The sequence below is a fragment of the Thamnophis elegans genome, chromosome 9 (genome assembly GCF_009769535.1).
Source record: "Thamnophis elegans isolate rThaEle1 chromosome 9, rThaEle1.pri, whole genome shotgun sequence".
Classification (NCBI taxonomy): domain Eukaryota; kingdom Metazoa; phylum Chordata; class Lepidosauria; order Squamata; family Colubridae; genus Thamnophis; species Thamnophis elegans.
In genome coordinates this window covers 42471392-42543480 of record NC_045549.1, presented here as the reverse complement: position 1 = coordinate 42543480, position 72089 = coordinate 42471392, and the positions used below count along the sequence as shown (strand labels likewise).

The window sequence follows — 72089 nt, the reverse complement described above, 5'->3', positions numbered from 1 at the left end:
CAATCCAGTTTAAAAGTAAGAGGCATTTGTAAAAAGTCCATCCATAGAAAACAAACAAAATTAAAAGTCTTTTGGGTTTTCTCTTTTCTAATAATAAAGATTTTTCTCACCATTTTGACACACTGTCTCTCCTATTCTGCTTCTGTTTCAGGGGCCTGTCCCAACCTTCTGCAGCCATGGCTGCTTCTATTGAAGCCGGCAAAAAGAGCTTTCCCTGGATCAATCAGAGGCTTTGCGATGCCCCCGAGATCAGCAGGACATCCCTTCTCTATCACCGTTCCTTCAGAATGGTTTAGATCCAAAACGAATCGTCCAGCAACAGAGATATTGATAGCAATCCTGGTGCCCCAAGATTGCATGTCATGTCGTAGTGACGTCAAGCCCTGCCTCCTTGTTAGTGGATTTTTTTGTATCTTTGCTTTCATGGCATTCGTTTGTAGTGCTTGTTCTTTAGCAGCCAATATTAAACCTTCTGTTTCTTTCTTGATGGTTCCCATCTTAAGCCATGTCCATGTCAAGTTGTCATCACATTTCCCTTCAATATTTTACAATGCAAAGCTTTAATTTTCATCTACATGTCATCCAGCTGTTTTTCCTTATATTCTGCCTGTTTCTGTTGTTTTTATACTGTTCTCCATTTTCACAGCCTGTAGCAATTTTTCTGTACTTTGGTTCACATAATCATTCAAACTTCATTTTACTTCTACAGTTTGATGGATTTGAAATAGCCTCCTGTCCCCCTTTTTTGTGGCAGTTACAACCTGTCAATGTCACTTCATGGATGTAAAGCGTGATACATATTCAAAAGTTTGCGCATTTTCCGGTCCAAGTTTTCCAGTTCAGCTAAAGTCCAGCTGATGATTCCAGCTGAGTAGCGTATCAATGGAACTGACCAAGTATTAATGGATTTATGTTTGCAACATATTATTATTGTTGTTATTATTCTTATATTTATTCTAATCTTTCCTATTACCTACTTCCTTATGACTATAACTTTGTTGCTTGTGTCTTATGATTTATTTTGTTCTATTTAATATCCTAGTATGATTTGTGTTGTATCTTATATTTTCTGATGAATGTATCTTATGATTATGAGTTATCAGTTGTTGCTTCTATGTACACTGAGAGCTTATGCAACCGGAGACAAATTCCTTGTGTGTCCTATCACACTTGCCCAATAAAGAATTGTATTCTATTCTATTCTTATTCTTACTCCTATTCCTATTCCTTTTCCTATGGAAGCCAGTGTCTGTCGCAGTTTCTCTCTTCCATCTGGATATTATTTATGATATTTGGTTCACATATCTGCTTCTTCATTGTTTTTGCAGGTTCACATACCTCCTTCTTCATTGTTTTGTGCATTGAGAAAATGGTTTTAAAAATAAAGACTTGATTAAGATAAAAAAAATGTTCTCATTTTTCATTTCAAAACAGGTAAGATATTGCCAAGAAAACCTGACAATAGATCTGGTGTAACATTAAAACTGAAACAATGTATTTCAGCCATTTTAGCATACACAGAAGAATCCATTAAACAATTGATTATGTTTGTTCCATTGCCAGATCATAGCAAGATGCTGCATCTCAGGATTTCAACCATATTCCAAAGTGTTTGCTTCCAGACTCTTTTTTTGTGCTCCCTAGCCTAAGAAAGTGAAAATGAGAGCTGATGTCTGAATATAAGAAATTAATCTATGTGGTTGGGTGGTGCTAGAAAATACCTTTAGATCACCAATGATAAAAAGGCCACCACTAAGCCATGAACATGATACAAAATGAATCTTGCAAAAATTTTCAAAATTTACCACATGATGTCATCAGTTTTACACCAAATAATCAAGCAATTAATCTGTTCTGACAGTTACCTTGAATCTGTCAGGGACAGTCTTTTTAATTATACAATAATATTTAAATATCTCAATTGTTCAGATACTGAAGATTTATTTCTGTCTAACAGCAACATACTTTATAATCACCTAGGATAAGTCACCAAACATCAATTCTAGTAGTTTATAGCTTCTCTGTCAAATATTTTTCTTTCCACTTGAATAATATTATAGGAAGCACTTGGACAGAAATTTATGGGAACAGGAATTCAGAGATCAGAAAGTAAAAAAGAAAAATATTTGGTGCAGACATGTTAGGCAGTCCATTCAATGGAAGGGCCAAATTGGATCTGACATTTTTCAATGTTGTCCTTTTGATCCATTGTACATATCATGTAGAACAACCAACACTGATTAGATTCATAGTAGATGTCTAATTAAAATTAAAATGAGTAGTAAGTGCCCCAAATTGAATTCCCCCATTTTTTTTTAGATCAAGCAACAAATGTCACATGTAGGTTATCTAGATTTCTAATTCTAGGAACCCAAAGGAAGCAGATTATCATTCTATGATCTGGAAGGGATATTTGTCTTAAAAGTGCAAGGAGGTAAAATATGAGGTATCCACCATTTCTAATTTCCATAAAGAACACAAAACAAAAGGATGAAATGATAAAAACAGAAGTTAAAAAGATGCCTTTTGGTCAGTCAGATTAGCTCTGTGGTTGGTGTGTGTGTTATTTGAGATTTTTTTATATTTATTATCAAGAAAACAGTTCCATCTGACACAGAAAAATTGTATTTGTTCTGAAAATTGTATGGACAATGAGGCAACATCGGTTTTGAATTGCATTGCATTGTTTGTGTATTGCTAGAATTTGCACATACCCTAACATTTTGTGTATTGCTAGAACTAGTTCATATACTAAAGACATACACTTGCACATATGCTAAATTTGCACATACACCAAAGTATGTTGCCAAAAAAGTGAATCTTTTTTGTCAACACATTTTATATAGTGTTTTACTCATTCATATGTATATTTATATACAATGCTTTATTTTAAAAAAGTATTTTAAATGTTTGATAGATCAGTGTAACAATAGGATGAAAATATCTTTAAAAAAGAAATAATATGTACAGTTGTACTGTTTTCTTCCAGATAACGCAATAAACAGAAATATATGTGACAAAAGTATAAGTCATGGTAAATTTTACAAGCTAAAATTTTAGAATATTTTTACATGAACTGACAAACAAAATGCAATAGGAAAGGAACAGAAAAATAAATACCTTGCCTGACTGGAAATCAAAATTAAACAATGGCACTATGAATTTCAAATAATATACCACCAAAAAGAGTTTTGAACCATTTAGTTGGGCACACATCCATTTTATACGCACTGCGCATGTGCGAGACCGAAAAAATGGCACCCAGGCGTTCTGCTCCGGTCTGACGAGGCGAGCAAACGCTGAAAAGAACCTAAAAAGTGGACAACTTCGTGCCTTGAAGAAGGTCCCGGGGATGTCCGGAATTCAGGGGACCCGAGGAGCCCAGACCTTTGCGGGGGTCGCCGCTTTTGGGCGACCCCGGACTGCACAACTTCGGAGGTCTGTGTGCTGTGAGCTGCCTGCGTTGTCTGGCGGTGGGGGGGGGGCGGCGTCACGTCGGCGTTTTTCGGCCTAGGCAATTTCATCTGGCTTATCGAGCTGCTTCATTGGGGCTTTGCGGGACTACTATTGTTCCGGAGGGAGAGAGAACCAACTAAATCAGCCCAGACCTTTGCGGGGGTCGCCACTTCTGGGCGACCCCGGACTGTACAACTTTGGTGGTCTGTGTGCCGTGAGCTGCCTGCATTATTCGACGGTGGGGGGGGCGGCGCCACGTCGGATGTAACGGCGGCGTTTTTCGGCGACCTAGGCGATTTCACCTTGCCTATTGAGCTGCCTCATTGGGGCTTTGTAAGACCACTATTGCTCCGGAGGGAGAGAGAACGAACTGAATTAGTGTGGGGACTGAGCAGATTGGATGGGCGGTTTTTCCTGACGCTGCATCAGCCCCTCCGGATGGCTCCCTTTACTATTCAGCCTCACTTCCCTCCCAACATTGCCTCCTTCCTCCTTCGCCCCTGCTCGGTTAAGTGGCCCTCTGGACGCATTTTACTCTTTGCCCCCCCTTGTTGCGGTGAGGCTTTTTCCTGTGCTTTCCACCTGCCATCTGGCGCCCCCCTACTGTGGCATTTTAACTTCTGGCCACTTCTGGTTGCGGATTTTGGACTTTCAGACCTGCTAGCTCAGTTTCATCTGGCTTTGAACATTATCAACACTACCATCTGCCATTATCCCTGGGGCTCTATCTGGGACAGCGCTTGTGGAAGAAGGCCCCCTGCTTCCCTCAATTGTTCCGGACTCTTTGGATCCATTCAGACCTGTAGAAGAGGGGGACACGAGTTGCGCCCCTGTATACCTTCTCTGGACCATAACTGGACGCTAATTATCGTAATTATTCTAACCATCTCGATTACTGAGAGCCACTTGGCTCTGCCTGGACTCGCACCCTAACAGCTGCGCAATCTATCTTTTTCTTCCTTTTCTCTACCTCTTCTTTTCTTACTTTGTATGGGATATGCTAGGGGCATGTATGTAATTGAATGAATGATCCCACTTTTTATCACCATTATTGTTGTATTTTCTGTGTTTTTTAACTATTACGTGGGGACTGCCTGGGTGAGTGAATGAGTATGTATGATTCGGGGGACCTGCCGAGGAATGCGGGGGGCACTGGGGTGGTTGGGGGGACCACGGACACGGGAGTGGGCCGGAGCATTACGGTCATAACAGGGAGGGGCAGATATGGCGGGGACTTTAGGGCTGGCCATTACCGGGGAAGGAGGGTTCGCTACGTCACAGAGATCCCTCTTTCCGGCCCTATGAGTCCCACTCCGAGGCCAGATGGCGCGAGTAGTCAGGACCCTGGTCTCAGGCTGTTGTCGCTAAATGCCAGGTCTGTTGTTCACAAGGCTCCTCTCGTCCGGGACTTAATTTTAGACGAGAGGGCAGACCTGGCATGTATTACTGAAACCTGGCTGGGCCCGGAGGGAGGAGTCCCCCTCCTAGAGATGTGCCCAGACAGATTTCAGGTGCTTCATCAGCCGAGAGCCCAGGGAAGGGGTGGGGGTGTGGCTATGGTTATCCAGGAGTCTTTAGCACCTCGTAGGATCCCTGCTCCGGAGCTTGTCGGGTGTGAGTCCCTGCTAGTGAAGTTGGACCTCAAGGGTCAAGTGGGTTTACTGTTAACGTACCTGCCTCCCAACAGCATTGCAGCAGCCCTCCCCTCGCTCCTCGAGTCGGTAGCCGAGCTAGCAATTGAGTTCCCCAGACTTATGGTCCTGGGGGACTTCAATTTGCCTTTGCTCGGTGAACACTCTGATGGGGCGCAGGAGTTCACGGCTTCCATGACGGCCATGGGCTTGACCCAGGTAATCCGGGGTCCAACCCACTCAGCGGGTCACATGCTCGACCTCGTATTCCTTTCGGAGCAGTGGAATTGTGATCTTGGTCTGAGGGGTAATGAGATCATACCCCTGTCGTGGTCAGACCACTGCCTACTGAGGCTTGACTTTCGGAGGCCAAACCCCCACTGTAGGGAGGAGGAACCGACCAAGTGGTTCCGCCCCAGGCGACTTATGGACCCCCTGAGGTTCCAGACGGAGCTTGGGGTTATTCCTGATACTCTCGCCCACAGTCTGGTGGAGACTTTGGTTGCTGCCTGGCACTCGGCAGCATCGGAGACCCTTGACTGGATTGCGCCACTATGGCCCCTCCGAGGCGGCGGATCCCGGAGGCCTCCTTGGTTCACCGAGGAGCTCCGGGAGAGGAAGCACCGGAGGAGACGCCTAGAGCACCTGTGGAGGTCCGATAAGTCCGAGTCGAACCGAGCACTCTTAACAACTTGCACCAAGGAGTACATCAGGGCACTTAGGGGAGCAAAAAGATCTTATATTGCCACCTTGGTTGCGTCCGCTGAGTCTCGCCCAGCCGCCCTGTTTAGGATAACCCGTTCCCTCCTAAATAGGAGGGATACGGGGGAACCCTTGCAGGGTAGGGCTGAGGATTATGTCCAATTCTTAGCGGACAAAGTTGCTCGGTTTCGGTCGGACTTGGACTCCACCTCTGCAGATCCAGCCGAGGCACAAGAGGATGAATTGGTTGACCACCCCTGGGTTGAGTTTCAGGATGTTGCCCCTGGGGACGTGGACAAGGCCATGAGAGCTGTGAGTGCCTCCACCTGTGTACTGGACCCGTGTCCCTCCTGGCTGGTCGTCAACAGCAGTGAGGTGACACGAGGCTGGATCCAGGCGGTTGTCACCGCCTCTCTTCGGGAGGGGCACTTCCCCGCCGCACTTAAAGCGGCGGTGGTGAGACCCCTCCTGAAGAAGCCATCTTTGGATCCAGCTGTTCTTAACAACTATCGTCCAGTCTCCAACCTCCCCTTTGTAGGGAAGGTTGTTGAGAAGGTGGTGGCCTTCCAGCTTCAACCGTCCTTGGAGGAAGCAAGTTACCTTGACCCCTTCCAGTCAGGCTTCAGACCTGGTTACAGCACAGAAACCGCTTTGGTCGCATTGACCGATGATCTCTGGAGAGCCAGGGATGGAGGCCATGCCTCCATCCTGGTTCTACTTGACCTCTCGGCGGCTTTCGATACCATCGACCATGGTATCCTTCTGCGACGTCTGCGGGAGGTGGGGGTGGGAGGCACTGTTTTGCAGTGGTTCTCCTCCTACCTCTCGGACAGGTCGCAGTCGGTGTTAGTTGGGGGGCAGAGATCGACCCCTAGGCCCCTAACATACAGGTGCCGCAGGGTTCGGTCTTATCCCCCCTACTATTTAACATCTACATGAAACCGCTGGGCGAGATCATTCGGAGGCACGGGATAAGATACCATCAATATGCGGACGATACCCAGTTGTATCTGTCCGCCCCGTGCCAACTCAATGAAGCAGTGGACGTGATGAACTGGGGTCTTGAAGCCGTTAGGGACTGGGTGAGGGCTAACAAGCTTGTACTCAACCCGGAGAAGACCGAGTGGCTGTTGTGTTTCCCTCCCAATAATTCGGCTAGTATTCCAACACTCAGGCTGGGGGGTCAAATTCTACACCCCTCAGACAGGGTTCGCAACTTAGGAGTCCTCCTGGACCCACAGCTGACCTTCGACCATCATCTGACAGCTGTGACCAGGGGGGCATTTGCCCAGGTTCGCCTGGTGCGCCAGTTGCGACCCTACCTGAACCGGGAGGCCCTCACAACAGTCACTCGGGCCCTTGTGACCTCTAGGCTGGAATACTGCAATGTGCTCTATATGGGGCTGCCCTTGAAGAGCATCCGGCGACTTCAGCTAGTCCAGAATGCGGCCGCGCGAGTGATTGTGGGTGCACCTCGGTTCGCCCACATAACACCTATCCTCCGCGAGCTGCGCTGGCTACCTGTTGATCTCCGGGTGCGCTTCAAGGTGCTACTTACCACCCATAAAGCCCTTCATGGTAGTGGATCTGCGTACTTGAGAGACCGCCTCCTGCCAATTACCTCCCTGCGACCTATTAGATCGCATAGATTAGGCCTCCTCCGAGTTCCATCTGCCAGTCAGTGTCGACTGGCAACCACACGGAGGAGAGCCTTTTCAGTAGTAGCTCCGACCCTTTGGAACGATCTCCCTGTGGAGATTCGTACCCTCACCACCGTCCAGACCTTCCGCACAGCCCTCAAGTCCTGGCTATCCCGTCAGGCCTGGGGATAAAGATCGTAATCTGTCCCCACCCGAATGATGAATGAATGTTGTGTACTATTTTTACTCATGTATTGTCTCATGTTTACTGTTTTGTACCCCCTTCCCTATATTTTGTAAGCCGCCCTGAGTCCCCTCAGGGAAAAGGGCGGCCTATAAATAATAATAAAACTAAAACTAAACTAAACTAAAACTAAACTGTAAATGCACTCATACACAAACAAATGATTTAAGTAGACAATTTTTCTGCTCTTATGATTTTTACCCTAGGCTAATCTGTTAATAACATCTACTTCTTTCAATTAAAAAGATCCCTATATAAAACCTAATCCTCATCCCAGAATCCTTTCTTTTTCATCAACAAGTTTAATCATGAGGAAAATAGATGCTATAGTTCCAACTGTTTATTCTAGAAAAGAAAATGAAAAAATAAATATTGGACACTTTGACACACAAAATAAATATGTTCTTTTCCAACTACATGATTAGACATACATATTTGCATATAAAAATCAGTTGTAGCAGCCTTTAAATAATTTAGTTGTATTTAGTTGTATTTATAATATATAATAAATTTATTTATTGGAATGTATAATGTCTTTGTATTTATATTCTTTATGGAACCTACAGTGTAATAAATTTATCCAGGCACCACTTCATTTGTCCAAAGTTACATACAAAAGCATATTGCATGGGTTTCCAATAAATTAACAGAATTAAAGATTCTATTATTTCATTAGGCTATAATTATTTATGCATTTATTGAAACTCATGACAAATTCAGTCAATTACAAATGGAATGTATCATTAGTTACTAAAATGTTCCATTATATGTTTACTTAAATATGTTATTTAGATAATCTATGTGGCCTCTGGTCTGTAATGAAGATCAATGAACTTTTTAATCTACATTTGTCAGTCTATAAAAGTGAAACAAAGATATCTACTGTCTCCTTTGATTTTAAATGTCAACTTAAAAGACTTGATTTCTGTTATTAGGCAAGATCATATTTATGGTTTTTTGTATAAGCCATTCAAATATAAATTGGTATTACATGCTGAAATTATTTTAATGTTTATGAATTTTATATTTTGATTCCAGCTTTGGTTCACACAATTAATATTTTTATATTATTTTCTCAACTCAAATTTTCAGATATTTTATTTATAATGGTACTCCTATTACATGGTACTCCTATTACAATATTAAGAATTCACTATTCTTTTCTTGAAGAAACTCTACAATCATGACTGTTATAAATGGAATTTATCAAAAATACTTAACCAAGAGTAGAACTATACATTTTTCCCTTTACCAAGAAGTGCCATTTAATCACAACCACATAAGATATTCTCAAACAATTCATCAGTAACTGCATTTTTAGAAAGCAAATATTACAGATTTTAATGTATATTAAAATAATAGCTTTCATCATTACAGCAATTGCTATTATCAATAATTTAATTTAAAATACATAAAAGAATATATTAGTTTCCTATTGGATCAACTTGATATCCTATCCTTATTAAGCAGCATTTTTGCAACGTATTGATGTTACTAATAATGAAGCTAAAGAACTGGTTTCCATTATGCTCATAACTACAACCCAGTTTCTGAATATTCAGTGAGATCAGAAAAAAGCTATTTTATAAAAATTCTTCAATCAGTTTCAGATTTCTTACATATATGAAGGAAAGGATGTTCCTTCAACCAGTGTTAACATCCTACTTCATCTATACTACTAAGTTCATTACAATGCCAAAGCATTCTACAATAAAATAAGTACACATAATAAAGATTAAAGATGCCTAAATTTATGTACACTAGAGCGCTTTCCATGTACTTGTGGTCTTTAATATGTTCAATTGGGATCCTAGGCTTGCTCAACTCTAATGAATGCATGTCATGGATTTGTTTGAGATGCAGTTCTTAAAGTCTTCTACCCATTGTGTCTTCAGGGGAAAATACCCTATAACAAGGAAATTAAATTTCCAAAATATCAACTTATAGTGAATTTAAAAAATAGAAAAGGGATTGTACTCATTCTGTAATGAAACCAGTATCTCCATGGCAACCAGTGATGGGTTCCGGATCCTGGTGCAACTGGTATGGTGCAATGGGCCGGGCATCCACCACATGAACGCGCATAGCACGCACGCAAAAGTGCAGCTTCCATGATGCTCCAGTTGCTTGGCGGAGCGTCGCACAGGCGCCGTAGCTCCATGCGCCTAATCCCGAACAGCTCAAATACCGGTAAGGAGCGTGAGCTGGTGGGCCCTCCAGAGCACCATACTGGAACGGTACCTGGTGCTCCCAGCAGGCACCAGTATTGGGGCGTACCGGTCGTAACCGACCACTGATGGCAACCTTTCCCTGAATTGAATAGTTAAAAATTCAGGATATATTTAGATTCTATCAGTTTTGTTGAAAGTATCTCAAAAAATTTTAGAACCGTTGATCGCTTTTAAAATATAGTAGCAGTGTGTTCATGGAGAAGAAAAATGTTAAATTAAGGATAAATTTCTATTTTATTATTTTTAAAATTATATACATTAAGAATATTTTTTAGAAATATTTAGCTGTAACTTTGACTTTAGAAACCTTCCGGAATGTACCGTATGTTTCGGAGTATAAGACACTCCGGAGTATAAGACCCACCTAGATTTTGGGAAGGAAAACAAGGGAAAAATATGTGCCTCTGCTTCTTAGCAATTTGCCTCCTTGCAACAAACAGTACAGACAATATACACTGTCTGTATTTCAGACTATACTTGTACAGATGCTGTTAAAATTGATGTGCTTTCTGAAAGTATAGTTATTCTCTGCTATTGAAAAGAATAGCACTTTTTAAAACAATTCCACAAAACCTCTTCAGATCAAGCATTTATTTTAAAAAGCTTCTTCATTTTGTTAAATTGTCTAGAATAATAATAAAGCAGTCTTTAAAAAATAAGTCTAATAATTTGAATATTCTATAGGCATTTATAGTTGTTGACTTACCTCCTTGCAGCAAACAACCTGATTAGCACAAGAAAAAAAATCTGCCTCCCAGCAATTTGCCATGTGGAGCAAACAGCAAGTTTCACTTTCAATTTCTCCCGATGATCAGCTATTACAGGCTGCAGGGATTGCAATAGCTTATTGATGCCTCCGCAAGTCCCCATTTGCTGCAAAGAGGTAAATGCTTGGAGGCAGAGGCCAAAGGGTTGGGACCGGTGGGTGGGTGGGGCCACATTCAGTGTATAAGACGCATCCAAATTTTCACCCTCTTTTAGGGGGGAAAGGTGCATCTTATACTCCGAAAAATACGGTAATAGATAAAATTAAATGTTTCATTAGGCTTTCTAGTTAAGCCAGGAAAATGCCATTTTCTCACTTTTCTGACAAAATGTTACAAACTATTGTTTTGCTCCAGTAAGCAAAGACAGGGATCAAAAATAATAGAGCAGTATTATTAATATAAAAACAAAAGTGCTGTGCTGACTAAGCTAAACATCTGTTTATACTTTAGCATCTTTAAAGTAAAAGTTACAAAATAACTAAGTTTGAATTTAACCAAATTAGTAATAAGTGTAGATACAAAAAAAGAAGGCAAAAAAATTACAGTGTTTATAAATAGGTGCTATGTATTCACAATGTATTTATTTACATATATCTAGCTATTCCTCACCTCTAGACAAAATAGCATCACACAAATCTAATAAAGAAAATAAATCTAGAGATTGTTGTCAACAAATCTTGGATTACACTAATGACTAAACAGCCAAAGAAACAGGGATACAAATATTAAGCTGCAATTTAGTAAGTACAAACTATAACTCACTAATGCTTTCCATAAAGTAACGAGAAGCTCTACTGAATGGTCATTGGACAACACATAAGACAGGAATTATGTGCTTTTGATGTCCAAAGGCCCTTATGGTGGTTCATGTCTCTAGCTTGTAAAAACAAGTGTGCTAACATAATCTTTTCAGAGAGAAGAGATGGGGAGAAATTACCATGAAGCATTTTTATATTGTATGTGGTATTTTGCAACAAATTTATTACAAAAGGAAATAAAGTCGCTGGTGGATATTTTGAAATCCGAATTCAGTTTTAAACTATTTGTACATTAGTCTTTTGTCTATGCATCTTGCAGTAGAAGCGGTCTTGCTGTGCTGGCAGCTGCCTTTACATTCTGTAGTAAATGCAAAGCTTCCTGCTTCTCAAGCGCTTACCATATTTGTGGGTGAAATTCTAAGCCGATTATGCCAATAACTGTAGTTAAACACTGAAGGGGAATTGGTAACTTTGCTGCATAGTAGCCTGTATGTGCTTCTCACTGCAAGTTCCTTTGGAGAAAAGTAAAACCTATTTTCCATCCAACTTGGTGAGATCTGCCATGACTAATCCTTAAATTGCTTTTAAGCAGCGTTGTTGTTTGTCTTGGCAATTAACACTGGCTTCACTGTGTCAACTATGTTACATTGTTTACTTAATAGCTGGTTTTCAAATCCACTGAACTCAAAAAATGATTTCTGAATTGGTTTTAAGGTTGCTTTCTCTATCAGAAATGCTTCTCAATACTTACTCTGCGCTTTTTATGTAGAAAATAAGTTTCTAGGGTTTTTTCCTTTGTTATTCAAGATGGAGACATTAAGTTATTTAAAAAAATAACCAAATACTGATTATTATGATATCAAATAGCTGCATGGCTGTGATTCATGATCACAGGTTTGTGATTTTTTTTACTATTACACTAATTGGCAACAAGGGAACACATTAGTCTAAACATAGTTCATCTGGCAGGGCAAGGATTAATTTCTTGTACTAAAAACACACAATAAAACAGAAGATAAAGCAACATAAAACTTTTTTTTTTAAAAAAAGGTGGAAAAAGAAAACAGTCTCAGGCAATGAAAATCAACCAGTGTGGGCTGTTTGTGTAATGCGGTGATGACCATATCTAAACCTAATAGCTACGAGCCTCAATTGAGGCAAACACAAAACATCTTTGTTGTATATATTAAGCAAAGCATTTTAAATACAATATTTGAAAAACCATTGCCAAATATTGGAACACGAAGAACCATTCTTGCTAGGATTCCAGTGAAGTGTGCCCAGTGAATTCTGATGAGAACAATGCCAGATGTCTTCTAGAGGTCTTGTTAGGAAAGGATCGATCACATAATTTTACTTCAATGTTCCCTTCACTGAATGCTTCTCTTCTAGTCTCTTCCAGGGAGACCAACTCTCTTCTACAGGCCCTTTCCTCATGCTGCATCGTTGTGATTTTTAAGTTTTTGTGATGTCTGAATGGAGACAACTTTTCTTTCATAATGCAAAAGCAAAGTGCAGAGAGGAAGTTCTTCTTGAAGTTCTCATTCATAAAGGCGTATACAATGGGATTGCAAATGGAATTAGCAAATCCGATTACCTGCACAATTCCAAATATCATCTTAATAGTGACATCATCATATTCTCTTTCAAAATTACCTACAGAGAAAAATATGAAATTTATACCAAATTAATTATAAGACATGTTTAAGAAATTCATTAGAAACATGCTATTAAAATTTTTATCTGCCACATACATAATTTATAGTGAATAATGTAATAATAAGATGATGACTAATACACTGGATCATGCCTTACCAATAAGCAAGCCTATACCTTCTGTTTGTGTGTTTTAAGTAAATTTTTGGTTGCCGGAGATTGAATAAGTCCCTACAATTTTCTTGGCAAGATTTTTTTAGAAGTAGTTTGGCATTGTCTCCTTGCTAAGATTAACAGAGGGTGACTGGCCCAAGGTCACCCAATTAGTTTTGTTCCAGTGACGTGCGGTGAGGTTTATGGCTGGTGAGGCAAGTGGGCAAAAGCCGACCTATGTCTGCCGACCTATGTCTGCCAGCGCCGGGGCTTCGCCGGGGCTTTCGGAAAGCTGCGCCAAAGCCCCGGCACGGCTTTCCGCCATAGAGCGGGACGTGGCAGCATGGCTTTAAAAAATAAAAAATAAAGTGCCAGCCCGTGCGCCAGCAGAGGCAGGTAAAACACACACACACACACACACAAATTACTTATAATACTAATTACAATTACTTACAAATTACAATAATTTTGAATTCCTCCCCCCTCCCTCCGACCCACATACCTTTTCCACCTGTTTCACAGAGGATTTCAACTCTCCTCTTGTCTGCCATGATGAAAATGTAAAAAATGTAAAAAAAAAAAGGCAAGAGCTGCTGAACTAAGGCTGGATTAGCTGCTGCCAGAGTCTCCAATGGGTGACTCTGCTTAACTGTTTAAAAAAAGCCTCTTAAAAAAGTGCCCTCTGCAGGAGGAGGCGAGAGAACCACGTGCCTCATCTACATAAGGAATTTTTCGCTTTGCTTAACTCTGCTCAAGTGATCATAAAGATAGACTAAATGAGGCACGTGGGTCTCTCACCTCCTCCTGCAGAGGGCACTTTTTAAAGAGGCTTTTTTAAACAGTTAAGCACTAAGCAGAGTCATCCACTGTGACTCTGGCAGCAACTACCTCAGCCTTTTTCCTTTTATTTTTTCTTTTCTTTTCATGATGACAGTGGTGAGGCCCTGCCTCCCCTGCCAGCACGTCCCTGTTTTGTTCCTAAGGCGGACTAGAACTCATGGTCTTCCAGTTTCTAATTTAACACCTTAACAACTGCGCCAAACTTGCTCTCTTAAATAGAAGTCTAATATCCTACCTACATTATTTATTTCATTACTATGCATAAAACTGCGCTATTAATTTTCCACTATTTATGACTAAATTCTTGCACAAGAAAGTAAAGCATAAAAGTAAGATCAAGCATTGCCTTATAAAATGTTCACATTTTTAGGAATTTGTCAACAGGAAATTAAATGTTGGTTTAAAATATATATTAATTTAATCAAATGAAACAATATTAAACTACGATTGCCATATACAATATTTAAATATTATTTTAATACTCTCTGGTATCCTGAAAGCAGAAATAGTATGAATCATATTTACTATTATTATTTATATAATATCTCATACAACTTTCCATATTCTCTATGTTTAGATATACATAGTTTTCTTCTTTTGTTAGCAGATGGAGAAAAAAACTTAATACAAGCTTTAACCATGTGAAAATAGGACATTAAAATAAATAAAAAATATATGTCAAATTGTACTGCTTTTCTATGGGTGGACAGGAACCCAATTAAGTAAACAGAACAACAAAACCCTGATAGCTTTGGCTTCATTATTACTTTCAAAGGCCAGATTCATAGAGCAATTCAGAATTGTATCTGAACAATTCTGGGATAGTTTTTCTTTTAAAAACTCTGATTGTTGAAGAAGGTTTCTATTGATGAGAAGTAAAAAAGTACGGGTGAATCTATAAAAATCAATTCATAATCAGACTGAATTACAAGTCATTTATTTATATGAACCATTCTCAATGGACTCTCAAAATGCACTGTAATTCAACTTTGCAAGGAAGGGATAAGAGGGAAATGTATATACCCAGTATGGTATAAAAGAAAAGCATAAAGAAAAACAAATAAAACTAATTTCAATGCACTCAAGTGTTAATAGCTTTTATGTATAAATAATAGATTGCAGGGGATTACATATTTATTAACTTGATTAAACTTGACTCATACATCCCAGTAAACATGAAAAATTGCCTTTATTGGAATAGAGTTATTATAATAGCACATATAAAATTTAATATCCTGGTATAGTTTAATATATTATCTTGTTTACTTTCTTTAAACAAAACAACCCTCTCTGCTACTATTTAATTAAAAAAACTACTCACTGTATTCTATTAACATGTGCATTACATGGAAGGGTGTCCAACAAATAGCAAACAAAACCACAACAGTCACCATCATCACAATTGCTCGCTTCTTCTTTCTGAAAAGAGAAATAGTTTGGACTGTTGATCAAAATAATTTTGATAATAAGGAGGCAATACAAATAATTTGTATGATGAAAACCTAGATCTCAGTAGGAAGGAAGATACTTTGCATTCAGAACATCCTATTTTCATATATCTAATTAAATGTTTAACATTTTATTTTATTATTTTGTTTTTTATTACATTTTATTTTTAAAATAAATTATATCCTGCCCTTCCTGAGAACATTCTCTATACAGAAAGGCAGGAAATGACAATCCAAAATTAAAATAATTTAAAGGTATGCTTTTAAAACTGTGATAGCGCAGGGGTTAGAGTGCAGTACTGCAGGCTAATTCTGCTGGCTGCTGCTGCCAGCAGTTTGGCAGTTTGATTCTCACCAGCTCAAGGTTGACTCAGCCTTCCATCCTTTTGAGGTCAGTAAAATGAGGGCCCAGATTATTGTGGGTAATATGCTGATGTTTGAGGAAAAGGAAAGAATTTTTAAAATAATTAAAAAGGCCAAGGTAGTTGCTGCCAGACTCCAAGTCACAATGACTCAGAGTCTGCTTAGTGCTAACTGTAGGGGGAAGCGAGAGAACTATGGGCCTCCTTTGCATAAGGAATTTTTCGCCTTTTAAGAGTTAAGCAAGGGTTAAAAAGCAAAAAATTCCTTATGCAAATGAGGCATGTGATTCTCTCGCATCCTCCTGCAGAGGGCACTTTGTTTAGAGGCTTTTAAAAAACATTTAAGCAGAGTCACCCACGTGGTGACTCTAGCAGCAACTATCCTAGCCTGCCTGGCCCTGGCTAGACCAAATTTTGCATTTTTGACGCAGCTGGAAAGACTGTGGGACAAAGGGGGGGGCAGGGGGGAGGAATTCAAAATTATTTGTAATGTAAGTAATTTGTTTTTATTTTGTGTGTGTGTGTGTGTGTGTGTGTGTGTGTTTTATCCGCCTCTGCTGGCGTGCGAGTCGCACATTTATTTTTATTTTTCATTTTTCGGCCCGCCATAGAGCAAAACATGTCCTGCTTTGTGGCCGGGAGGAACACTGGCACTTTAAAGTGTATGCCGCCGCCCCGCTGTATGGCCGGGGCGGCGGCATGCACTTTAAAGTGCCAGCGTGCCTCCCAGCCACAAACCAGGACACGTTTCGCTCTATGGCGGGCTGAGGTGACCCGGGCCGGCCATTCCGGGCCGGCCATTCAGGGCGAGGGAGGACTGGAGGCGATGGGAGGGCAGCGAAGTGAGGCTGCTCGGGCAGGTGAGCCAGCCTGGGGGACGAGGGGCGGTCACAGGCTCCAGAAGCTGAGGGGCCTCAGAAAATCTACTTAGCACAGGTGCGGGGATGGCAGCAGGAGCTTACGTGGCACAGCAGGTCTCCTAGGACCTCCTAGGCGCCAGCTGCGCCGCTCATTACCATCAGTCGCCCCGTGTTCAGCAAAGCAAGCGCGGGGAAGTCCTTTGCAGGCGGCTAAGACTGGCTGCCCTCAAAAGACCTCCCCAGACTTGTTTTGATGAGTGCGGGGCGACTGACAGTAGTTTGCGCCAGCCGCACCGCTCAAACTAGCCTCAGTCGTCCCGTGTTCAGCAAAGCAAGCCCGGTGAGGTCCTTTGTGGGCGGCCAGTCTTAGCCGCTTGCGCCCGGCACTGCGGCTGAAGTGAAGCCCCAAAGCCCCCGCTGCCACCGGAATATCTGCTGCCACCTCCTCCTCCTCCAACAGCACTGCCGGTTTTGCCGCCCGACGCTGCGGCTGAGGTGAATCCGGCAAAGGTCCTACTGGCGCCCCCGCCCGTGGCAGCGGCGTCTCCCCCTTCGCTCGGAGCACCTGAGCTGGGCTCCACGTTACCCCTGCCCTTCCTCCTCCACCGTGCTTTTGAGGAGCCATGAGTCCGTGGGAGGGAGCGGGAGCAGGAAAAAAGGCCACAGCGCCGGGCAGCAAATGTGGTGGTGCTGTTGGAGGAGGAGGAGGAGGAGGCAGCAGCAGTTATTCTGGTGGCGGCGGGGGCTCATTGGCATCTTCAGCGGCAGCCCTCCCCCCCGTAAATAAAGCGAAGTGGTGCAGATCCATGCAGATGATGTCATCACATGACTGGAGGAGGAATTCTGGGATTTGAAGTCCACAAATCTTAAAAGCTGTGCCGGGGCTTCAGCGGGGCTTTCGCACTTGCCTCACCAGCCATGAAGCTCATCACACGTCATATATGTATATATGTATATATGTATATATGTATATACACGTATATATACGTATATATACATATATATATATATATGTACATATATACATATATATATGTACATATGTACATATGTATATATGTATATAGATCTGTATATATCTGTATGTGTGTGTGTGTGTATGTATGTATGTATGTGTATATATATATATATATATATATATATATATATATATATATCCATGTGTGTGTGTGTAATTTATAATATAAATATTATAAATATAAATATATAATATAAAATTATATTGAAATTACAGAAAGTAATATAACAACCTTTTTCAACATAGCAAACATAAAGATAAAATTTTATGTACCAACCGAGAAATTTTAGACATCTCACTTGCATGAATGCTCCTGAGAACAGAAGCATCTCCAACTCTTTTCTTAATCCAGAGCTCATAACCAATCTTGCTATAAAGCAATAGCATTAGCATCAATGGGAGAAGGAAAAGAATGACCAAAATGAAAGTGGCATAAATTTTTTGGTGGACAGGACTTGGCCATTCTTCCAAGCAGCAAACATATTTCTTTTCATAAAGGAAGTCATATTTGTTCTGCAAGACATTAAACAGATATTAGTACAGATTCCTTTTTCAATATATTATCTGTAAGAAAAAATATCAAAAGCTGGAATATTCAGCTATAGGAAACTATAACTCCAAATGTGGATCTCATATTAAGTCATCCAAGCTTGGACTACTTATCTATACATATCAATAAAACACCAGGAAATGGACCAATACTCTAGCATGCATCTCATCCATTTTGTACTTAATAAGCAAATCTGGCTGCTACAAGTTTTATCTGCAAAAAACTGTGATTTTATTGCACTCTACGTGCAATCTGCATATACAAGTTAGTCCTCAATTAGCAACCACAATTGGGATCAGCAAGCTTTTACTAAGTGAAACCACAACTGTGCCCATGATATGACTTCAACTTTACTTTGCTTTACAGAACTGTAAAGGGCATAAATATGAAAATTGGTTGTAAAGTTACTTTTTCATCACCTTCATAACTGCAAATGGTCACTAAATGAAACAATTGCTAAACAAGGACTACCTATGTATATTTCCGATCCTATTAAATTTGATAATGATTTCCATTAACTTACTTGATTCATACTTCAGCAATTCAGTGCATAATTATCGTAAATGCTATTTCTAACTATATGCTACATAGCAGGAGTATCTGCAGCATTTAGTCAGAAAAGTCAAGATGATGGCCACAATGCTGAGGTTAAAGCTCAGTCCATTTTTATGGGTGTTGTACAAGTGATGCATATTTTTTTTATAAAGGTAGAGTTTCAATCGCTCTACTTTTTGACATTTATCAAACCCTGCAGACATGAAATGTGATCTTTACATTTTTCCATTATAGATTATATTCAGCTCCTGAACACATTATACAAAAACATCCTAAATTACAATCCTGAATAAATGCCAGTGTACAACACAACCATACCTCCACTCTTTGTACATGCCACATTGGTGAGCCAACAGCAGCAGCCAACAGCCAAACAATGCCTAAAAGTAAATAGTTTTTGGTGATGTGAGAAAAACAACACAGAAAATTAAAATAATATAATATATGGGTCATTGGCATTTGGTAGTTGTTTTTAAGATTAGCCAGGGAGAGGTGAGACACAACTTTTTTGATCTACTCTCAGAAAATTCAAAGTAATGAGCTTTATTTAAAGAAGGTTAATGACAGAATCCTATAGCTTTGATCTATTTTCTACCAATATTTGGGGAAGAGAAATAGTACTATTCAGATGGATATTCTAATTATTATATTTCTCCATTCCCCATTCATTAAAAAATAAATGTCATTCTTGTTTAAAGTGACCAGATTTTCAGATTGGTAAAGAGGGACACCATTGACCGGGGGGGGGGGGAGGTGTTGATTAAAAATTTTATATTTTGTCAAAAGGTCACAAAAGGCGATTACATGACTCCAGGACACTGAAACCATCATAAATACGAATCTGTTGCCAAACATTAAAATTTTGATCACGTGACCCTGAGGATGCTGCAATGGTCGCTAAGTGTGAAAAATGGTCGCAACAGTCGCTAAGTGTGAAAAAGGGTCATCAGTCACTTTTTTCAATGCCATTGTAACTTTGGTCACTAAACTCCAGCAGCCTCTGGCAAGGTGTCTTCCCCGCCCCGCTTGGGCCGAAAGCAAATAAAATATAAAATGCTGGTATACCTTTCTCTGCTGTTTCTCTCCCAGGCTGGAGCCGAGAGGAGATCCCTGTCCTAGTCTTCCTGCTGTCCTCATGGCACAGGGAAAACAGACAGTACTCTTTCTGTCGCCTCCCCCCTCTCTGTGTATCTGTTTGTCTCTCACTCTCTGTGTGGCTCTTTGCCTCTATCTCCCTCCCTCCCTCCCTCCCTCCCTCCCTCCGGCTCTCTCTCTCTGTCATTCTCTCTGTGTGTCTGTCTCTCTTTGTCTCTGTCTCTCCTCCCTCCCTGTGTGTGTGTGTGTGTTTCTCACTCTCTCTGTGTGTGTCGGTCTCTGTTTGTAAGCCGCTGTTGCGCCTGTCATCCTGGATCAGGCTGAGCTGCCTATCCTTCTTCAACACCTCCCGAGGGTGCACGTCCATCGTAAAATCCATCGGGTTGTCCAAAGTAGCGGGGCTCAGCAGGACCTTGGCTGAATGCGTGAACATGCTCAAATCTGCTGCTCGCCGCTCAACTAGTTGCAAAGTTCTCTCCAGAGATATCTTGGCGGGCAGAGGCAGCGCTTGCCTCTCGAGCTTTGGGGAAGGGGATTTTTTCTGCGGGATGGAGCCTGGGCGGCAGGCAATTTCCCTGCCAAAGTAGAAGGCAAGGCTTTCAAACTAGTCTGATCTTGCTCGAAAAGGTTGCTGTGGCGGAGTAAAGGGTGCCCTGGCTGAGGATTCCCTCCTTCAGTCGGTCTCTGGAATTCCCCCCCCCTTTTTTTTTCTACAGAAGGAAAAGGTTTTTTGACTGGGCAGCTCGACATGATTAAGGCCGTTCTGCTCTTCCTTTGTGCTTCTTGCCCATGGGCACACGCTGCCCTCTTCTCTCTGACAGCCATCTGGTTAAAAAGGAGTAGGAGCCCATCCAGGAAGATGAGGAACGCGAGGGGGATCCCTGCCCCCGCGGATGGGCTCCGGACTAGCGAAGCCTCCTCTTCCTCCTTTTTAACCAGGCAATCTTCGGCTGCTGCATAAGCCCATGGGCATGCACGGCCTTCTTCTCTCTGCCCTGGTTAAAAAGGAGGAGGAGGCTCTGTTGGTCCGGAGCCCATCTGCAAGGGGAGGGATCCCCCTTGCGTTCCTCATCTTCCTGGATGGGCTCTGGACCAGCAATGCCACCTCCTCCTTTTTAACCAGGCGGCTATCAGAGAGAAGAGGGTAGGGTGTGCCTGTGGACTTGTGCAGCACCCGAACTCTCGCCTCCTGTTCTTCGGCTATTGCACAAGCCCAAGCGCACGGGCTACCCGGTTTGCTGAATCCGGCACGGCTTCAGCGAAAGGCGTGCGAGAAACCCCATCCCCATCCCCGCTGCCTGAACGTTTGAATGAAGGAGGCTACAGGCTCCTTTGTCCTCGGCTATGCAATTTTCTTTCGTTTTCTGCTGCCCGAACGAGCTAGAATGAAAGGAGATTGTGTCCCTTCTGTCTCAGAAAAGCACCTCCGGGAAGGTCCTTTGGTGGCGGCAGGCGTCCTAGAACCTGCCTGCTAGCAAAGGACCTTCCCGAAGTTGCTTTTCTGAGCAACGGGGAGATAGAAGGGACAAAATACCGGCCGGCCGGGATGGGTATACAGGGCTGGGGATGGGGCAGGCTTACTTCCGGGTCCAGTCACAAAAATCGGGACTTTTTAAGAACGCCACGGGACACGGGACAAATTGTGCAAAATCGTGACTGTCCCGCCAAAATCAGGACGTCTGGTCACCTTATTCTTGTTGTTAGTTGCGAAGTCGTATCTGACCCATCATGACCCTATGGACAACGTTCCTTCAGGCCTTCCTGTCCTCTACCATCCTCTGGAGTCTATTTAAGCTTAAGCCTACTACTTCAGTGACTTCATCCTGTCACCTCATTCTCTGTCATCCCCTTCTGCTTTTGCCCTCAATCTTTCCCAGCATTAGGCTCTTCTCCAGTGAGTCCTTGTGAGTCATTCTAGCTAAGGTCATCCTAGCTAAGTTCTATTTAAGATAAGTAGCTTAATAGCACTTTCAAGAATGCTCAAGTAGTCCAAACTCTTTTGAATGCAAATACTTTTATTTGTTACTTCATTGTGGATGATTTGCGGTCAATATTAGTCATTCTGTACTGTGCCCTACCAGTCCAGTCATTCAGAGGAAAATTATATCCATTAGCCCCCACACCAAATCCCAGTATAAATTGGCTCCTTTTCAATTACTCATCACTTCCTAGGTTGATTAAAGTGGATTTCTATTTCTATTAATCTAATAAAAATACTATTTGCACATGGAGACCTGATAAAGCAATGAGAAAGTAGAGGTGACAGCATGGGCAAAATGTCATTGCTCCGACTTAGCCAAAATGTCTGAATGAGATTTAGAATTATTTCACGAACTACTAATCAAAAAATACTGGATTACAGTAAAGTATTTAAATAAAATCATTAGACATTTTTCTTCCTCTTCTCATCTTTACACAATGTTATCACCATTGTATACTAGGGATAAGGCATGTTTAATGTGATAGAAGATGCAGATAAATGCATTTAAAAAGGAGCTTTGGTTAAGGAACTCAAGGGCTTTCATTTTCACAAAAATGAGCAGCCAAGGTAATGACAACACTCAGCTTTGCAGACCATTATTACTTTAATTTGTGTGAGCTCAACAGTTTGCTTTCTTTCTTTCTATCTTTGTCTTTCAATTATATGAATATTTTGATGTTCTTTAAAGAAAAGAAAGAAAAGTTAAAAACAAGTAATAAAATTATATGGGACCTTACCCAATATTGTATATGCTCTTCTGTGGGTATACTGCCATTTCATTTTTAGAGGGTGAACAATGCCATTATGCCTTTCTAGAGCAATGCAAGTCATTGTAAGTATCTCAGTAACTATTGCAGTAGATTGCACAAATGGCACCATCTTGCAAGCAAAAGCACCTATAAAGAAAAGAAATTAATCATATTATTAATATATTCAGAACCAGGCTCAGCTATATTTGTTCTTATTTCTGAGGAATGTGGAGGTGGTCACATCTATTGATCTTGCCATAAAGTGAGCCTGCAGGGTCACTTTATGAAAGGACAAACTAGACAGACAATATAGGAACTCCAGGGAGTTGGTTGGACTAAGAAGAAAAGCACTTCAGAAAAAGGCAATGGCCAATAACATCAATAATGTTGCCAAAAAGCTGCATGGATGAAATACCCAGGTGTCAAATTTTATTTGAGTACATTTTATCTTTATCTCTTTTCTGGGGATAGATTGTATGTGATATGTACTTTAACAGAATTGATATTCTCTTCACATTGACTTATTCATTTATCATGAAACAGGCAACATCTCAAGAAGCAACATCAATTTTGAATAAGAAGTAATTTCTTTGAAATGTGTGGATTAAGCCTTGACTTTATCAATACTAAGTTCAATAAGCACACTTGCTTAAAAAATTATATATTTTTCCTTGTTTGAAAAATGGTGGATAAACATGTAAGAACTACATGTAGTAGTGCCGTTTCCTGGATCTCCAATGGTTTTTTTTTTAATACAGTAAGTATTATAATATGAAACACTTCAATTGAAAGTATTTAAGGAATGCCACTTGAGTCTAACACTATGTAACATTATTAATAGTATGTACACTTCTTCTAAAAGCGCAACAACATTAAAATTATCTTGCCCATGACTATTTGATGGTATCTAACATAAAGTTTAACAGAAACTGATTTAAAGCAAGGAAATGCTGCTTCTTTCTTTTTTCCTGTCTTTGGTGAATGAGCATGCTTGCCTTCAAAGTAAAATCCCCTATTATACACAGTAGAAACGTTACAACTGCAGAGAGAAGCACTAACTATAGAATGCAGTATACTGAATGTTTAAATTCCTTACATTGAAACTAACAGAAAGATGCTTGAAGAAAGCATTTCCACAAACTGACTCATCCAATTATGCAAAGTGTTTGTTTTACTACTCTTAGCATTTCTTTCTTCGGAAAGCTTCCGCCTAATTGACTCAAATTGAAAAGCCTAGTCTTGAAAGAAGTAGTGAGGAGTAAATGATAGAAGAGGAGACAACTACCACACTGCAAAAGTTCTGCAGAGCTAACTACATGTCAATTAGGACTTGGGTGACCTTTCCAGTATCTTGCAAAACCATTAAAATAAAGACAGCTATACAGGTTAATCTAATATTATGACTAATGCTTTTCATTCAGCATTCCCAAATAGCTGTTTTCTCCTCAGATACTATAAGTGCCTAGTTTTTAGAGGTATTTAAAATGTCATTACCAATTCCACCCCATGTATCCTGTGATGCTTTTGCTCAAGCTCATTTACAAATCAACTTTGTCTCTTTGTTAAGAGCAACACAAATCATCCGCACCTAGGCATTTATATAAAAGATGTTTGGTCTTTCCCCGCCCCCAGAAAAATATACTACCAGTATTTCTTTCTCAGTTACAATGAAAAGCCCTAGCTGTTACCTCTACAGAATCATTCACCAGATCTTTTAGGAATGAATGACAATTACAGCTCATTAAATATGGTCATGTCAATGTCTGTTTTATTCAGATTTAAGGGCAAGAGACTAGCCAATTATAATGCTGAATTTTCAGTTAGTTCGGTAACAAAGCTATGCTTCAAAATGTAGAGAAAAACATATCAAACATCAGACCACACTCAAAATGTAATTTAAATGTAGAGAAAATGATAAAATTCTAACAAATTGGCAGAATAGATAGTGCCTTGCTTGATGTAACCTCTTCAATATGTTGTAATCAAACTGCTATAATTCAGCTTTCTTTTTTATTTCAAAAATAAAGGTAGAAGGAAAAGCACAATTTCCCTTTCTTTTTATTCCATTCAATCATGTCCAACTCTCAGAGATTGCCTGGACTTCACTGCTCCCTTCTTGGCAAGGTTTTTCTGAAATGGAAATAATTGCCTCTTTCTGAAAGAAAGTGACTGAACCAAGGTCACTCAACTGGCTTTGTGCCTAAAGTGAGACTAGAACTTACAATCTCCTGGTTTATAGTCCGGGTGCCTTGACTAAAATTTCCACTTTTATATACCAAATCTAGGTAACACCTAAACAAAATTATATTTAAATAAAGTCAGTGATCAAAGGTCATGATACTTAGAAATGCAAATCAACCAGTGGTGGGTTTCAATTTTTTTAGAACCTATTCTGTAGGTGTGGCCTGTTTTGTGGGAGTGGCTCGGCAGTCAAGTGACCAGGTGGGATTGGCTTTGTGGGCATGGCCAAGTTGGAAAATGTGGTGAAACTCACTTAAAAACGCTCTTGTTTAGCAACCAAAATTTTGGGCTCAATTGTAATCATAAGTTTCCTTCCTTCCTTCCTTCCTTCCTTCCTTCCTTCCTTCCTTCCTTCCTTCCTTCCTTTTCTTCTTGTGTCTCTCTCTCCCACTTATTTTCTTTCTTTCTCTTCCTTCCTTCTTTCCTTCTTGTGTCTCTTCCCCACTTATTTTCTTTCTTTCTCTTCCTTCCTTCTTTCTTATCTCTCTCTCCCACTTGTTCTCTCTCTCTCTCTCTCTCTCTCTCTCTCTCTCTCTCTCTCTCTCTCGCACACGCACACACACGCCAGCACTCCACACACTCCCACCAATATTTATAGAAAGACGGCAGCTCCGATCACACTTTGCTCGCACAAGCACAAAGCCGAAGGCACCAGCCTGAAGATGGCAAGTGGGACCTCATCGAAACGTCGCCAAGATACTCTCAATCTTATACTCTTATACGCGAAAAGACCCGAATACGCCAAGACCTGCATACCTGTACCGTGAAAATCTGCGAATATATATATATACACACACACAACACACACACACATTTTATATATATATATTCAATCTAAATATATATTTGGTTATACCAAGTAGACAAATATATATATATATATATATATATATATATATATATGTATGTATGTATGTATGTATGTATGTATGTATATGTATATATATATATGTATATATATGTATATATACACACATACATACATACATACATACATACATGTTCTGTTCCCCCCTCCTTCACTTGTTAACAGACGACAGGCAAATAAAAGGAAAGGGAATTCTCTTTATCAGTTCTCAGTTTCAAAATGGCTGCGAGCCAAACTAAACTAATTAAAGTCTCTGCCAGAAGATAACGGACTCAAACATAAATCTTTCTTACGGTAAATACAAGAAGAATCCAAACGGAAGCAAAACCCTTCTTCCCAAAGTCTCTGCGAATCAGGGTTACAGAAGTCAAACCACTTTTCGAAGTGCACAGCAAAGAAACCACACTCCAGGATCAAGGAACGTTGACTTCTGCGAGCAGGGCGTGGCACCACCAGTCCTTTTATCCCTAAGGGAAGCCTCTAACGAGGCACATCTGGTTGCAATCACCTCCTCGGAGTCCTCCATTGTGCCTTATGTCGGTCAGCTCATCTCCTACGTGCATCCTGAAAATACTCACAGAAGGGTTCTTGCTCAGCCTCTCTTGTCTCCTCCCCACTTCTCCAAGGCTCAGTCTCTCTTATGTCCTCCCCACTGCCCCAAAGCTCAGCCATTACCTCGGGACCAACTAGTCTCTCTGAGCCCTGCTCAGAGGCAGACCCCTGTCCAGAACCCTCCTCCTCTTCCAAATATGACTCAAAAGTCCCCTCGCTGTCAGAGTCTGATAACAGCTCCCAAGGCTCTAGCTGAGTCACCATACATACATACATACATACATACATACATACGGCTTAAAGTGTGATCGGAGCTGCCGTTTTTCTATAAATCTTGGTAGGGGTGTGTGGAGTGCTGGCTTTGCTTCAGTAAGTGGAATGATTGGTTGTGTGGTTGTATCATGATTGGTAGATTGGTGCTGGCTGTGTGTCTATTGTTGTTTCATGTTGTAACAGCCTGAGTAGTGGGTGGGGCTCATTTGTTGACTAGGGCTGGTTTCCAGATGTCTGGTAGGCGGGAGGTATCGTCACATTTATTCATGTTGTGGGGATGTTTCTCTATTTCGATCGCTCCCATAATTATTCTCTTGTTGAAGTGTTCTGTTTTGGAGATTAACTTGGTTCTTTCAAAATTAATTTCATGTCCTGTAGCTTTAAAGTTCTGGAAAAGGGAGGAAGTTTTTTCTTTTTTTCTTACTAGGTTCTTATGTTCTGCGATGCATGCATTTATTCTCCTGTTCGTTTGTCCGATGTATGTATTAATCTCCAACGGATTCCAAAGAAAAACAATTACCAACCTAATCCAAAGGGAGACTACCCCCAAAAATCAAGACACAGAACAGGACCACAGCAACGCCCTCCTTCCTTACATCAAAGGCACCACAGATAAAATCAGCAAAATTCTCCACAAACACAATATCAAGACAGCCTTCAACACTGACCAAAAAATAGCCAACCTCTTAAGAATCCCCAAAGACAAAATCCAGCTAGAAAACCAAGGAGTCAACGAAATAGCAATAGCAATAGCAGTAGACTTATATACCGCTTCATAGGCCTTTCAGGCCTCTCTAAGCGGTTTACAGAGAGTCAGCATATTGCCCCCAACAATCTGGGTCCTCATTTTACCCACCTCGGAAGGATGGAAGGCTGAGTCAACCCTGAGCCGGTGAGATTTGAACCGCTGACCTGCTGATCTAGCAGTAGCCTGCAGTGCTGCATTTAACCACTGCGCCACCTTGGCTCTTACCATGCAAAATTTGCCCTGCCACATACATAGGACAAACGAACAGGAGAATAAATGCTGATATATATATATATGTTTTTTTATTTGTGCTGATAAATAAATAAAGGACAAATTAAAAAAAACACAAATATAACAAAGGCAACAGTAAAAATATTGGGTTTCTGTCGTGATGGACTCTTGTGACGAGCCGAAGGACAGATGATGGAAGCAGTTAGCTTCCTCCCATAATTGGGGCTTACCAGGGGTTGTAAAAATCTTATATATATATATATATATATATATATATATATATATATATATATATATATGTGTGTGTGTGTGTGTGTGTGTGTGTGTGTGTGTGTGTGTGTGTGTGTGTGTGTAATCAGCCCATTCCTGTTGTATATAGTTAGTAAATAGCACTGAACATAACTAGAATATATAATGTAGTAAACATACCCAGTATACTTTTAGCAATTAAAAGGATAGACTAAAGTTTATAACTTTCCCACATAGTACATATAAATTATTAAGTGACACCAATCTTATGTTTCCAGTCCTATAAACTACAAATTGTTAACGTAACAGGAAAAAATAATTGTGTATATATACCAGGAACTTTAAAATAAATTCTAAACTCAGTGACACACAAAATTAATATGCATGCAGATAAATGTGGTAAATTATACTCCATCAAACAGCAGAAAGAAAGGTACTAAAACTTTTCTTGAACATTATCATATCACTAAGTGTGTGGGGAATTTGTAGATAGGTGCCTAGCCAGCATGCCTTGTAATCTGAGTCTGTAATAAAGTTTCAGCCACAGCAAGAATAAGATATTATGCCCAGTTGCATCCCTCTATGTTCTCTGTCCCACTTAGTCATAAACAGCCCCATTCACTTTAAAGTTGGTTGCAAACTCCACTCACCCTGCGCGTGCCCTGGTCCCACCCAAGGAGGCGAGCTGTGAGGCGGGGAAAAGGGGGGAGTCTGTGGCTCCATGTCTCTCAATCTTTTTTCCTGCCTCGATTCTGCAGGCAAGAGGTGCTGCTGCTGAGTTGGTGCAGTGGCAGCAGCAGCGGGGGAGTCAGGGCACTGCCTGCGAGCAGTGCAAACCACAGCTAGCCCAGGAGCAGTAGCCGCCGCCACCAGCCACCCTGCAATTGTTTGTTACCACTCAGGCCGGAGGCCGGGCGGGCACGCAGAGGGGACATGCTGACAGCGATGGCAGCCGATCAGGGGGAACACTTTGGTGGGCGCTGAGGGAAGGAAGGAATGAAGGAGGCTACAGGCTCATTTGCCTTGGCTACACTATCTCCTTTCGTTCTGTGCTGCCCGAACGAGTGAAGTAGGGAGACAGAGAATGGAAGGAGATGGCGTAGCCAAGGCAAATGAGCTTGCAGCCTCCTTCCTTCACACATTTGGGCTATGGGCAAGGGCTTTCTCTCACACCTTCTTTCTTTCTCCAAAGGCATGCGAGAAAGCCCCCCCCCCCCAATTGCCAGAACGTGTGAAGGAAGGAGGCTGCAGGCTCATTGGTTTCGGCTATGCTGTCTCCTTTTGTTCTCGGTCTGCCTCATTCACTCGTTCGAGAATCAGAGAACGAAAGGAGATAGCGTAGCTGAGGGAAATGAGCCTACAGCTTCCTTCTTTCACACGTTCAGGCAATGGGAAGGGAACTTTCTCGCACGCCTTCAGAGAAAGAAAGGCATATGAGAAAGCCCTTCTCACTGCCTCTCAGAGGCGGGGTGATTGGTGAGCCAGCCAATCAATGAGCGGCGGGTGGGGCAAGCTTGGTGCCGACGGGTGGGGGGAGCGAGCGAGCAGCGACAGAATGGGCGGGGCAAGCGAGTGAGCAGCGACCGGATGGGCGGGGTAAGCGAGTGAGAGAGGCAGGCAGGAGGGAGTGTTCTGATACTGTCCCACTGGACAAAGGGGTTCTAAAAGGTACAGTAAATTTGACGAACCCCTTTGGCGTACCAATGCAAACCTGGTGCAATCCACCTCTGAAATAAATTATCTAGTCATTGATATTACAAGCAGTTTCCCCTGCAATTTGTAATACATAGTTTATGTTTTAGTGCAGCTTTTTCCAAAGCCAGACTGTGTCCCCAGCAGATGTCAAGAATTTGACATTCTCAGTCAGCACTAACATTCTGGTTAATTGCAGGAGCTGTTCACATATGAACACATTCTAAAGTACTAAACCAAAATCAATACTAAAGTTAAAAAATAAAGGTCAAGATTGTATTTACACCATTTCCCCCCCCCAAAAAAAACCCAGGAATTTATTTTATTAGTTCCCCTCCTGATTTAATATAATCAGAAGTTGTGCAATAGCAAGGCAAAATTAGATTTGCATCCACATTCTAAGGAGACAGTTTGGAAGTATGCATATAAAATCAAATGTTCTTTGTCATAATAGACCATAATTCTTTATGATACATAAAAGAACAGAAAATGTAATGAAACTAAAACATTAAAAAAGATAAATATGATATGTAGCTACCTGTTGTTTATTCTCAACATAATCAATGAGAACTCAATTGTATAGAGAAATCATGAGTTTATCTTTTTTTAACTTTTCAACAGTCACTGTCTTGCTAATAAATTCACTACTACAATAAAATCTATAAAAAGTGTTATTGTAAAATATCATAAAATCTCTGCTATAATGATGCATATTGCTGGATTATTCTTGGCAACAAATTTATAGTTATTTTTATATATGATATTAATGAGGAATACTTGATTTACTGAGAAATTCTGGGAAATAAAGTGGCAGAAGAGATCCTTAAAGTGATGTTTGAAAAAGCTGGGAGCAAATCTCATCAGACGCATGAGGGTTCTCATAAAAACCCAAGATTAAGTTCTATTTTAAGGTGGCAGTAGAGGGAATCTTTACATTAGAGGTTATTAAACAAGCACAGGGATTCCAGAGGCCCAAAAATGAACCTATAATTAATAACTAGTCAAACCATTTATTAAGTAATCTTTGAAATTAAAGTAGAAAAACAATCAAATAAGCAGGAATATAGTACAAATATCTAAAACCAACATTCAAACACACAAATAATTTACAGTAATAATTTGAGAGAGAGGCAAAGATTTCAGAAAGAAGCATATTTATTTTAATAGAAAAAAGCAGGAGCTTCAGGGAGTTACATATTTAATTCAGAGTTTGGAGAGCAACAAACTGAATTCAAGATGAAAATGGCCTGGAGTCCAGAATAACACACTTGAGTGCAAAATGAGATTAAAATATGGATGCAAGAAAATGGCATGGGAAATGATTGGTGGATTATTTGCCATCAGCTCTTACCAACTACAAAAAGGTAATCCTCGATTTACAACCAAAGCTGGGACCAGAATTTCTATTGCTAAGCAAGTTATATCACATGACCAAGATACTTAGTGACAGCAATCCCGACAGTTATCAACAATGGAGAATCTTGGATTGTTAAGTGAATATGCATCCCACTTCAATAGCCTATGTCCTCTGTCTATGCTTTTTGGCCCCTGCCATTCTGCAGTCCATTGCTCCAGCTGAAACTCAACATCTTTTTGCTCCTGCTACTCACTAGGCATGCTCAGCCTTGCCCTTCACCCCAAGAATTCCTTTTGCCCTGCACTGAACTGGGCTTCCTAAACTGCCATGGATCTGGCTCTGCTTCTTGCTTGCTTCTGCTTTTTGCAGTGCCCTGGGTTGGGTCTGGATATCTTGGCACTACATGAGCCAAGGGAGGCATGGAGCAGGGGTGAGAACAACTTATCTTTGCTACCAGTTTGCAAATGTCACCTTCCACGCATGCACCGAGCATCAAAAATGGGACATGACAACATCCAGGTGGGTGGGCGGAGGCTCCTCCCAATGCTATCCGGCATGGAGCCAAAGTAAATAGACAGGAGGGAGATACGCAGGTGAGAGGAGTGGGAGGCAGTCCCTTACCTGAGACTAAGGACTGGGAAGGATTAAGCTGAGAATGGCTTGGATTGGAGTGGGTACTCGCTTAACGACTCAAGATTGCCATTTAATGATGGCAATAGCAAGTGTCAGGATTGCTGTTAAGCATTGCTGTCATTTGATGTCTTGCTTTACAACCACATCACTTAGTAATGAAAATTCTGTTCCCAACTTTGGTCCCAAGTTGAAGGTTATCTTTATATAGTTGGTAGGAGCTGATGGCACGTACTGTAATTCATCAATCATTTCCCATGCCATTTTCTTATGTCCATGCTTTTATCTCATTCTGCACTCAGTATGCTACTCTTCAGACTCCAGGCTATTTTCCCCTTGAATTCAGTTTGTTGGTCTCCAAGGTCTGAATTAAATGTTACTCCTTGAAGCTCCTGCTTTTGTCTCATTAAAATAAACATGCTACTCTCTGAAATATTTGCCTCTCTCTCAAATTATTTATTATTTGTTTGTTATTCAAGTGTTTATTGGTTTTAGATATTTGTACTATATACCCAATAAACTGTCAGCCACTTTATTTGATTGATTTTTTACTTTAATTCCAAAGATTACTTAATAAATTGTTTGATTTATTAAGTTATTAATTATGGATTAATTTTGGTACTCCTGGAACACATATGCTTGTTTAAAACCTCTAATGTAAAGACACCCCTTCATCATCACAATGTAGACTTTAATCTTGGACTTTGATGAGAACCATCCTGTGTCTGATGAGTTGTCTCCCAGATTTTCCAAGGCTCTCTTCTGCCACTTTATTTCCCAGAGCTTCCCAGGAAATCAAGTATTCCTGATTATCATGGAACATAGAAATAATTATAAATTCATTACACAGAATATAAGATGCTGAAGGGAATAGAAAATCTTTGCGCCAACTATGATTCCGTAAAATAAATTTGCTTCACGCAAATACTTAAGTAGCACTTCCAGGTGAGTTTACATATAGTATAACAATGAAGACTGCAGTATTTGCTTTTATAATGGCTAATGAATAATTAAAGCGCCATGAGGTAAAGTAAAAAGCATCACTAACTTTGAAAATTTTAGTGAATAAAGCATTATATAATTAATAGTTTAATTAATAGATACTAGAAAAAAATAGTTCCAATTTTATTAACATAAGGCAACACCATGGAATCAGAATTTTATTATTATTATTATTATTATTATTATTATTATTATTATTTTTCTAATATCAACTGAGACATTGGGTCATATGTTATTATTAAAATACAATATTTCCTGTTGCTAACACTATTCCCAACCATGATATTTCAATGTTTATTCTTAGCAATATTTTCTAGAGACAATTTGACTTCACTTTCGTGTCTAGCTCTAGTTCTGTTATAAGCACATAAACTATTGCTAAGAATATATCTTCTTGGTCAGATATTTTTATTTTAGTTTAAGCTGTATTTTTTCAAGATTTTTGTCTTTTTGTTGACTTAATAATGCCTCTCCATTTTTGCTTGCACACCATATTGCCAATTAAATTTTGTTGTGGCTCACGTGGCATCCTTTAGGTTGTTTGAAGAAGGAAGATATTCAGTCACTGATTGATACCTTTTTGTCAATAGCTACACTATTTTATGATTTTTTATCAACAGAAGATGTGCTTTGAATCAATTCCAGTCCATTTTGGTCTGCTAATTCCTGGAATGTCAATAGATATTACAATAGATTTCCTTTCTTATATACTGTCAGATTAGCAACCTTACCGTTCTTATGTGTCTGGGCCTCATGCTAAAAGACTCGACTTTCCCCACTTATGAAGGGGTTTATAAAGATTTTAGATATTATTATTACTACTGACCAGTAAAAGTCACTATGGGAACATCTGCATCCTTATTGCGATGCATTAGCATAGGTAGTCCTTATATTCAGTCCTCTTTAGGGATTATCCAAACCAAATCCTGGTAGAGGTTTTTAACATACAGACACTACTTTTTCCTGATAAGCCTTAATAAGGATGAAAGTGGTTGTGTAATTCCACCTGCTAGTCAATAGCAATTATAGCATCAGGATGTCAGTGTTCAGTTTTGGTATTCCAGTTCTTATCCAATCAAGTTTACTTTGATCTTGATCCACCTATTTCATGTATAAAAATGTTTTTTTATATTACTATTTCATAGTTTTGCTGTACAATGCCAAGTCACTCTCTCATGAGATGACTTGGCATTGTCAGACATTTGATGCTGGCTGGCTGGCTGGCTGGCTGGCTGATTAAATAAATAAATACATCTTTCTTGTGTGCAACATTAAGTTTTCCTTTTGCTCCTGGACACACCCAGAGTTAAACTTCTTTTCAACTTTAAGCCTGCTACCAAAAGAGCAGTACTACTCATCCTTGCCCTTTTTTCTACACTTTTCCAATAACTCACTGGATGCCTACCAATTTAGAGGGTTTATTATACAAACATTGGTATTATCTTACTTTTGAATGTTCATTGGTTTTTTGGCAGCATTCTGGGACAGGTTGTCACTTTCTTCTCCAGTTTTGCTACCTTATCTATGACCAGTGGTGGATTCCGACCAGTTTGGCCAAATTGGTAGTGGTTTGGCAGCCTGTGTCAATGGAACCAGCATCGACCCAGGCCTGCCATACCCCCAAACCGGTTCTCCAGGCGGCGTCATATGCACTGCCATCTTGTTTTTCAGTTCTGCGCATGCATATAACAATTTTAATTGTACTGCACATCTGCGCGAAGCACGCAAAGTACACACGAATGAACTGGCAGTAGTGCTTGCCAGAACCCACCCCTGACTATGACTGCCATCATGCGTGTCCCTTTTAGGACTGTATAGTCCCAAAATTATAGTTTATTGTGTTTTACAAATGTTTAGTACTGCAAGGTAACAATCCATGAAGGCAATTGTAAGAGGAGAAATGTGTTATCTACTGTATGTTAGCAAAAAGCCAAGGAGTCTAGTAATACCTTTTCCAACTAACAAAATGTATTAAAATACATTTTTGTGAGCTGCAGCATACTTTATCACTTGGATCTGATGGATTGAGTTGCAGCATAAGAAAGCTTATTCTGGATAAATAGATGATGGATGGATGGATGGATGGATTGATTGATAAAAGCAATCAGAAATATTCCTGTTCTTGAGTCAAGGAATCCAAATAGCATAAGCAATCTTAGTAGATATTTTACATCTACTAAATGAATATTCACCTTATTCTTTGACGAAGAACTAGTACTTAACATTTTTCAGATAAAGGATATAAAGCTAAATAGGTGGGACATAACAGGAAGAAGAGAAAGGTGTAATGGACTGTTTAATATACATTCAGTTCTGCATAATCTCAGATATAGCAGCTCTGTCTTGTGATGTTATTTTTTAGTTCATCGTTACAGGTAACCCTCAGGCTATGGATTATTCATGAAGTGAATGTTCAAACTTATGACAGTGTAGAACAAGGAGGAACTTACAACCAGTCCTTGGAGTTCTGGCTATCATAGCATCCCCTCAGTCACATTTTACAATTTTTCCTGGAAAGTCAATGGGGAAGCCAGCAAAAAGTAAGATGTCATGATCACATGAGGTTTCCACTGAAACTTAGAGCTAGAATTGCTGTCACAGCAACATGGTTATGTGACGAAGGGACATGCAGTCAGGGGAGACAGTAGAGGCAGAGACTCACCACTATCATCATGAAAAGAAAAAAAATGTAAAAGGAAAAAGGCAAGAGCTGAGGTCAGGCTGAGCTAGTTGCTGCCAGTCTCACCATGAATGACTCTGCTTAGTGCTTAACTGTTTAAAAAAGCCTCTAAAAAAGCGCCCTCTACAGGAGGCGGCAGAGAATGACATGCCTCATCTAGTCTGACTTTTTATTATCACTCGAGCAGAGTTAAGTAAGGGTTAAAAGCCAAAAAATTCCTGACGTAGATGAGGCACGTCGTTCTCCTGCCTCCTCCTGTAGAGGGTACTTTTTAGAGGCTTTTTTAAACAGTTAAGCAGAGTCATCCAAGGTGACTCTGGCAGCAACTAGCCCAGCCTGACCTCAGCTCTTGCCTTTTTCCTTTTACATTTTTTTTTCTTTTCATGATGGCAGGCAAGAGCAGAGTTGAAATCCTCTCTGAAACAGCTGGAAAAGGTACGTGTGGGTTGGAGGGAGGGGGAGGAATTCAAACTTCATCCTCCTGATGCAACTTTGTGTGTGTGTGTGTGTTTGAGAGAGGGGGGAGGGAGGGCGATAGGGAGGAAGGAGGGGAAGGGAGAAGAAAAAAAGAAGGAAACTTATTTAGCAAAGGAGAAAAACAAATGCTGTCGCTTTAAATCGGAACTGAGCATGCCTGGCTGTGGAATTCTGGGAGTTGAAGTCCACAAGTCTAAAACAATTGCTGCCTGACCAGCCATAAACCTCACGGCACGTCACTGATGTGACCTCACACTTTACAATCATATTGCTTAGCAATAAGAATTTCAATCTCAATTGCCATTGTACCAGAGTACTACCTGCAGGTAGTGTCTAAATCTAATCAAGTAGCATTCAGTAGTTTAGCTTTGTAATTATTTTAGCCTTTTTTAGTTAATACAAATGAGTGTGATTTTATTTAAGTTTTGCTACAGGACTCTTGCGGCCTTGTTTGAAATCAATTTCCTCTTCCTCTATTAAACACACACACACACACACACAATCTAGGGAAGCAGTCATGTGTGTAAATATCCCTTTAGAACAGCTCATATTTTCCTATGTAAATACAAAATGGATTTTTTATAACTCTATTTAGTGACATGAAAACTTACTAATAGCGAACTACATTAGTTTTCAGTACAAAGACTTCATTGATGCAGTTTGCCTACATTTGAAATGCTTATTCTTATTCATCATTTAACATTTATGCAGTAATTTCTAAAATCAACAACATTTTCTAAGCTCACTATTAGCCCTTAAGGAGTCATAAAATGCAATAGCTCAGAGATGTGGAACTAGTGGGCTAAATATTCACATATGCAAACAAGATAGGAGTATAATTCAATGTATAACCATTATATCCCCAATTGCACCATGTAAAAAATAAGACATTGATTATCATACAATAATAAAAGAGAAACTCTCTGGAGCAGTGTATTTCAAGGAAAATGGCAGTTAGTCTTACCTGAACTGCATGTTTAGAAGAAGGTGTGGGAGGAGTAACATATGGGTATTAACCCAGCCCTTTTGCCCTGGAGACTGAGGTAAATCTTGAGGCCACACCTCCGATCCTCCTTCTGACCTCACAGATTAACCGATGGTTCATAGCAGAGCACCTGGAAGGAACAAAGAAATAGCGCAAACACACATCCTTCCTGCCTGGCCCTGCCTGACCACTGAGCTAACACAGGCCCCTGGCGCAGGGCACCCTGAAAAAAGGGGGGGAAGTGACTCCTCCCACGCATTCTTCTAAACATGCAGTTCAGGTAAGACCAACTGCCAGTTTCCGAAGTGAGGTGTGGGAGGAGTAACATATGGGACATACCAAAGCTAGATGTCCTTGGGAGGGATCAATGGGCCTGAGCCCCTCGAGAGTCTAGGACTCCCTGCAGAACCCTCCTGCCAAAGGCTACTTCCGCGGAGGCGTAAGCATCTAGCCAGTAATGCCTGATGAAAGGTGAGGGAGAAGACCAGGCGGCAGCCCTGCAAATCTCCTCTATGGGTGCCTGGGTGGCCCAGGCTGCTGAGGTGGCCGCACTTCTGGTGGAGTGCGCTGTGATGCCCTCTGGGACCTGAAGTCCCCGTGCCTTGAAGGCCTATGAGATGACCGCTCTGATCCACCTGCTAATGGTGGCCAGGGAAACCTTGGCTCCCCGGGTGGACGGCTGATATGATACGAAGAGGGCTTCTGAACACCTAAAGGGTGCCGTGCGCTTCAGATAGATGTGCAAGGCTCTTTTGACGTCCAACCTGTGCCAAGATCTTTCCCTATCCCTGGAGGGCTGCGGACAGAAGTCCGGCAGAACTATCTCTAAAGCCCTGTGAAAGGGAGAATTGACCTTGGGCATGAACGCAGTCTGAGGATGACCTGGTTCTCCAGAAAGGTGCAGAGGTCCGCTCTGCTGGAAGAGCGTTGATCTCAGATACTCTCAGACACTCTCCTGGCTGAGGTGATGGCAACCAGGAAGATGACCTTAAGGGTCAGGAATTGTAGGGAAACTTCCCTCAGGGGTTCGAATGGTGCCTCCGTCAATGCCTGGAGGACTGTGGGTAGGTCCAAAGTGGGGAATCGATAGACTACTGTGGGTTTCAGATTTGCCGCTCCTTTAAGGAAGCGCCTTAGGACCGGATGTTGGGACAAGGGCGGTGCATCCACACCCCAGGACCGTGAAAAGAGCAGAGACCTGTCTCCTAAGGGTGCTGGGGGCCAGACCTTTCTCCAGACCTTCCTGTAGGAAGTCTAGAACCTGGGGCACAGAAGCCGAAGCTGAGATGATCTCCCTAGCTTGGCACCAGTCCGCAAAACCAACCCAGGAGGCGTTGTAGATATGAGTGGTGGGCTGCCTCCTGGACGCGACGGTCTTAATGACCTTCATGGAAAATTGTGCCCCTCTCAGCTGTTCCCACTCAATTGCCAGACGGTCAGATGGAACCACTCCGGATCCAGATGCTCCAGAGACCCCTGGTGCAGCGACACCTCCCCCGGGGGAATCCTCCAGTGGGGAGCTGAGGACAGCTCCACCAGGTCTGCTAACCAAGGACAGTGTGGCCAGAAGGGAGCCACTAAAATCATCTCTGCCCCCTCTGACACGAACTTCCTCGGAACCCCGGGAATGAGGGGAAGGGGAGGTAAGGCGTAGAGAAGACCTGGTGGCCATCTGCATCAAAGGGCGTCCATGTCCATGGCTCCCCTGGACGGGAATCTCAATACAAATCTCAGCAGCTGGGCGTTCCATGGGGTTGCGAAGAGATCCACTGCCGGGTGCCCGAACCTCTCGCAGATCTGCAGGAAGATGCTGGGATGGAGCTGCCACTCTCCATTGTCGATCGTCTCCCTGATGGACTGGAGATGCCTCTCTGCCCAATTCCCCAATCGGAGAGCCTCGTCGCGGAGGGCCTTGGAGTGGGTGCCCCCTTGCCTGTTCACGTGGGCTTTGGCTGCCACGTGGTGACCGGTCACCATGGTCTTGAAGTGACGTAGGGCCAGTTGGATGGCCCTTAGCTCCAACCAGTTTATGTTGTTGCGCAAATCTGTTGGAGTCCAGTGGCCCTGGGCTATCTGAGCCTCCAGTTCTGCTCCCCAGCTGAACAGGCTCGTGTCTGTTGTGAGTACCTTCCTTGCTGGTTCCTTGAAGAGGGATCCCTTATCTAACGCTGGAGTCAGCCACCAACGGAGAGAGAGTAGCACTTGGGGTGACACTCGAACTTTGAAGTTGGCGTCGCTCATCCCGGCTCTCTGGTATGGCAGCAGGAACCACTGAAGCTCCCTGGCGTGTAGGCGGGCCCAAGGCACGATCTCTACGCAAGAAATGAATTTCCCAAGGAGCCTGGAAAGGAAAACTACAGGAACAGAGCGTAACTTGCAAATTTCATGGATGAGCTGCACAATGCTGTCCCTTCGCTCCTGGGAAAGGAAAACCTCCCCAGACACTGAATCTATGATGGAACCTAGGTGCTGGAGACTGGTAGAAGGGATCAGCACCTAGGTTCTCTAGGTTGATAGAGAATCCCAGGGACCTGAGGGTGTCGATGGTGAGCCCCAGGTCCTGCCTGGCAGTGTCTGGGGACCTGGCTAGGATGAGGATGTCATCCAGGTAAGAAAAAAGACGGACTGAAAGGGAAGGCAGGTGGGCCGCGGACAGCACCTTGGTAAAGGTCCTGGAGGCTGAAGCCAGCCCAAAGTGCAGAACTCTATATTGAAAATGATTGCCCTTGTGCGAAAATCTGAGGAACCTACAATGTTCCGGGGCGATTCTGATGTGAAGGTAGGCCTCCGTGAGATCGATGGAGGCCAAGAAATCGCCCTGTCGGATGCCTTCTAATATGGATTTCAGGGAGGCCATCTTGAACCTATGGTAGACCACCCTGGAATTGAGCAGTTTAAGATCCAGGATGGCTCTCCATCCCCCTGAACTCTTGGGAACCAGGAACAGGTTCGAGTAGAATCCAGAGCCCTTCTCTCCCTCTGGGACCCTCTCAATGGCCCTGATATCTAACAGGTGTTTGATGGCCTTGGCCTTAAGGGCCCGTTTGGTGGGATATTTGGAGGAGGCTAAGGTACAGAATTTATTAGGGGGTTGCGAGCAGAACTCCAGCTGTAACCCGAGCTTAGCAGTCTGGAGGACCCACTCGTCCAAAGTGACGCGCTCCCAGGCATCCACAAAAAGTGAGAGGTGACCACCGATGGGGTGATCTGTGAACAGATCACCTGAACCTGCGGAAAGGGCGGCCGCCCCTTCCTCGAAAGGGCCGCTTGCTCTGCTGCTGGCCCCTGAACCTATCCCTAGGAAACTGCCTATCCACCTGTCGATTGACCTGGGGGTCTGGTACCTCTGGTTCTGAACATCCGATTCAGGCAGGTGGTAAGATGTTCTCCTGGGGTACGGAGAATGCCGGTGATCTGACCGTCTGGTCGTAACAAGGAAGATCTTCCGCTTATTCTTGTCCTCCACCAGTATAGGATCCAGTGAAGCACCGAAAAGTTTGTCCCCGGCGTAGTCTGCTCCTGCCAGGTGCCACTTAGGCCTGGACTCCACTTGCCAGTGGCGCAACCACTGCAGGCGCCTGGACACTACAGAGGATGATAAGGCTCGAGACGCATACTTTTTTTTTGAGAAAAGTTTTTATTGTTTTAATTAAACAGAAAGAAAAAAAATCATATTTCGTTACATCTTGTTGAAAGCGTATCGATTGGTTACTAATATATTCCATGCATTTCTTCCACAGTCCTTATATATACTTCATTTAAATCATGTTGTTCATTTTATATCAAGAAAGAAAAGTTATACATTTTACTATGCTAAATGCCAGGTCTGTGATTCATAAAGCTCCCCTCGTCCGGGACTTAATATTAGACGAGAGGGCAGACCTGGCATGTATTACTGAAACCTGGCTGGGCCACGAGGGAGGAGTCCCCCTCTCAGAAATGTGCCCAGAAGGGTTTCAGGTGCTCCACCAACCGCGACACCAAGGAAAGGGGTGGGGGAGTGGCTGCCATCATCCGAGAGTCATTAGTCCCTCATGGGATCCCTGCTCCGGAGACTGTCGGGTGTGAGTCCCTTCTGGTGAAGTTGGACCTAGGGGGTCAAGTGGGCTTGTTTCTACCTCCCAGCTGCGTTACAACAGCCCTGCCTGCGCTCCTTGAGTCAGTAACCGGACTGGCGGTTGAGTTCCCCAGGCTGATAGTACTGGGGGATTTCAACCTGCCATCTCTTGGCGAATGCTCGGATGGAGCGCAGGAGTTCATGGCTTCCATGACAACCATGGACTTGACCCAGGTAATTCAGGGTCCGACTCATACAGCGGGTCACTCACTCGACCTCGTGTTTCTCTCGGGACAGTGGGGAAGTGATCTGGAATTGAAGGGCATTGAGATCTCGCCCTTGTCATGGTCAGATCACTTCCTACTGAGGCTTGATTTTCGGAAACTACTCCCCCACTGCAGGGAGGGGGAACCGATTAGGTGGTTCCGCCCCAGGCACCTGATGGACCCTTTGGGATATCAGACGGCGCTTGGATACCTGACTCCCTTGCCCACAATCCAGCAGAGTCCTTGTTCGCCGCTTGGAATAGAGCGGCGGCTGAGGCTCTGGACCGGATTGCGCCTTTGCGGCCTCTCCACAGCAGTGGATCCAGGAGGGCCCCTTGGTTTACCAAGGAACTCCGGGAGATGAAGCACCAAAAGAGACGCCTAGAGCGACGTTGGAGGGCTAGTAACTCCGAATCTGACCGAACACAACTAAGAGCCTTTATTAGGACTTATTTAGTGGTGATACGGGCTGCAAAATGTGCTCATTTTTCCGCTCTTATTGCGTCCGCAGAATCTCACCCGGCTGCCCTGTTTAGGATAACCCGCTCCCTCCTGAAAGGGAGGGGTACGGGAGAGCCCTTACCGGGAAGAGCTGAGGAATTTGTTCAGTTTCTCTCGGACAAAGTCGCTCGGATTCGGACGGACCTGGACTCCACTTGGACAGGACCAGTAGAGATGCCGGGGGAAGGTCTTGATCAGATTTCTTGGAGCGAGTTCCAGCTTGTCGCTCCTGAGGAAGTGGACAAGGCCATGGGAGCGGTGAGTGCCTCCACCTGTTTACTGGATCCGTGTCCCTCCTGGCTGGTCTCGACCAGCAGGGAGGTAACACGAGGCTGGCTCCAGAGGATTATGAACACCTTTCTTCAGGAAGGATCTTTCCCGCACCCTTTGAAGGATGCGGTGGTAAGACCACTCCTTAAGAAGCCTTCCCTGGACCCAGCTATCCTTAACAACTACCGTCCAGTCTCCAACCTCCCTTTTGTAGGGAAGGTTGTAGAGAAGATGGTGGACTTTCAACTCCGACGGACCTTGGATGAAGCAGACTATCTAGATCCCTTTCAGTCGGGTTTCAGGCCTGGTTACTGCACCGAAACTGCTTTGGTCGCGCTGACCAATGATCTCTGGCGGGCCGGGGATAGAGGACATTCCTCTATCCTGGGGCTGCTTGACCTCTCAGCGGCCTTCGATACCATCGACCATGGTATCCTTCTGCGACGGTTACGGGAGGTGGGAATGGGAGGCACCGTTTTACAGTGGTTCTCCTCCTACCTCTCAGACAGGTCACAGTCAATGTTGGTTGGAGGACAGAGGTCGACCCCTAGGCCCCTCAAATATGGGGTGCCGCAGGGCTCGGTCCTGTCCCCCCTCCTATTTAATATCTACATGAAGCCACTGGGTGAGATCATACGCCGGCATGGGATTAAATATCATCAATATGCGGACGATACCCAACTGTATCTGTCTGCCCCGTGCCAACTCAGCGAAGCGGTGGAAGTGATGTTCCAGTGCCTGGAGGCTGTCAGGGTCTGGATGGGAGCGAACAAGCTTGCACTCAATCCAGACAAGATCGAGTGGCTATTGATGTTGCCTCCCAAGGATAGTCCAGACATTCCATCCCTTAGCCTGGGGGGTGAAATCCTACACCCCTCAGAGAGGGTCCGCAACTTGAGTGTCCTCCTGGATTCGCAGCTGACGTTAGAACACCACCTGTCGGCTGTGACCAGGGGGGCTTTTGCCCAGGTTCTCCTGGTGCACCAGTTGCGGCCCTACCTGGACCTTCGAATGGTCACTCATGCCCTCGTCACCTCAAGGCTCGATTTCTGTAATGCGCTCTACATGGGGCTGCCCCTGAAAAGTGTTCGGAGACTACAGTTGGTCCAGAATGCAGCCGCGCAAGCGATATCAGGTGTACCTAGATACACCCATGTTACACCTATCCTCCGCGAGCTGCACTGGCTTCCTATTGGTCTCCAAACGCGCTTCAAGGTGCTAGTCATTACTTTTAAAGCCCTACATGGCTTAGGACCTGGATATCTGAGAGACCGCCTCCTGCCACATACCTCCCAACGGCCGATAAGATCTCACAGGTTGGGCCTTCTCCGGGTGCCGTCAACCGGACAATGCCGGCTGGCTGGCCCTTGGGGGAGGGCCTTCTCTGTAGCTGCTCCGGCCCTGTGGAACAATTTACCCATAGAGATCCGGACCCTTCCCACTCTCTCGGCCTTCCGAAAAGCCACTAAAACCTGGCTATTCCGGCAGGCCTGGGGCTGTTGACTTCACGAACAAGGTCCAGCCCCACCTAGATGGAATATATGGTGTGTTGTTTTTAAAATTGTTTCTCTTTTTTATTTTTAACTTTTTAACTTTTATCTGTTTCTGTAAGCCGCCCAGAATCCTACGGGATTGGGCGGCATATAAATTTATTAAATTACTAATTACTAATTACTATCCCTGTACCTTAATTCTGATTTGGCTACCATTGTTCAAATATGTTTTTATCTAGAATCATCTACATTAGAAGACACAACCATCCACTGGCGTTCATTTGCAATTTCAATATATCTCCAATACCATTACACCTTAATGACATATTCCAAAATTCATTCGGTTAAGTAGGATATCTGAGCATTCCCCCACCAACACACCTGTATGTATCATTAAGTATTGTCCATTAACATTTCATTGTTATTATTGTAGTTAACTAAAGGTTATTTACTAATTATCTCACCTCTCCTCTCCAGGCCCACACAATATTATAACTTTATAACCATCTTTAAACAATGATTTATTAGCAAAATTTATAGGACTTTTCCCTCAAACCCACATTAGTTAATTATGGGCTAAGAAAAAAAACATTAAACATCTAAGACAATCTAAGAAATATTAACATTTCTACTTGACAATCACCCAGAATGTATGTTAGTATTTCTATGGTCTGGTTATTTATCCTGACTAGGGTTATTATTTCTCTATTAGTATCATAGTAAATTTATGTTAATGGATAAACATTCAGTGGTAATTTAAAACATTCTAAAAGATACTATCATCTCTACTTAATAATCAGTCAAATATTAACTAGCTTTTTTCCATCAATTGGGATTATTAACCTGTATCTTTCCAGTAACAAAATAGCCTTTCATCTCTCGCCAGTTGTTGTGCCAATTCTTTTTTTTCTTTCAAATACATTTTATTTATTTCATTTTCATTTTCATTTTATACAATCACTTATATACTGTGCGTAACAAAAAAACAAAGAGAAAAAAAAACAAACAAAAAAAAAAAACCCCAACATAACACTTCAATCCCCCATACACCCTCTCTTCTCCCCCTCCAACTTTCATTTCACCCCTCCAGCATTCCCCTCTTCTACTTCCCTTCCCCCTCAGACATCTCCCCCTCCCTCCATCTCACCCTCCTTACATTCCCTCTCACTCCCTCTTTACTTCTCCCTCCTCTTTCACTCTTCTCCTCGCTTTGGTGTATCCATCAGTTTTTTTTTTTTTAAAAAAAGAATAAAAGAGAAAAAGAAAAAAAAAGGAAAACGAGCCGCAGTATACAAGTGAATTCTTATTGTTCTAAGAATTGAAACTGTAATTCCACCCTCCCCCCTCCCCCCTATAATCCCCCCTCCCTAACCCCCTTACGGCTTCGCAGGTCCCATACCCGGCATAATTCTTTAACAAGCATTTGAGTATAATAAGGCCAGCTAACTTTAAAATTAAAAAAAGAAAAGAAAAGAAAAACCAAAAAAAAAAAAGAGAATAATAAAAAATACACACACACCTAAAAAGAAAGGGGAAACAGAGAAGGGTCAATAAACCCACTACGTTAACACAGCTTCCCATTATCTGTAAATCTTAAACAATGTAGCTCATTCCAAATTTCGATTATTTTACTACTTGCAGGGTTTCAAACTATATTAGAGCCAGGTAAGTTGATCAATTAGGATTCCCCAACTAAAAGTCTCATTGCTTTGTCTATCTATTCAAACCTTTAATTTCTCTCTTTTTTATCCGAATATCCAAACCTTTCTATAAAACCATTAAACTCAAGTACTTCTTTCATTTTCCATTTCCAACACCTCCCTTTCTATCCTTACCCACCTCCACATGTAAATTTTTTACCTTCCACCCTGCCTTTATCCATGTCCATATATATATTTTATCCGCGTCCATTGCTCCTCCCATATTTACTCCACTTTCCTGAAGACTCTCCGACCAATCTTTCTTGACCTTATATTGAAATAGCAACTCAAACAAATATCAGCTTGCATTCTAGCCCCAAGTAGTCTAATTAAGCTTTCGCTACCCTTCCCTCTCCCACGCACCTCCCAACTCCGTTCGTCCCAGACCACAACTCAAAAAGATCGCAATCTCCGCTCTCCTCGCCTAAGAAAATAATTCATGCGCAATTTGAGTTAGAATTCAGACAAATCTTATATACAATATGTGTCCACAATCAGCAACGCTTCTTTCAGTCTCCATGTCTCATCATCAATATACCACTTTTCCATTTTATCCCAGACGGAAATCATAAAGCTTTAAGAACATCGCTTAGTCTTTATTCTTTAGTCTTCTGCCCTTCCGGAAGAGGAAAGCAACACCCTCCGCCTTGTAGCCACGTGTCTCGCTGTTTGTCTTCTCCTTCTCCTTGTCTCTCTCCAGGTCCGGATGAATCAGGAAGTCCCGCCTTCAGGGTCTCGTAGTAAAATTCTCGGGCTTCACAGACAGAGTTAATGCGGTATTTTTGGTTGCCAAATGTAACTGTAATACCAGCTGGGACTTCCCATTTGTATGGAATCTGAGAATTTCTGAGTTCTTCGGTTAAGAAAGCGTACTCTTTCCTTGTTCTTAATAATTGAAATGGTATCTCTTTAAAAACAATCAAGTCCTGTCCGTCAATTCTCAACCTCTTGCTGTAAAGCCTCTGTATTATCTCATTTCTGGATTCCCTTGTGGTAAAGTATATTATTATGTCCCTCGGAAGCTGTCGCTGTTTTGCTACCCAGGAATTCTGGCGGTAAATTCTTTGAATCTGCCAATCAAAGTTAAATCCCGGACTTCCCACCAAGCGGCTGAAAGCCTCAAAGAAGATCTGTTTCAAATTCTCCTGTTGGTTTTCACGCAGTCCTCTAACCCTTATTGCAAAGGCAGTCTTATTATAATTTATCATGACAAGTTGTTTTTGAGCATTTTCCATTTCCTGTTGTAACGTTTGAATTTTGGATATCAAATTAAGGTTAGTTTCTTCCAAAAGTTCCAATTTGTCCTCCGCTTCAGCAATATAATCTGTCATGACTGTCATTACTCCGATCATATCCTTCTTTGCCTGAGCAATTTTAGCATCAAATTGATCATATAAATCCGATATCAGTTGATTAATTTCCTGTCTGAAGTCATTAAGCGTTTTGAGAAGAAATTCTTGTGTTAACAAATCTCCCGTGGAGGGTGTGGGAGGCAAGGGTAGCGGCTTCATAGCAGTTTTTAGAGATATGTTATTAAGGAAGCGCTTCTGTTTAGATTTGGGAGCCATTCCAAAGTAGAAATAAAAGACAAGCAATCAAGCGAGCCAAAAATCAAAGTCTCTGCTCCCCTCAGTTAATCTTTTAGCAATTAGTACAGAGAAGCCTTCAGGAGGGTAGGGCTGGCTAAGTACGTCACATCAAACACAAAAACTACGAGATCGCCATCTTGTGACGCAGCTAAAAAAGGAAGGGAGCCTTTTGCGAAATTGAAGCTGGTATTTTAGATAGTAATAAAAGAAATTCCTCAGGAATGGTCCCCGCCCGGATTGACTTTTAAATAGCTTAGCTTTGTCCTGGAGGGGGGGCAATCTGCCTAGGCTGCAAAAAAGGCAGCGCGGAAAACTGGCCGGAGTAAAGGCTCAGCTAATGTTGAACCTCTTCTCCATTCACAGCAAAAAAAAAAAGCTATGAATTACAAAGAGATCCTAACGACTGACCTTCTCCCTGCCCCTTTCTGCCAGAAAGGGGAGATATCTATAGATCTTATAAGATATACGAACCAGAGTCCTGGCAGGAGCTTCGTTGAGCTCCCGACGGCGGCAGGCTCCACCCCCCGAAGCCTGTTGTTGTGCCAATTCTGTGTCCAGAACCTTCCCAGGGTTTAAAACTTCTCTCCGCACATTGAAGCTTAAACAATCTCTCATGTAGTTTTGTTGCCCTTGAGTTGTTATTAATGTAAGCTTAACTTTAGTTGTCAGGTTTGTTTCTGAATAGATTTGTCTTATTACCTCCATTTTTTTTGCTCTTTCTTTTTCTCCTACATCTTGAAGATTGGGGTGGAACACCAAATTATCGAAGTCACTTTTCCAGCTTCTCTTCTTTCCACTTTCACTCACATTTACTCCATTTATAAGTTCATCTAAGTTCTTATCTTTGTTTTCTGTATTTCCATTCACTTCCTTAATTTCTGGGGTTATAACCCCATCATCTTTTTCTGTGATATCCCATAGCCTGTCCCATCTCTTGTGGAATCTCTCAAATCCTTCTGAGATGTTTTGAAGTCCAGCCAAAATGTTTTGCATTAACAAGTTTTCTTTATCTGAGTATTGCTCCAATTTTTTAGAATAAGGAATAATATAGGGAAAGAGCAAAAAAAGGAGGGTTTAGGTACAATCTGCCACCCTAGCCTATCACAAATTTTGAAGAATATATCTATTTTTATTTTAGACGAATGTTCTTTTATGGTTTTCAAAGAAAGAGGGGTCTTTCCTTTTCCAATTCTTGTCAAAGTATTTTCCATACACCACTATTTGTAACCTTGAGTCTTTATCAGGTTTTAAAGAGACGTTCCAAGTCCTTTTGTTGCAGTCAGTATAGTCAGATAAGAGTGAACAAAGAAAATAGTTACAGCAGCAAAAAAAAAAAAAGCTTCAGATTTGGGTGTTCAAATGGCAGATTCGATCTTTTTTAAAAACTTCTTCCCTTAGGTATCTCCAATATAATATTGCAACAAGTAGAAGAAGAAATTTATTGAAGTAAAAAGAGTTTTAATTTAAGCCAAAAAAGTTAAAGTGGTAAGGGAAAATAAGGAAAAAAGAGATTCCTTCACCTCAGGCGGAAAAAACAGGAGCGTTACGATCACTCAATCAACAAAAGATTACATGCAAGAGCGAAAAAACTTCCTAAGGCAGTCCAGTGGGGGTTAAGTACGCCGCTTTGTTCTTGCTTAATGGACTAATTAAGCTTATGAAAAGAGTTCCTTAGGGCAATCTTCTAAAAAAAAAGAAAAAAAAACCTCACCAGTAGAAACACTTTCGTTTCATTCTCTCTTCTGTGGAACGGTCTCCAACTGTGTCAGCCAGGGAGGGGGGGCTGGCTGTTTGCCACCGAGTGGAAGCTCTCGGGTCGATCAGGGACTTTGCGATATCCCTGTGACCAGCAAGGTCTTGCCTTCCCAGTTACCGTCTCTTCGGGACGGTTTAGGTCCTACCAGACTGTCCAGGGGCAAAAATGTCATTGATGGATTCAGACAGCTGAATCTAAACAATGTATCATTCCGACGTGGTTCCTCCTCTCCGAGACGCATACTTAACTGCATCCAAAGTGGCATCCACTGAGAACTGCGTGGCTGCCAGCACTTTAGAGATGTCCTGCAACAGTCGTACCTCCGTGGTCGGGGTCCTGTCTCTCAGCTGTTCCAGCCACAACCCTGTAGACCTATTGAAAAAGGATGCAGAAGCGGCTGCCCTAATGGCCCAGGTTATTGCTTGGTATGACTTACGCAAAATGATGTCTGCCTTCTTGTCCTCTGCTTTAAGACAGTTAGCGATGTCTCCCGTGACCACGGCTGAAGCTGAAGCTAGGGTGGCGACTGGGATGTCCACCTCGGGAACCTGGAGAGCTTGGGCAAAGGTAGAGTTAAGATTATAGAACCTCCGCTCATTGCCCCCCGGGTTGGGAAAGTAACCTGGCTTAACCCACTGGGATTTAAGCACCTCCAGGAACATCTCTGGAGTGGGGATCTCCTCCTTCTCCACTGGTGGCCTATGGAAAGGACCCTTCTTGTTACCCCCACTAGAGCTGGGCGTGGTAGTCGCAGCCTGGGATCTGGAGGAGTATCCAGGTCTGCTGTGGCCCTGGCCTTGTGGAGTAAGGAGCTAAATAAGGAGGAGGGGGGAAAGGCCAGCGATATTGGGAGCTTCAGATGCCTGGGCATTCTCATCCTCAGAAAACCCCACCTCCTTCAACTCTCCCTCCTCCAATTCCGAAGCCTCACTGGCAGTGGAGGGAGAGGGAGACCTGGGCCCTCTGGTAGCAGAGGCCCTGGGGCGATCTTGGTGACCCCTGGGCTGGTCCCAGGAAGACCTACTCCTGGAACTCTGGGGCTGCTGATTCATCCCAGAAGCAATCCCCTGGGCTATGGCCCTGGCTAACACCTCCTGGAAGCTTGCTGGAAGCTCAGGCAGGGAAGATTGTAGCTCTGGGGGCTGTAGAGAATCCCTGTGTTCAGGGGATTGAGGTGCCAATAGGTGCCTGGCTGGACTGGGTGCCCTGCGCCCAAAGGGGTCGCTCCTCATCTCAGATGGGTGTGCAGGCGAGAGGGGGAGGGCATAGGGAACTGTGCCCTCTGCCTGAGACCCTAGGGGAATCTGGGGATGCCACCCGGGTCTCTTCCAGGGCCGGAAGCCTGCGGGGGGGGGCGAGATCTGGAAGGGGAAGGGCTGATGGTGACCCTGAACCTTCTAGCGGAGGCCCTGGTGATCTGAACCTCCTTTTCCAAGGTTCCCTTCCTATGGGGCCTGGGGGTGCCTCTCTTGGTGGGGGACCACCCTCTGGTGCCTGGGGGCTCTCTCCTGGAGGTCTCCTCGCCCGGATCCAGGTCCACATGGGCTCTGGGCCTGACACCCCCATTCCTCGCTGCCTCTGCCATTGTACTCACAGTTCCGCCACTCACTGCCTCCCTTCTTCTGGCCAGCCTTGCTTGTAAAGCTCCCTGCCGCCGATCTGCAGCCTGACTGCCGGCGCACCGCTTGGATTGGGCCCTCCCCAGAGAGCCAGCGGAGTTTGGGGCCTTGGAAGCCTCTTCCGGCTTCCACGGTGCTCTTCTGAGCATTCTCGGCGTCTGTAGAGGGAATGCCAGTCACGTGCTCAACCACGTGCTCTGGCAGAGGACCAAGATGGCGGCTGCCGATCTGCGGCCCGATTCCCTGCAGCTTGGGAGCATTGGGGGAAGAATCCGTTGGCTCCCCGTTCCTCCGATGGCCTCCTGGATGTGTGGAGCCTCCAAACGCCCCGTGCGGCCCTTTTTGCCCGCTTACGCGACCATCCGGTCACTGGGGATCGCACTAGCCGGTGGCACGACTGGCTAGCAATGCTGAGCACAGCAAGGAGGGATGAGGTGATCTTCAATATTTCTTCTAAAATCTCTGCAAAAAAACTCTTCAATCCTGTAGGATCCTGAAGGATTAGTAAGAAAAAAGGCTGAAAAATCCTGGAAGAAAATCCTGCAAAAAAAACCCTAGTCATCCTAGGTGAGGGAGAGTCAAGAAAACACTTCTTCTGGGCTGGAGACTGAGGTTAATCTGGGAGGTCAGAAGGAGGATCGGAGGTGTGGCCTCAAGATTTACCTCAGTCTCCAGGGCAAAAGGGCTGGGTTAATACCCATGTTACTCCTCCCACACTTCGCGCTGATCGATGATCTCTGGCGGGCCAGGGATAGGGGTCACCCCTCTATCCTTGTGCTTCTTGACCTTCTCAGTGGCCTTCGATACCATTGACCATGGTATCCTTCTGTGACGGTTGCGAGAGGTGGGGGTGGGAGGCACCGTTTTGCGGTGGTTCTCCTCCTACCTCTTGGACAGGTCGCAGTCGATGCTGGTCGGAGGGCAGAGATCGACCCCAAGGCCCCTCAAGTATGGGGTGCCTCAGGGTTCGGTCCTGTCCCCCCTCCTATTTAACATCTACATGAAGCCGCTGGGTGAGATCATACGCCGGCATGGGATTAAGTATCACCAATATGCAGACGATACGCAGCTGTATCTGTCTGCCCCGTGCCAACTCAGCGAAGCAGTAGAAGTGATGTGCCAGTGCCTGGAGGCTGTTAGGGTCTGGATGGGAGCAAACAAGTTGGCACTCAATCCAGACAAGACCGAGTGGCTTCTGATGTTCCCTCCCAAAGATTGTCCAACTGTTCCATCTCTCAGGCTGGGGGGTGAAATTATACGCCCCTCAGAGAGGGTTTGCAATTTGGGAGTCCTCCTGGACCCACAGCTGACTCTAGAACACCATCTGTCGGCTGTGACCAGGGGGACCTTTGCCCAGGTTCGCCTGGTGCACCAATTGCGACCCTACCTGGATCGGGAGGCCCTTCAGACAGTCACTCACGCCCTTGTGACCTCAAGACTGGATTATTGTAATGCGCTCTACATGGGGCTGCCCTTGAAGTGTGTTCGAAGACTCCAATTAGTCCAGAATGCAGTTGCGCGAGCGATTGTGGGTGCACCAAGGTACACCCACGTTACACCTATCCTCCGCAAGCTGCACTGGCTACCTATTAGTCTCCGAATCTGCTTCAAGGTGCTGGTCGCTACCTATAAAGCCCTACATGGCATCGGACCTGGGTACCTGAGAGACCGCCTCCTGCCGATTACCTCTCTCAGACCAATTAGATCGCACAGGTTGGGTATCCTCCGGATTCCATCTGCCAGCCAATGTCAGCTGGCGACTCCCCGGGGGAGAGCCTTCTCTGTTGCAGCTCCGGCCCTCTGGAACAAGCTCCCTGTTGAGATCCGGATCCTTACTACCCTCCCGGTCTTCCGCAAAGCCACCAAGTCCTGGCTGTTCCAGCAGGCTGGGGGGAGCTGAGAAGCATCTGCCTCCACAGAAATTGTGAATGTTGGTTTTGTTTTTAATATGTTGTCTTTGTCTTGTTCCCCCATTTCCCTTGTCTTTTGTGAGCCGCCCGGAGTCCTCCGGGAGTGGGCGGCATACAAGACAAATAAATAAATAAATAAATAAATAATAATAATAATAATAATAATAATAACTTCACTTCGGAAACAAGACTAAAACTCTCCATTCAGAATTCAACTACAGCAAAGACAGCTACAACCAGCAAGCTTAAAACAAATCTCTTTCATGAACTGATTAAATGGCTTTTCCAAAGTCTTTCTTGTTCGTAGAGCAGAGCTGTTGTAAGGATAAAAAAGTGGTGCATGTGATTTCCTCTGAACATTTGTTCTCTGAAAGAAGTGAGAGCGTGTCCCTCCTCAAGAAGACAATACCCCATTTAGATATACTGGACAATTACCAGGTCCAACCTCCACTTTAGAGTGAAAATCATGGAGAAAGTGTTGTGACTCAGCAGAAGCTTGCTGTGAGTTGTGTCAGGATGCAGGAATAATGAGCAGCTGTTGCTTGTTAGGGTCGTCTTCTGCAGATAAAAGACGGGTGGTGCCACACCTTAGTTGCAGAAGTCAATGTCGTTCGTCGTTCGTGGTTCATCGTTCGTTTGTTCGTGAGTTCAGTTTCGAGATTCAAAGAGGCACTTGGATAAGTGATTTGCTTTCTGTAAACCTGGTTTGCTGTAAGAGCTTTTAGTTTTTGCTTTTGCTGTGTAACTTTTTGCCAGAGACTTTATCTACGTTTATTTTTGGGCTTGCAGCCAGCTTGAGCCAGGACTGATAAAGATATTTCCTTTGAAGTTCTGTCTGACTGTCGTTTGTGAGCGAGCAAAGAGGGGAGTCAGAACAAGAAAGTATCTGCAAGAGGAAGGCAATAGGTTATTTTGATCCACTTCAATCAGGTTTTCAGCTCAATTCATAGCATTCATGTTATATACGATCTATTGTTGGATTTGTGGCAGAGTAGAACTTTTATCCAATTCCTATTCAATATTGAGCAGCTGTTGCTTGTTAGGGTCGTCTTCTGCAGATAAAATACGGATGGTGCCACGCCTTAATTGCAGAAGTCAAAGTTGTTCATCGTTCGTGGTTTATCATTTGTTCATGAGTTCAGTTTCGAGATTCAAAGAGGCACTTGGATAAGTGATTTGCTTTCTGTAAACCTGATTCAAAGAGGCACTTGGATAAGTGATTTGCTTTCTGTAAACCTGGTTTGCTATAAGAGCTTCTAGTTTTTGCTTTTGCTGTGTAACTTTTTGCCAGAGACTTTATCCATGTTTATTTCTGGGCTCGCAGCCAGCTTGAGCCAGGACTGATAAAGATATTTCCTTTGAAGTTCCGTCTGACTGTCGTTTGTGAGTGAGCGTAGAGGGGGGTCAGAACAGATTGACTTCTGTCCAGACAAACCTCCATTTAATTAATTATGGAGCAATTACATGCTGAAAATACGCAACTGGCTCAACAGATGGCCGTACTTACGGACCAAATGGCTCAAATGCAGAGGTTGGTTCACCCCCTTCAGCCACGGAGGAAGTGCCCAGTAGCTATGCTGGATAAATTTGAACCAGGCCATGTTTGCTGCATTCTTGGGACAATGCCAGATGTTTATTAGCCTGAGGGCAGAGGACTTTCCTACCGACCGGACGAAGGTGGGATTTCTTATTAGCTTGCTCTCAGGCACAGCTGCCCATTGGGCCACACCCTTGCTCAGTCAGTCTAGGCCACTTGTTGGATGACTTCCAAGGTTTCTGTCAGCATTTTTGGTTGATGTTCGAGAATCCCATCAAGGGGGAAACAGCAACTAGACGACTGAAATCATTGCGGCAGGGTCGTGGATCCTTGCAAGAGTACGTAAGCAAATTCCGGCTGCTGAGTCAGGATTCAGCGTGGAATGAACCAGCGCTTATGGACACCTTCCAGGATGGCCTGTCTGATGAATTAGAGGATGAGCTGGCGAGGGTGGACAGGCCACTGACGTTCGACACGTTGGTCCACTTGTGCCTCGGGATAGACGCCCAGCTGCAGAGGCAAAGGTCTCGCCGTGCATTCCAGGAGACCACCCACATGCCGGTTCATCAAGAGACTGCAGTGGACTGGGATGAGCCCATGGAGTTGGGTGCTGTCAGACCTCGAGTGTCACGTACAGAGATGGACAGACAACGTGCTGAGGGATTGTGCTTCTATTGTGGGGATCTTGGATACCTGGCGGGGAGTTGCCCCAAGAAGAATAGAAGGGTTGCACGGACTGCAGCCATCCCTCAGCAACAAACTATCATGTCAGACAACCAGCACGTTTGTGCGGCTGTGATACCCCGTTCGCACAATGTAGCGTGCATTCGTGGGGTGTGGAATCCCAGGGCGGATGCCCTGCCTATGAAATCGGAGAACTCTGACCCTGCGGACTCGCTTCCACCTCGGACTGTTCTACCCGTTGCATCCTGCGCTGCAGTTTATCATCCCATGAGCATACAGTCTCTGATACGGGATGCACAGCAGGGTGATGAATGGGTGGAGCAACGAAAGGCGGAAGTAGGGCTGGCTTCCCCGTGGACTTTGGAAGGGGATCTTTTGAAGTATCGGGGCCAGCTCTATGTTCCCGCAGGGCACATCCGTAGACGGGTGCTCTCTCAGGTTCATGGCGCTTCTGCATCAAGACATTGGGGTTTTTTCCGGACATTGCGCCTGGCATCCCGTCAGTTTTGGTGGCCCCATTTAAGAAATGACATGCGGAAGTGCATGGAGTCATGTGTCCAGTGCCAATGGGCCAGGTCTGCGAGGAGGGCTTCACCAAGATTCCAGCCCTTGCCGAACCCGGTCCCCGCAGCACAGGACTTCATGTCTAGGTTCCCGGTGGGGTACCAGTGTCTTGGACTGTGTTCCGTAGAGGCCGTCACCAACCCTTCTGGGCCGCACCCCGAGCGTCAGAACCGGGGGAAGGGCCCTGCGGTGGGGGATAGTGTTGTGACCTGGCTGGTTAGGGCTCGGCTGAAGCTATTAGACCTGCCGCCAGACTCCGACAGTATGGGGGCTGGTGGGTCGGCCTTGGAGAGGGTGGAGAACTCTGGACAGGGTGTTAGGGCTTGGCCGGAGCTGTTAGAGCTGCCGCCAGTCTCCAACAGCATGGGGGTTGGTGGGTCGGCCTTGGAGAGGGTGGAGGACCCTGGACGGGGTGTCGACGCTGCGCAGGGCGGAAGAAGACATGGTGGCCACTGGATACCTGGGGAGCATTGGATCAAGGGGAAGGTTCCTGCAGGTATTTGGGAAGCACGAAGGAGGAAACACCAGAGATGAGTGCGGGCCATCTTATGGACAATCCATTCCAACCGCATCCAGACCATCGGAACCCAGGGAAAGGGCCCTGCGGTGGGGGATAGTGTTGTGACTCAGCAGAAGCTTGCTGTGAGTTGCGTCGGGAGGCAGGAATAATGAGCAGCTGTTGCTCATTAGGGTCGTCTTCTGCAGATAAAAGACGGGTGGTGCCACACCTTAGTTGCAGAAGTCAATGTCGTTCGTCGTTCGTGGTTCATCGTTTGTTTGTTCGTGAGTTCAGTTTCGAGATTCAAAGAGGCACTTGGATAAGTGATTTGCTTTCTGTAAACCTGGTTTGCTGTAAGAGCTTTTAGTTTTTGCTTTTGCTGTGTAACTTTTTGCCACAGACTTTATCTACGTTTATTTTTGGGCTTGCAGCCAGCTTGAGCCAGGACTGATAAAGATATTTCCTTTGAAGTTCTGTCTGACTGTCGTTTGTGAGCGAGCAAAGAGGGGAGTCAGAACAAGAAAGTATCTGCAAGAGGAAGGCAATAGGTTATTTTGATCCACTTCAATCAGGTTTTCAGCTCAATTCATAGCATTCATGTTATATACGATCTATTGTTGGATTTGTGGCAGAGTAGAACTTTTATCCAGTTCCTATTCAATATTTATATGAAATTGCTGGGTGATATCATCCAGGGGCATAGGGACAGGTTTCATCAGCATGCTGATAAAGACCGTTGGCTTACCTGAACGGTCGTTCTCGGGGCACTGCGAAGAGAGCCCAAATGCTGGGTTAACACAGCCTATCTGCCCTTGGACTGAGTGATGTTTTTCTTGACCACGCCTCCCTTTGCCTGCACATGCTCAATTCGAAAACGAAGGAACCGTCCTGTAATCAATTACAGTCAATACAGCCACATCGTTCAAAATACAAACACCCGGGTGGGTTTGGGCTCTCTTCGCAGTGCCCCGAGAACGACCGTTCAGGTAAGCCAACGGTCTTTCTCCAGTGCACTGCTCAGAGAGCCCAAATGCTGGGATATGCCCAAGCTATTGAGTCCCAGGGTGGGGAAGCGCCGAAGCCTCTGGCATTTCAGCCACTCTTTGTAATACTCTTCTGCCAAAGGAGGCTTCGGCTGAGGCAAAGGTGTCAATCTTATAGTTTCTAATAAAGGCCGTGGGGGAAGCCCAGGTGGCCGCTCTACAAATGTCTAGGATAGAGGCCTGGGTTGCCCAGCCTGCAGACGTTGCAGCGCTCCTGGTGGAGTGAGCGGTGATTCGTCTCGGAGCCGTCTTGCCCTGGTGCTCATATGCCAGTTTGATGCAAGCACGTAGCCAACGTCCCACAGTGTGAGAGGAGACCTTGCGGCCCAGGGACGCAGGGAGGAAGGAGACAAAGAAAGCCTCTGACCGGCGGTAGTCCTTTGTTCTCTTTACATACGTGCGCACGGCCCGTCTCACGTCCAGCTTGTGCCACTCACGCTCCTTAGGGTGAGAAGGATGGGGACAGAAGTTGGGCAAAATAAGTTCTTGAGTCCTGTGAAACAGGGAGTTAATTTTCGGAGCAAATGACGGATCAAGTCTCAATATTACTCTGTCCGGGTGAACTACGCACAAATCCTCCCTGACAGAGAGCGCAGCAAGCTCGGCTACCCTGCGAGCGGATGTAATGGCCACCAGGAAAGCGGTTTTGATGGTGAGGTAGCGCAGACTGGTCTTTTTCAAAGGCTCAAATGGGGCTTTGGTCAGGGCCTTAAGCACAAATGGAAGATCCCATGACGGATACCGGTGAACAGTTGGAGGGCTGATGTTCGCTGCTCCCTTGAGAAAGCTCTTGATCTGGGGGAGCTGACTCAGCGAGCGAGAGGAGCCCTTTGCCAGGATGGTAGACAACGCTGCAACCTGGCGTCTGAGGGTGCTGACTGCAAGGCCCTTATCCAGACCCTCTTGCAAAAAGTCTAGGGTCTGGGGGATCGAGGCTGAGGAGGCCTCTATGTTCCTAGTCTTGCACCACCGTGAGAAGGCGGCCCAGGTGGCATCGTAGATTCTAGTCATAGAGGGCTTCCTGGACGCTTGGATTGTTCGAATGACCTGGTCAGAGAATTTTTGCTTTCTCAGGAGCTCCCCTTCAAGTGCCAAACGGCTAGCTGCAGCCACTGGGGCTCCGGATGGGTGATGGCCCCCTGGCTGAGGGCAATCTTGTCCCGGGGGATTCTCCAAGGTCTTTGAACTGAGAGGCTGACCAGGTCTGCGTACCAGGGCCTTCTGGGCCAGAAGGGAGCCACCAGAATGAGGTCTGCCTTTTCGGTCAGGAGCTTGTTCACCACTTGAGGGATGAGCGGAAGTGGAGGGAAGGCATACAGAAGTCCCTGAGGCCACGCTGACCTCAGAGCATTGGTTCCCTCCGCCTGGGGCGAGTGGTAGCGACTGAAGAAGCGTGGGAGCTGTGTGTTGTTGTGTGTGGCAAACAGGTCTACCTGTGGCTTGCCGAACCTCCTCACGATCTGCTGGAACAGGTCCGGGTGCAGGCGCCACTCCGAGTGGTCGATGCGTTGGCGGCTCAGCCAGTCTGCTTCCCGGTTGCTTACGCCGGAGATGTGATCTGCACTGAGAGAAGCCAGATGACGTTCCGCCCACCTGCCCAGCGCTTCTGCCTCGAGCATGAGGGCCTTTGATCGAGTGCCCCCTTGCCGGTTTATGTGCGCTTTTGTCGCCACATTGTCTGTCATCAACAGTACATGAGCCCCTCTTACTAGAGATGCGAACTTTCTCAGCGCTAGGCGAGCTGCCCTCAGTTCCAGCCAATTGATGCTGTGGGCGGCCTCCCTCTGAGTCCATCGGCCTTGGGCTAGGTGGCCCTGACAGTGGGCGCCCCACCCCAGGAGGCTGGCATCCGTGGTGACAACTAGTCTCTCCGGCTCCTTGAACAGGCAGCCCTTCCTGACTGCCTTGGACCTCCACCATGCCAGAGACCGGATCACCTTTCGTGGGAGCCGAACCCGCCTGAGTGAGTTGCTGTTCCTGGCCCTCTGCACTGGCAGCAGAAACCACTGCAGCTCCCTGGCGTGAAGGCGAGCCCAGGGAACCACCCCCAGGCATGAGATCATTATCCCTAGGAGCTGGGACAGCTGAATGATGGGTACCGACCTGGCAAGGCTGCAGTGCTTCACTCTGCGTCTCAGGTTCGACAGCCGGTCTGGCGAAAGAAATACCTGGCAGGAGGTGGAGTTGATGACCGCGCCCAGGTGCTGTATACAGGTGGATGGTCGGAACTGGCTCTTCTCCATGTTGACAGAGAAGCCATGGTACTGCAGGGTCTGCACAGTTAGAGAAACATCGCGGTGTGCCTGCTTGGTGGTGAGAGAGTGAATGATTATGTCGTCTAAATAACATTCCAGACGAACTGGATGGTTGCGGAGATGAGCCGCTAGCACTGCCAGAATTTTGGTGAATGTTCTGGGCGCAGATGATAGCCCGAAGGGAAGAGCCCTGTACTGGAAATGCTTCCCTTCTGCGTAGAACCTCAGGAACCGCCTGTGGGCCACATGGATGGGGACATGCAGGTAGGCCTCTTTGAGATCTATTGATGTCAATAGGTCCCCCTCCCTCACACAGCCCAGGATGGAGTGGAGTGACTGCATCTTGAACCTCTTGTAAGCCAGATGCTGATTTAGGCTCTTGAGGTCCAAGATGGCCCTCCACCCCCCTGAACTTTTGGGCACTAGGAAGAGGATCGAATAGAAGCCCCTCCCCTGCTGATCCTTGGGGACTGGCTCTATCGCCTCTATCTCTAGGAGATGGCAGATTTCTGCCCTCATGCGTTCCCTCTTTTCTGGGTTCCTGGGGGTAGGACAGCGGATAAACTTTCTTTGGGGAAAGGATAGGAAGTCCAGGAGAAGGCCCTTGCGAATGGTGTTGAGGACCCACTTGTCCGATGTTATCTCCTCCCACCTGTCGGCATACAGCCGTAGCCGACCCCCGATGGGGGGATCCCTGTGACCGTCACTTTCCCTTACGAAAGGGCCGGGATCCACCACTGTTGTTTCCTCCTCCTCGGAATGGTCTCCGAAAGGAAGACTGGGATTGGTTGGCACGAGCCCCGAAGGATCTGTCTTGGTGCCTATCCCCCCCTGCCTGAAAGGGCCTCTGATAGGAGGAAGGGTGAGAAGATTGCCCTGTTTCCTGGCTCCTGTAGGGTCTCTTACGAAAGGACCCCGCCCCTTTCCGGTCACCCCTTTTAAAGGTTGCCGGAAGGATCTTGCGTTTGTCCTTGGTTTCGGTGACAAACTTGTCCAGGGCCTCTCCAAACAGAAAGCCCCCTTTAAATGGGGCCGATGCCAGCTTCCATTTAGCCTTCATTTCGGCCTGCCAGTGCCTGAGCCATAGGAGGCGGCGGGAGGTGATATTGGAAGCTAGAGCTCTGGAAGAGAATTTTGCTGCTGTCAAGGTGGCATCCGCCGAATACTCGACAGCGGTAATAATCTTGGTTAGCTCATGGCGCCACCTAGATTTCCTGGGCGGGGGTCTGGACCTGAGTTGGCGCAGCCAGAATAGGGTGGCCCTAATAAAAAAGGAGGCAGAGGTGGATGCCTTGATGGCCCAGGCAGACGCCATGTGTGTTTTCTGACATGCCTTTTCCGACCTCTTATCTTCTGCCTTAAGTCCCTCTAGGAGCTCAGCTGGCAGGTTGGAATTGGAAGTCAGAGACACGACTGGGGCATCTACTTCTGGGAATTTGAGGATTTCCTCCATTTTATCTTCTACTGCATATAGAGTTCTATCCCCCCCACTGGGGTTGGTCAGGGTGCCTGGCTGTAGCCACTGGCGCCGTACCGCGTCCATAAATAGGTCTGGCACAGGAATAACCTCGGGAGTTTCTACTGTCTCTTTGAACAACCCATGCTTAAGATCCTTGGAAGTGGAAGCCTGAGAGGCCTCAGGCCTGGAGGTGGGGCCTAACTCTGTGGCCGTCATGGCTTTGTGCAAGATAGACTTGAATAATGACGGTTGAAATAGGCCAGAGAATTTTGGCTTGTCAGGGGTGGGGTTTTCGTCTTCGGAAAGGGCGAAAATCTCCCCTTCTTCCTGCTCAGAACTTGATAACCCAGAGTGAGAGGGGCTTGAAGATGGGGAGGAGGATACAGGCTCCTTAGAGGTGGAGGCCCGAGGTTTGCGTTTCTCCTTTGGGGCCTTGCCCTTGCGAGAGCCCTTGCGCTTAATGCCTTCAGCTATCCCTTGGGAGATGGCTAAGGCAATTACCTCCCTCATTTCATCCGAGAGAGCAGGACTTTTCCCCCTTTTTTTCTTTTGCTTACTGGTCCTGCGCTGGCTAGGCCTGCCTGAGCTGGATCCACCCTTCCCAAAGGGGGAATTCTGGACAGAATCTCGTTCCTCTCCGATGGAGGAGCTAGGGGAGTCGGGGTACCCCCAAGATGCTTCAGGAGATGGATCCCTGGATGCATAGTTATCCCCAGACAAGAATTCACTGTCCCCGGGGGATTGGGCCTCACGATCGGGGGAAGCTGACTCCCTGCTGCGACGGTCTGGGCTAGGTTCTGGCTGAAGGGGCCTTGAAACCTCCCTGGGATCCACTGTGGCTCTTGGAGAAGACCTTTCAAGTGAGCCTTTGTGCCCTTTGCCTTTATTTACAGAGGGATCCAGCTTGCAGCGCTTGCTGGAGGGCCCCACCTGATCCCCTAAGGCCTCCCTGCATTCCTCAGCCATTTCAGGTCCCCACGAGGCCTGGGAGATAGCTGGAGTTGGGATGGGCACGCGCTGGTCCAAAAGCGCTGGCAGAATCTCCAGGAGGGAAGGGCCGCCTTGGGGTCGGATTTCCTTCCTCCCACCGCCCTCGGTTCCCCGAGACTTAGCTTATTTTCCGGAGGGAGAGACTAGCTGGCTTCCCAGACTAGCCCCCAGCCTCCCCGCGGCGTTCTGCAGTCGTTGAGGGCTCGCTGAGGCTCCGTTGGCTGGCTGGGCTCTTCTTGCTGCCTTGTTCCTAGCACGCTCTGAGCTCTGCCGCTGTGCCCAGTGAGTCGGAGCAATCCAAAATGGCAGGGGTGCGCACGCAGCCGCTTCCCGCTCTTTCCAGCCCTGAAAGGCGCGCGAAGGCTCCAGCCGTCGCTGCTGTTGCCGGGCAAAATGGAGCAGGCGAGGGAATCCTAGCAATCCGGCTCACCTGCTTTAGAGCCTTCTCAGAGCCTTGCTGGACTTTTCCTCCCCCTGGGACGCCCCTGTTCCAACAGGGAACTTGGTTTATCCCACTAATTGCTCCCTTGCTAGCCAGCCCCCGCTGTGCAAGCCTTTTCAACCCCCTGCAGTGCTTGCAATTAGCAACAGCAGGGAAAACCTGGCAGCCCTTCTCTTAAAGCGACGGAAGCCTCACTAGAGGCAAATAGACAGACCTGATGTAGAAGCGTGATTTCCTCTATCTGAGAATTTAAACGTGGTCCAAATTGGGAAACTTTTTCCAGCCTTTCTGCTCTTAGACTGGAGCTCTCCCAAAACAGCCCTAACTCGGGCGGACTGAGTTTTCGAATTGAGCATGTGCAGGCAAAGGGAGGCGTGGTCAAGAAAAACATCACTCAGTCCAAGGGCAGATAGGCTGTGCTAACCCAGCATTTGGGCTCTCTGAGCAGTGCACTGGAGAATACCCAATTATGCATTTCAATTTTTGGTCAAATGGATCATGCAGTGGAAGTTGAGATGTCCAAAGACTGCCTGGGTTTACATAGAGAGAATGCCAGTGTACCAGTAAGGCAGAGGAACTTTGGATTCAGAGATCTACAGAAACTAATGAACAGAATTGTATTTTCCTGGCAGTGCTAGTTCACAATTTGAGGAGCTTTTTGGAGTCACAGCTCCTGCTCAAGAAGCAGAGAACTGTCACCATGAGGATTTACAGTTCCATCTTGTGTACCATCTGTAATCATTCCTGAGAGGTGTGGTATTATTGTCACTCACACTTTAGTTACTTCTTGAGTATATTATTGCAATGCATACTACTTTGAGGACTACATTTAAGGAACATTTAGAAGCTACAGATGGTCCAAGACATAGTGGCTTGTATAGTTATAAATACCCTTCAAGGCTCCTACTTAAAAACTCCTCGAGAGCCACTGATTGCCATTTTGTTTCTAGAGGTAATTCAACATACTGATTTTTACTTTCCAAGTCCTTCATAATGGGGGTAACTATAGACCATCTTCTCAGAGCCTACCTAATAAGTTTCTATAAGGTGGCTCACTGTATATTTCCTCAGATATACCTCAGAGATGTAACCTTTAGGGAACATAAAAGATAGAGAAGGTAATCTTTATTTTTACTCTTTCTGTGTGTATACTGGCACACTTTAAAATAAAATTTTGATGCCTGTTTTCAAAAGAATATCTGTGTGGGTGTATAATCCCATACATATACAGACACAAATATATACATATGCTGTGTGTACACAGTGGGTTCCTGCTGTTCGCACCTCTTTGGGTGTACTGGTTCCAGAAATTTGCCGTACTTTTGCATACCCATTCCATGGAGGCGTGGCCACACCCCCATACCGCTCCCCTGCCCTGCAGCCCATTTGAAGGCGCTTCTCAAAGAGAAGGAAGTGAGGGCGGGGCTTCTTCAGAGAACCCAAGGCAAGAGCAACGATGAAGCCCTCTCTGAAGCAGCTGGAAAAGGTAAGTGTGGGTCGGAAGGAGGGGGAGGAATTCAAACTTCCTCCTCCTGGTGCTGTGCGGGGCTTTGGGCAAAGGCTGGAGGGAAGAACCTGGCTCCCTCGTGCTCCCTCCCCAAGTGTAATTTGATTGCAGGCGGAGCCACATTGTCTTTTCAAACCTGTAATCAGTGAAGCTGGGCTGGATTTTTACATAGCGGATCCAAACCTTCCGGGACTGGGGGAAAGTGTGTGTGCTACAGCCTGGCTTCCTGCCTCCTCCTGTGGTCTCCTCAGTGCTCGCTCATGCTCTCCCTCCCCAAGTGTAGTACTTCCTCCCCAGGCCCCCATCCATTTCTCCCATACACACATACAGCTGGATAAAGCTATGTAAAAATCCAGCCCAGCTTCACTAATTACAAGTTTGACAAGGCAACGTTGCTCCGCCTGCAATCAAACTATACTTGGGCAGGGAGAGCACAAGCGAGCACTGAGGAGACAACAGAAGGAGGCAAGAAGCCAGGCAAAGTGCTATGCTGTAGCACACACACTTTCCCCCAGCCCCTTTCTTTCTGAAGGCTCGGATCGGCTCCCCTCCAACTTCTCTGCCTCTCTTCTCACCCCAGCCTGCCAGCAGGAGGTGAGTGGGTGGGCTTTAGTGCATTCCAGGCATTTCTTACCCAGACAGCAGGCTGCATTTGTACTGGGGAAGATGTTTGGGGAAAGGTTATGATTCCTGGTTTTATAGGATTACAATTACAATGGATAATGTTCTTTTAATTTGATTTATATTATTTAGTTTTTAATCTCAATTACATAACCAGGAGCTATGCAATCAACTGACTCGAGCAGCTCTGTAAATAATAATCAATTATTGAAATGCTTTTATCCACAAATACTATAGAACATTGGAGTAGAAAAAAAGAGAAAATTAAGTTTATCTTTAAATATGGCCTGTTTTGCTACTAAGCGTAACAATGCAGATTAATGTCAAGTACTATAATAAAGCATATCAATATAGCTATCTATAGTTATTTACATACATACATACATACATACATACATACATACATACATACATACATACATTATCCAGTTTAGATACATTATGCAAAGACCCATCTCTCTAAAAACCCTCTAATGCTAGGAAGTTTAAAAAAAAACCTAGGAGACAAACCAGCAGCAAAGTGGATGGACTTAAGTTACAGTACCGTATTTTTCGGAATATAAGACGCACCTTTTTTCCTCTAAAAAGAGGCTGAAAATCTGGATGTGTCATACAATGAATACAGCATTTTTTGCCTCCTGAAGCCCTGCCCCTTTATCAAAATGGCCATGCATAGCCTTATGGAGGCTTTCTGACAGCTCCTGAGCCCTGGAGAGGGCAGAAATGAGCAGAAAATGGGCCGTTTTTTGTCCCCCAGCCTCCATAAGGCTATGCATGCTTTTTTTTTTTTTACAAAAAACGGCCAGTTTTCGTGAAAAACTGGTCATTTTTGCTCTTTTTTGTCCCGTTCCACCCCCCAGGAACACTCTGCAAGCCCCTCCCCCCAAAAGGCTATTCATGCCTTTTATTTGAAAAAAACCGGGCCCGTTTTTGCAAAAACCGGGCCGTTTGGGGGAGGTTTGCAGAGTGCAAAACCTTTTTTTTTCCTTTTGGAAAGCTGTTTAGTTAAGAGTGTTTTATGAGTTTTAGGCACTACAGGTTGTCAGCGATTTCCTTCTACAGCACATGGATAAATACACCTGGAAACATCTACCTACTTATCTACTCTCTCTGTTGCTCTCCCTACCTACCTACTGTATTTCTCTCTCTCTTTCCCTTTATCTACCTACCTACCTACTCTCTCTCTCCCTATCTACCTACTATATTTCTCGATCCCCTTCTATCTACTTATATATCTACCTACCTACTCTCTCTCCCATCTACTGTATTTCTCTCTATTTTCCTCTCTCTATCCCTCTACCTAGCTACCTACCTACTCTCTCTCCCTATCTACTGTATTTCTCTATCGCTCTCTATTTCTCTCTATCTCTCTACCTATCTCCTATCTACTGTATTTCTATTTTTCTCTATCCTTCTACTTAGCAACCTACCTACTCTCTCTCCCTATCTACTGTATTTCTATCTCTCTCTTTCTCTATCCCTCTACCTACCTACCTATCTACACTCTCTCCCTCCCTACTATATTTCTCTATTTCTCTCTCTATCCCTTTATCTACCTACCAACCTACCTATTCTCTCTCTCGCTACCTATCTACTGTTTTTCTCTCTATCTCTATTTTTCTCTCTATCCATCTACCTACCTACCTATCTACACTCTCTCCCTACCTACCTACCTACCTACTGTATTTCTATCTCTCTCTCTATTTCTCTCTCTCTATCCCTTTATCTACCTACCTAACTCTCTCTCTCTCCCTACCTATCTATTGTATTTCTCTCTTTCTCTCCCTCTCTCTCCATCTACCTACCTACTTTTTTAAAAAAATTGCCTCTTCAAAACCTGGGAGCGTCTTATACTCCGGTGAGTCTTATAATCCGAAAAATATGGTACACATCAGCAACCCACCATACTGATTCCCATTTTTTTTATAAAATGGATTCAAAATGTTCATTTTTACTTTCAAATCCCTCCATCGTTCATGGTCTGGATATCTACAGACTATCTTCTCTTGGTAACATCAGCCTGCCTAATCAGTTGGCAAACTTGAAAGAACAGGTTAGGGACAGATTATCATAGAGAATGTAGTAGTTGCTAAAGATCAAAAACACCTTGATGATGTATGTATCTATGTATACATACACACAGATACATAATATTAACTGATTAGCAAATAGCGTAGTAACTAGTGGTAAATGTGTTTTCCTTGAATTTGTTACTTCACTTTATTTAGAAAGCTTAAAAGGAAACCGTGGACGACGACAATGATGGCGAACCTTTTTGACACCAAGTGCTGAAACTGGAACATGCAGGCATGCGCGTGTGCACGCATACACCAGAGCCCCAGAAGCTCAAAAAGCAGCTGGCCAGTGCACATGCACGCACCAGCAAGAGGCTCTTTGGGTTTTTGGCACGCGTGCATGTGCGCTGGCCAGCTGCTCTTCGGATTTCCGGGGCTCCATCACATGCAAAGATTAGCTGGCCAACATCCATGCACACGCCAGAAAGCTGAAGAGCAGTTGGCAACAGCGCACATGGCCAGAGAGAGGGCTCTGCATTCCACCTGTCATGCGTGCTATAGATTTGCCATCATGGGACTAGGACATACATAAACACAAATAATGTGGTTTTGACTGCAAAATATCTAGTGCTTCAGAAGGATTGAGCAGGTTGCTGTGGTCTGCCGCCTGTTTTACCTGTAAATGACTTTATCCATTTTAATCGCAATAATACGTGCGTGAACAACCACTTTAAACTCAATGTAAATCGTTCTAAACTTGTTGACTTCTGTGGACTTTATACTTAAGTGGTCAGCAGAGGGGGTATGCATAAGTGCACCAACATGTCTATCGTCCCTGTCATTTTATTTTTATTCTTTTATTCTTATTCTCATTTTTGCTTACAAATTCCAATAAATAAATAACATAAAACCTGTTAAAAGGGGTCGTTGTCTCAGACTGGGATTATAGATGATGAAGCCCATTTAAACTTACTCCAATTAATTTCTAGACTTACTCCAGTCTTACACATGATTATTGTGCATTATAATAAAACCACAGGGCTGTGATTTTGAATACATAACATTATTAGTTTAAGCTTCTCCTGCAGTCTAATTCTGAAGTGAAATGAATGGAATGATTATTTTGGACAGTCATTTACCAGTTTCTAATTCTGATAGGGAACAAAACTAGAAGATGGGAATAGGGATCCAGAATGTTATTATATAATGGATCATAATCTACTACAAATATGAAATTAATATTAATATAAAACTAATCAATTTCTTCAAATAATTCAATAGAATACTAGATCTGCAAAGGCAAGAGGTCCTTTCCAGCAGCACAAACATCTTATTTTCTCAATAGTCTACCCCCAGGTTTTAAAAAGTCAGTAGATAATTGGGAATGAGAAATACTGTTCAGTATGAAGACAGTGATAAAACAAATGCATACTTTTAAAATACTAAGAGAGCTAATGTTATATATTTATACTCTTTCTTAAGTTTGATAGTATACACACAGATACTGTATGATTCCTAATTATGTACTAACAATGTCAAGACAGTTTTCTGAACACTTTAATTCTGCCATGGCAAGTTATAAAGAAATGACCATGAAAATAATCCATAGGAAACACTGTACTTATTAAAATTAGATCCTAGTAAGATTATAATTTATATCTTGCATCTGAGATAATAAGCACGTATACATATTAAAAGTTTTAACTGCATAAATATAAATGTTATATTGTATGATAGCCACCTTCTACTTTTGAGCTACTAATAATGGTATGATAACAGTGAATGGTTGTAAAATGGAAATCAGCTTTTCCCAATGTGTTGACTCTGGAAATTATGGAAACTGAAGCCCAGCACGAAGTTAAGTTTTGCCAATAGAGAATTCTCAAACATTAAGAATTAACATTAGGTTCAAGATTCCACAACGCAGCACTAAAGCCAATACACCTGTTAAGAATGATGTAATGAGGGAAGTAATATCTTTCCATTAAGCAAGGACTTTTGAAAACCCTACCCTTTACACATATACTCTACACCTCAACAAGAGCAATAGAAAGAGTGACAAAGAGGTTACCTCTCCAAAGATGTAAGAATACTTTTTTCTCTATTACAAAGTCAGTTACTCACACCCACTTCCCGCATTTCTACATTCCCTTCTTTGTGCACATAAACATAAGGTTAAAAGGAAACCCAGCCTTAAGAAACCAGAAAGGTATGCAGCGGATGGCAGCCTTTGAGGCACAGATTCTTAGCAAAAGCACACACACCGCTGGCAGACAAAGCGCCCGCCTGCTAGGACGAGGCTCTAAGCAGCCTCTCCAGCTCACCTCCCAGCCAATTATTGAAGATATTCTGCAGCAAAGTGAAAGGAACGCAGAAGAAAGCAATGAGCAAGTCGCTGAGAGCCAGCGAACAGATGAAGATGTTGGTGACGGTCCGCATGGCTTTGCGGCGGGTCACCACGTAGAGCACCAGGCAGTTCCCAAAGAGCGCCAGGCCGAAGATGGCCGCGCAAGTGAGCACGAAGGCCAGCTTGGCGCGCTCAGGTAACTCCGGGATGTAGACCAGAGGCTGGAGCCCATAGAGCGCGATGAACTGCTCGCGGGTTATGTTGTTGTTGCGCAAGAGCTGCGCGAACTGTTCCGGCGTAATATTCAGGGATCGCATAGTTCAGGATCGAGCTTCTGTCTTCCCTCGCTCTTCGGACATGGCAGGCGTCGTCGGGGTTGTTTTGTTTTGTTTAAACTCGAAGGATAAGAACTAGAGTCTCCTTCAATTAAGAGCCCACCTTTTTCTTAGACTGGGTGAAGAGATCCTGGGCGAGGTCCTCGAAAGAGCCGCCTTAAAGTTCGAGCGTCTCGCTGCAGAATAAAGTACAACTGGGCGACGGAGGATCCCGCCCGAGAAACCCGAAACTTTAGAGACGAAAGAACGCCGAGCGACAAACTAACCGCACTTCCCTTTGCTGTTGATATTTGCCCTTAAGGCTTGCAAAAGCCCGCGCTAATGAAGCGTCCTATGGAATGCTTGATCCAAGCCACTAGCCGGTCAAGAAAGGCGGCTCCTCCGCTCTTCCCCGCAGGTTCTCCGTCTTGAAAGTTTCCGAAGTGGCAGCTGCTTGGAGCGGAGCAAGGGGTTGAGTAGCGAAAGAAGAAAGTGAGGAAGCCGCCGTGTGTTGCTGCGAGAATTGGCGCTTGGTAAGGACTTGAAATGCAGCCAGTCAAGCAAGCTGGGAGAAGGATGTTAGAGGAGATGCGTAGGAGGATTGCTGCTGTGCGGGAAAGAGCCTGAGGAGCGCCAGGAACCGGAGGATTCTTTAAACGTGGTTTCCCAGTTTGGTGCAACCCAGGTGCATTGGATGACATTCTCTAGCCACAATCTTTGCATTTGGCGCGCCTGGAGGACACATTGAAGAAAGCTGCTTTAATTCTCTGGCGTGTTTAGAGTGGGGTTATTGTTATTTTGTCGATGCTTTGTTTAATGTTCAGTCAAGTGGATAGCATGAAATATTAAGACCAAGGATCTTATTATCCTTGAAATCCAGGAGGAAGATCTATAATAAATAGAATGCTATCTAATGCTGTTTAAAGAACCAAAGGCTGTTTGGTTGAGTTAGATCATAAAAAAGAACTAATGTTCTTCTGAAAATTGCATTTCGCTTTTGGTTACTGTCTTTGCAGTTTCGTCCCATCTCCAGCTAAGCATTATGCAAAGATATGGCCATGTTGGGACCAGTTAAAACAACTGCTGGTTGCTTTTATTCTACATCCACACCTTTAAAAACTGAAGGCCGGGCAATGTATATAAATGCAGAAGCTATGCCAACCAGTTATCACATCAATCTTGACACTGGGCTTGTTTTTGTGGTCAATCTAGCTCACATATTAGGAATGGTTTACTAGTCATTGAAACATTTTTATAAATCGCTCCTGCAAGAAGCTGATATCCCAGTACATTTGAAGCAGGTGCTATGGCAAAAGAGACGATTACCTGGCTTGTCACACAATTTCATTTCTTTACAATATCTGCTAAGAATTTCTTTTCCAAGGACTTGGTTTCCTAAATCAGTTCATTACTATCTATCCTTTTTATCCTTGAATCCTATAATAAAATTATTCATCAAAGCTTACTTTGATTAATAAAGGTAAAAGGACTCTGCAGATTTTATTCCGCTAGTTGTTGCAGGCTATAGGAAATAGTGCTCATCTCCATTTCAAGGCCATTGAACCAGCACTGTTTGACATCTCTGCGGTCACGTGGCCAGTATGACATCACAGAGATCTGTTACCTTCCTATCAAAGTTGTACCTATTTATCTAATCACATTTGCATGCTTTTAAACTACTAGGTTGACAGGATCGAGGATGGGAGCTCATCCTGTTGCATGGCGCTCGGATCTCGAACCTGGGCTGCTGGCTTTCCAGCCAACAAGCTCAGTGTCCTAACTGCTGAACCACTTCACCTCCCCAATAAAAACTATTAATCAACCCCCTATTTTTCTTCCCCATTTTGTAGACATGTTACTCAGATCTTTTGATCTAGCCTTCCTAGCATGGAATTGTCAGGTGGAAAGCTGAGAGCCGGTTTTGGAGACCTGAGGGCACATAACTTGGTGAGCTCCCGTTACTTGCCCCAGCTTCTTCCCATCTATTAGTTTGAAGGCATGCAAATGTGAATAGGTACTGTAAATAGGTACCATAGTAGAAAGGGTACAGCATTCCATGTACCTCAGCTTATAGTCATGCTGGTCCTGTGACCACAGAAATTATCTTCGGACGATCCTGGTTCCTTGGCTAAGAAACAGATGAGCACCTAGAGTCAGACATAACAGGAAAGGGGAAATCTTTACATTTACCTTTAAGATACTAGATCTAGTTATTACCTACCTTTGGAACTATTAAATCTTAAATGAGCCCAAAATATTCTGCAGGTACCAGTACTCATGTGATGTCCCACTATTGAGATATTGTAGGAAGAGAGCCATGCTGGTCTATGATAGCAATATATCAGACTTTTTTTTTTTTTTTATAACAGAACTTTTTTATTTTTCTTTAAAAAAAACACAAATATGTCATCATTTGTCAATCATTAAGACATTGAAGTACAATTTTTTTTTGATGTGTGTACCCCTCCCTCCCTCCACCCCCCACCCCCCCTCCTCCTTCCCCCCCCCAACTTCCCAGAACCCGTACACGGTATGGATTTTTAACTAACACAGTCTAAAATCTATTGAGAAAAAAGAAATAAAGAAATTAATGACATTCTAGATTGACCTTAGCTTCTTCTTACTGAACTGACTTTTAACAGTTTAAATCATTTCTGATCTTAAGCATAGGCTAACTGGAATTTCTTAGTCCCGTATTTATTTTGTATATAGTCAATCCATTTTTTCCAGTCTCGTTTATATCTCTCATTTGAATGATCTTTGAGATATGCCGATATTTTAGCCATTTCAGCTAAGTTTGTTACTTTCAATGTCCATTCTTGAATTGTAGGCAAGTCTTCCTTCTTCCAATATTGCGCCACCAACAGTCTTGCTGCAGTTATCAGGTGCAGAATCAAATTGGTCTCTACCACTGTAAAGTCAGTACATATACCTAGTAAAAATAACTGAGGACTAAACTTTATCCTTCTTTTAAAAACATTTTGCATGACCCACCATATTTTTATCCAAAATGCCTTAACCTTTTGGCAGGTCCACCATATATGATAATATGTAGCATCGAGAGAACCACACCTCCAACATTTAGGCTGTACATTCGGATACATAGAAGCCAACTTTTTAGGGTCTAAATGCCATCTATAGAACATCTTGTAAAAATTTTCTCTCAGATTTTGAGCTTGTGTAAATTTCACATTTCTTACCCAGATTCTTTCCCATGTATCCAACATTATTGGTTCCTCAATATTTTGAGCCCATTTTATCATACAATCTTTAACTAATTCTGTTTCCGAATCCATCTGTATTAATACATTATATATCCTCTTTATATGCATTAAGCTTTGATCTCTTATTTGTTTAAGCAGATTATCCTCAACTTGAATAAAACCAATTTTTTGATCTATTTTCCACCTAGCCTGTAATTGCCCATACTGGAACCATGTTTGAACTACCTTCTCCTCTTTTAATACCTCTAAAGATTTTAATTGTAATACCCCCCTTTCCGAGGTAAGAAGCTGTCTGTAGGTAATTCTGTCCTGTTTTTGTGCTGTATTCATATTTTCAATTGCGTGTCTAGGAATTGCCCACATGGGTATCTTGTCATTTAATTTATATTGGTATTTCTTCCAGACCCGCAATAAAGCATTTCTTAAAATATGACTTTTAAAGTTCTTATCCAATTTTTTGTTGAATAACAGGTAAGCATGCCAACCAAATACCAGATCGTGTCCCTCAATGTTCAATATTCTATCATTGGTTAAGTGAATCCAATCACTAATTACAGATAATACCACTGCATCATAATATAGTTTTAAATTAGGTAGTTTCAATCCTCCTCTCTCACGTACATCTTGCATTATTTTCATCTTTACCCTCGGCTTCTTTCCTGCCCACACAAATTTGTTGATACCCTTCTGCCATTCTAAAAGGTTCGCATCTTTTTTAAGTATAGGTAACATTTGGAAGAGAAATA

The 72089-nt window shown here is 44.0% G+C and overlaps 1 protein-coding gene across 1 annotated transcript; it reads right to left on the bottom strand.

Moving 5' to 3' along the window:
- Nucleotides 1-12187: 12187 nt before the first annotated feature.
- QRFPR (pyroglutamylated RFamide peptide receptor) lies at nucleotides 12188-68122 on the bottom strand. The gene is made up of 6 exons (XM_032224265.1): nucleotides 67783-68122; nucleotides 22685-22843; nucleotides 19190-19251; nucleotides 18044-18279; nucleotides 15400-15497; nucleotides 12188-13085 (listed from the first exon to the last, which is right to left on the bottom strand). Exons 1-6 carry the CDS (start codon nucleotides 68120-68122, stop codon nucleotides 12688-12690), a joined length of 1293 nt encoding a protein of 430 aa, XP_032080156.1. The 3' UTR covers nucleotides 12188-12687.
- Between the last annotated feature and the right edge of the window lie 3967 nt (nucleotides 68123-72089).

Bases quoted from the DNA above. Each gene is read 5' to 3' on its own strand.
- QRFPR (XM_032224265.1), bottom strand. From the start codon at position 68,122: ATGCGATCCCTGAATATTACGCCGGAACAGTTCGCGCAGCTCTTGCGC. The intron at 19,252-22,684 runs GTAAGGTCCCAT...ATTTACTTTTAG, and splicing joins AAGAGCATATACAATATTGG to GCATTGTTTGGCTGTTGGCT. The intron at 13,086-15,399 runs GTGAGTAGTTTT...TTTTCTCTGTAG, and splicing joins GCACATGTTAATAGAATACA to GTAATTTTGAAAGAGAATAT.